The sequence below is a fragment of the Ascaphus truei genome, chromosome 1, assembly GCF_040206685.1.
Source record: "Ascaphus truei isolate aAscTru1 chromosome 1, aAscTru1.hap1, whole genome shotgun sequence".
NCBI classification, from domain to species: domain Eukaryota; kingdom Metazoa; phylum Chordata; class Amphibia; order Anura; family Ascaphidae; genus Ascaphus; species Ascaphus truei.
Window position 1 is genome coordinate 252,294,208 of NC_134483.1, and position 72,089 is coordinate 252,366,296.

Below are 72,089 nucleotides of genomic sequence, written 5' to 3' on the forward strand. Positions count from 1 at the left end.
ACAAACAATGCAACTTTAACATTATTTGTTGTTTACTGTGGCCCTCACGTAAGTTCACACCACCCCCCTTTGAAGCATGCACCCTGAACTACATGGTCTATGAGACGTGCGCATCAAAATTACGCTTTCAGACCGCAGTTGGGGGTATAGGTCATCCCTGGATAATTCCATAATTTAATCTACACAAACAGTCAAGGTTTACAGGATATCACATCAGCATAGGTGACCCTATAAGTGTGTCCGTGTGACTGAGGCACGTATTTAGCCATGTGTGCTGAAGTAGGATTAACGTTTCTATATTGTCTGTTTGCGTCCATACATGAGTGGATATTAGAAGGTCTGGAATACTGCTTTTTTGCTTGCGCATGCTTGCTAGGCGGACATGCATGCACTTGCAGTGTGGATTTTGCAAACATGTTGACATATTTCACACTATTTCAAGGTCGTTATAACTATGTTTAATTAGATTTTACAAATGTTAATATGTTATTAACATATTTCGTAACACTTTTGTTTTGCCTTGTTTAGGCAAGACATCCAACAGAGTAAAAAAGGAATTGTGGAAAGAGGTGGTCAATTATATTTCGGCGTGTGGAAATCAACAGCGAACCTATATGAATTGTCGGAAACGTTTCCAAGATATAAAAGTAATGTAAAAAAAAAAATACACAACATACGTGTCAGTGCAACTACTACTGGCGGAGGACCTCCTGGGCCTTCTGTAAGATTGACGGAGATGGAGGAGCAGGTTGCATGATGAATCCATTATTGGTGGAGGGTTTGGCTGGGGATCGGGATATTGGGATATATGACTCAACATTTCCCCCAGGTCAGTAAATGTACATTACTATTATTCAGCATGTACTAAGTAATTGCATAATTACTACTTTGACTGTACATCACGTCAACATTTAATCATTAGAACTTTTTCACATGTAGCCCTCAATTGATGATTGCAAATAATTGTGGCCAATTTCTTGTAGTCATAACAAAACCAATATTAAAATTTTTTTTATGTTATGTTGATTTAATTCACAATTAATACATAACATTGTAGGTCATGGTCATAAAATGCAATACATTAATATTATTGATTAATAATACTATGTATGAAGAAATAAGATTATATTGTAGTATTTCACTATACAAATTTCACATACTGCTGCGGCCGAGTTTATTCGAGCATTTGCCCGTTCTCGGCCGCAGCAGTTACCTGGCGCGCGCCGGAGGGTGCCGGGCGCGCGCCGAAGCAGCGGAGGAGAGGCCCGCCGATCGCGGCTTCCCCCTCTCCGGTTCCGCCGGGTCCCCCGGAACCCCCTGCCGCCGTCCCCCACATCGCGGGACACCAGGGCTCCCTCGGGGAGCCCTGGACGCGCGTGCAGGGGGCGCAGGCACCCGATGACGCGTGACCGCGCATCGGTGACGCGCGGCACGCCGAGGGGATGCCACTTGCAAGCCGGGAAATCTCCCGGCTTGCGGAACTGGCCACACTTCAATAAAGTGTGTCGCCAGTGTATGTACTTGCTGACTATTTGAAGTAACATCGAATAGATTTGGCTTTCAATACAGTAATATTCTTCCTTTTCGGGTATGTAACCAGCAGAATTTTATTTTTCCTGTACTGTACATAGTGTTAAAAAAAAGGTGTCTCAACACGTGCATCACCTGTTTCATCATCTGCATCGTCCCTATCCTCACATGCATCTGCAGCCTCATCTTTACCAATTGAAGGTGAGCCATTATAAAAAAAAAACATTGTTAAGGTTGTTTGTAAACGCTGCGTCACGTTACGCACACTGTGTATAGGGGTTAATGGTGTGTGTTTGATGTCAGTGTCTTTGTCTACTTTAAAATTAGTTGACGAACACACAATACTATATATTATTTATTAAATTCCATGTTCAATGTGAACATTAATATACACAGTGTTTTTAGATTGTGATACTGCAATCATATAGTTTCTCTTGTTGGAACATTGTCCCGCTACATGATGACTGCTGTGCGTGGCCACATACTATAGGACATGTGTACAACCACAACCTTCCTTTGTGTGTACACATTTTCAATCACACACAATAGCAACTATAGCAACAATAGCAACTACAAAATACCCGTCTTGACATTCACATTAGCAAATAGTAAATTAATATAAATCCCAGCAATTGAAAATATATAACTGATACAGGATACTATAATTCAATGTGAGGATCATTAGTTAAAAATACAGACATGGTCTTTGGTTACATTATATCTAAATAACAACATATATATATAGTCTTATGATTATCAATCTGTAAGTATGCTTTGATGTCACATAACGTTGGTAGTGCACAATTGGGCGTAATAAAACTTAAATATGGTATATTCTCATGATTCAATATGTTATTTCTAAGGATGTTATCATGCTTTATCAAATCTGATTATGTTAATTAGTAAATTTGTCTAAGTTGTTTTTTTTGCTTTTTCATTTTAGATGTAATAACTGCTGTCTTGGTTTCTTCTGATACCTCATCGGTGGTATCTAAGTCACTTAGTCCACAAGTTAAGTCTCCCAAAAAGAAACAACAGAAAAAACGACACTTGTCGAAGCAACATACATCGGAGCAGAATTTTATTCATTCTCAAAACCAACGTCACCAAGAAATGATGGCTGTGCAAAAGGAAATTGTAGCTGAGCTGGTCAGCATAAAAAACATTTTAAACAGGAATTGTACTGCATTCGACTTACACAATTCTTCGTTACATTCAATAGATGAAAGTCTGATAAAACAGAATGAGCTACGTGCATGTGCAATATTGTCGAGAAGACATGAAGTTGGTTCTTCATCATTTGATCATGGTCTTGGAATATTTTCCACACCTAAGTCAAAACATGAATCTCCACCATTGACCTCCTCTCCGACAGCATCTTTGCCAACTTATCAGACACCATTATTGGCAGCTTCTCCAGCTACATTGAATGTGTCGTCTCAAGCACAATTATTAGCAGCTTCTCCTGCAATCTTCAACACCTCTGCTTTTGCAACATTCTTAGCAGATTCCCCTGCAACCTTGAATGCTTCTGCACAATTTGGAGCAGATTCTCCTGCAACATTGAATGCATCAGCAAAATTTGTTGTTGGTTCTCCTGCAACCTTGAATGCTTCTGCACAATTTGTAGCGGGTTCTCATGCAACATTCAACACCTCTGCGTGTGGTAAATTTGTTTGGCCTTCTCCTGCAACCTTGAATGCTTCTGCACACTTGGTATCCAAATCTTCAGCAACGTTGAATGCTTCAGCACAATTGGTATCGGAGTGTCCTGATAACGTCAATGCTTCAGCACAATTGGTATCGGAGTGTCCTGATAACGTCAATGCTTCAGCGCAATTGGTATCGGAGTGTCCTGATAACGTCAATGCTACAGCACAATTGGTATTGGACTGTCCTGATAACGTCAATGCTTCAGCAAAATTGGTATCGGAGTGTCCTGCAACGTTTGTTGGTTCTGCTCCTGCAACGTTTATGGCTTCTGGAGTTGCAACATTGTTGTCAGATTCTCCTGAAACCGTCAATCCCGCTGCTGCAGCACAATTCCTCGCAGCTTCTCATGCAAGTTTTGCACCTTCTTCTGCTCCTGCAACATTGGTGCCACCTTTTTATGGTAGTCAAAAAAAAAAAAGATTAGGAACAAGTAAGAGAAATGTCTTACGCAAATACTGGTGCCCTGTGATGGGTACATGGAAAAAACAGAGTGTAGGTAACCCAAAAAAGGGAAATGATCAGGTGTGTGCTTTGGCACATACACAAGCATATACACACATGTCAGGTACATTACACCCGACACAGCAAGCTCAAACAATGTTATTTCCAAATACACAGCCATGTGAAACAATGGCTATGCCAAGTACACATCCATCTAATTTAATGCCTATGGCAAGTAAACAACCATCTAATTTAATGCCTAAGCCAAGTACACATCCATCTAATTTAATGCCAATGGCAAGTACACAACCATCTAATTTAATGCCTATGGCAAGTGCACAGCAAGCGCAAACGATGTTATTTCCAAATATACAGCCATGTGAAACAATGGCTATGCCAAGTACACACCCATTACAAACACCGGCATTTCCAAATATGCAACAGCTCTCAGCCGAAACTGCTATAGTGACACCCCTTATGTTACGTGGTCGTGTCAGAGTGCGCACACGTCTCGTACGGCCACCTTCAAGTCAACGTCCATTGACAAGATCGCAAACATTGTTGTCTGAAAAGAAATACATTTTGAAATGAATATTTGACTTGTGTGCTTATTTTGTAATCATAGTGACAGAACATAGTAAGTATGGCAAATACATACATATCCATACCTAACTTCATTGTATAATGTTTTACTAAAAAAGAACAACTAAAACTTACAAATATAATATTAAAAATAACAATGTTATTACATCAGTTCAAGCCATCTATCTAAGAACTGTTGAAACTTGTGTTTCAAACATGATTGTATAAAATCATACACTGCTATGACATTACACATTGTAATTTTAAATGTTAATGTCAAGTCAGTGTAATGGTCAACATTTGTACTAACTACATAGTGCAGATTGTGAACATGTTTAGCATGAATCGAAGGTGTACATTTTAAAAAGTTGGTTAACATGTAGTATTTTTTCTAATACTATAAAAAATAATAAATTTAATTTTTTTTCATAATGTTACTTACAACACTGACTACAGAACATATCATTAGCCTACAAAGTGTGTATATATGTGTATATATGTGTATATATGTGTATATATATATATATATATATGTGTATATATATATGTGTATATATGTGTATATATGTGTATATATAAATGTGTATATGACTAAAATAACTATAAAGCAGCACATCGTGAGTGTGAGTATATAAGTGACAAGATGATATAACGAACTATACGTGCTAATGTAACAAATCTTCAATAAGTGTCTATCCTAATCTTGGTGAAAAAAACTGTAAATTCTACATATCATATTAACGGTGATAAGTGATAACAAACACAATAAACTTGATACATTAAATATAAATAAATATTTCATACAGAGGCCAAATACGAACCATGACTACAATAGTCAAATGATGGAACATTCATGTTGGTTTCGGGGGTCTCCGTCTGCTCTCAGGGGCCTGAACCACATCAGAATGGAATCTGCATGAAGGAGACAGGAGAGAGCGCACGGCCCATAGTATCAACACATCAATTTTTGGAGGAGGAGGGGGGGAAACAAATGCATACATTACAAAGGAAGAACCACACTATAGCAAGATGTCCTGGACGTACACCACAGAGACCTGCCAGCAAGGCTGTATTTATTTTAGATGTTTGGAACTTGTTTCCTAACTATTTACCTACCCAAGACATCTTGCTAGAGTGTGGTTCTTCCATTTTTGTTAATGATAGTCTTGTACAACATAAATTACAGTTACCGGATGCTGGTGATTATGATCATGATATGCTTTATAAACTTGTACCCTTGTGAGTGCATTTTTTAACCCCCACTCCCTCTTCCCCTCAATATATGTAAGGTTTTATATTTGTCGGCGTGCGGTGTCTCATATCGATGTAGGTATCTATATATCTATCTATACGTATATGCAGTGGTTGACAAATCACCAAAAAATCTACTCGCCACACAAAAAAATCTACTCGCCACCTAGTACCAAACGTGTGCTGCTTGGGCCAATATTTACTCGCCCAGGGGTTAAATCCACTCACCCGGGGCGAGCAAATGTATAGGTTTGTCGAACACTGTGTATATGTATATCTATATCTACTGTGACATAGTCCAAAGATGTTAGGCAGCTTTCTGCCCCATTTTAGAGCAGAAAGTGCAGGAATAGTTAATGATCCGTTCCACAGCTTCCCATTAACTCAGGCAGCTGGATGGAAAATCCAGACCACAGATTACAATGGCTCTAGTTCTCCCTCACCTGCTCTTCTAATCACATGCACAGGTATTTAGAGCAGAGAGGTTTTGCATTTCTCTCTCTCTCCTTGGAGCCTGGGGGCTGGGGGTGTCGCTACTCTCCTGCATCCAGTATCGAGGTTGACGGCCTCTCCACGTATCACAGTACCAGAGGATTTGCCTGGACACCCCAAACAGATAAGACAAACAAATGGTTACTGCTGTTGCTAAAAGACTGTGCTGTATCTTGTGACCCTAAATGAGAGAGCATTGTTTTAAGCTGGGGAACCAGTTTAGTTGGCCAGCAGCTGTTAGAGAGACTGATTTTGATGTGTAGTTAGATCCCTGAAAGGGATAGGATTTTGTTTATATAATTTGGTTTCTTTTTACTTGAAATAACAGTGTGGGAAATACTGTAACAATGAAATGAGTGAACTGCTGAATGAAAGTATCTGAGTACCTCTAACCTACACATGTTAAAGCTGCAGTACCTTACTTGGATGAAAATAAAGCAGGCAGAAGCCTGAGTTAAGCAGCTTAATACTTTGCATGATCCTGTTTTTGTATTAAATAACCCTAGAAGACTGTGTCGGGAAGAACCCAGACAGACGTCAGCACTACAAAAGAGGGGCGTTTGTCACATATGGTGGAGAATGCGGGCAGACACTAAAAGTCTGTGGGTTTGCAAATAAATGCGGGGGTTTAAAATGGCCGCCCAGCTGAACTAAAGTACAGATGCTATGAGTGAAGTCTGTCCCACTGTGTATATCAGTTGTGCTTCTAGCATACACAGAGAATGTGCGAAGTGTGGATGCAATAGCACCCTGAACCCAAACAGAAAACCAAAATGTTTTGCTGAAGAGAAAAAAAAATTGCATCTAGCAAGTGCTGTTTGTAAAGCTAATGCCTTTTGCTGAAGTGAGTGAATTTGCAGCTAGCAAGTGCTGTATGCAAGTTGCTGAAGTGAGTGAAATTGCAGCTAGCAAATTGTCCCTGCCGGGTTTCTAAAATGGCCGACGTGAAATGTTTGTTTTGTAATGTACATAATCATGAAAAACAGTGTCCCTTCAGGCCATACGATGATGATGATGATGATGACTCGTATGTGGCCCCTGGAGGAGAGCCGTACCCACAGATGAATTTAGTATGCTGGGCCTGTCATAAAGTAGGTCACATGGAAGATATGTGCCCCAAAATTTTCAAAGACAAACAGCTGCAAAAGCAAGCAACGCCCTGTGAGTGCAAGCAAGATGTGGAAGCTGATACCAGTGAGCGTGTGCCCAGTACCACTGATATCTCTGGAGCTAATAAAGCAAAAAGAAAGAAGAAAAAGAAAACTGTCCCTCAAGTCACAGGGGAAGTGACCGAGCCACTTGAACCTGCGCTGTCAGGACATGCGTCAGAAAGGCGCCGAGATGTGCTGCAGACCGGAGTGACCGGCAGAATTGTCACGGGAACAGTGGCAAAGGAAAAGGAGGAGCAAAGGGAAGCTGAATCCTTGAACCAGGATAAAGAGGCTTTGGTTTCTGCACTCCAAGCTGCCCGCCATGATTATGAAGTCCTGCGGCAGGGATTGATGAAGGAGCGAGAATGTTGGAAGAAGGAGCAAGAATCTAACAATAAGGTGCGAGAAGCGAACGCCGAGTTACAGAGGTGTATACTTCCAGCTTTACAGGAGTACGAGGCTTTGAAGAAAACAGAGTCTCTCTTACGGAGTGAGCTGGAAGAGGTGACGACTAGGCTGGAAAAGGCCAACACCGTAATTGCCACCATGGATGAAAAACAGATTAAGTCTGACAAATTGATTGCTATCCTAAAACAGAAATACGGGAAGGCTCTACAAGAGGTGCACACGCTCAGCACAGAGGTGCAAAACTCACGCCTGGAGGGCCACGGTCTGAACACAGAGCTGGGAATGTTGAAGCAAACCTATGAGATTGCCCTAAGTGAGTTAGAGACTGTAAAGCAAGAAAATGAGACTCTGAAATTGGAAAATTCAGATTTGACTGACCAAGCAGAAAAAGTAAAGAAACAGTTGACTCAGGAAAAATTAGAAGTGCAGGAAGCACTACAGAATGCATTGATGCACACCCAGAGCAAGCACCAGAAAGAGGTGAAGACCCTGAGGGAGGTCTGGCACGATCAGGTTGAAGAGCTGCAGAAGCAGATGGCTGAGCGCGAGATACAGTGCGCCAAGAGAGAGGAGGTGTCCGTCCGTCAGGTGGTTTGCCTGACACTGCGCTATAAAAGCGAGATGGCCGATATCTACAAGCAGCTGGACCACACGGCAAATGAGGGGGCCCGGCTGCAGCTGGAGCTGGATAAGACCCGGAAGGAGCACCTGCAGCTGCAGGTCAAGAATAGAGAAAATGAAACAGAGTTAAACCTCGCTCTGAAACAGATGACGGACATAGGAGAAGCGGCTAAAGTGGTTCAGTCGGGCTATCAATCCTACCTCCTAACCAAGCAAGCTGTACGTTCCTATACGTGTATCTTCAATGCTGTTGCAATATTACGATTTGCTATAAAGATGAAGTTGGAGAAAGAGATTCCAAGGCTAAAAGAGACACGGTCACAAAAGGAGACCAGGGAAAGTAAACTCAATGCCCTCACTGATGACAAAGAGGAAGGAGAAAGAATTGACTTTGATTGTGCTGCTGTTATTCCAGAAACAGATAGGCACCCTCCTGAGAATATACTCCCTGATCTGGAATTCAAAAATCCAGATCCTCAATTTCATTTACGTTGTCCAGAAGATTATCAAACTAGTGGACACACCCAGGACACCACAGAAGATGTTTTAGCCAAGTGGGTGGCAGTTCCTGAAAACACAAACTTGTTGACAGATCCTGATGACGTGGTTAATATGGACTACGTTTGTACAGAGGCAACTAGGTCTCCAAAACCCAAAGGCCTGGTAATGGCCACAAAAGGGAAATCAAAGATTGAAAAGAAAAAACAACGAAGGTTAACACGGCGCCTGAATAGTTCCATATCTCACCAATCTGGACCACACTGTGGAGCCAAGGAGAATCTGGTCCAAGGGTCTCATCAGAAGCTAAAGAAACAGTCCAGTCATTTGCAGGTTGCAGCGGGCTATGAAATAAAGTCAAAGGATGCAATAGACTGGAAGTCAAAAAAAAAAAAAAAAAAAAAAAGTTTGGGGAATTGACCGATATTTTTTTTGTTATTACACGTGTGGACTATGTCACGGACACTTAACTATGCAAATAAGCATTTTGTCAATATTACAATGTTATATTGGTTCTCTGTGTTGAAAATGTAGCTAAACTACAAATTAATATACAGGGTTGATGGCCCTTTCAGTTGGTAAATTATATAATGAGGTTCATATTCTAGAGTAGAACAACCCAGGGAGGTAATAGAAATTGTCTGGTTTTCTGAATATATTTAGCATATCCTGGGTTGTAAGAATGTGTGCTAGACACTTATTTTTCAAAATAGTTCCCTAATAGAGAGCAACAAAATATGTTTGCCAAATATAGTCTCTTATGACGAAACCTATTGTCTATAATTGCCGTGGGAAAAGTTCATATTCGTGTCATGTAAATACTTAATGTTGTACTGAGGAGTTAGCTCAAGTATTTCAGGTAGGACGCTCACCCCAGTGAGGTCCATGGCCGCTCACCCCAGTAGGTGTGAGCTGGGGAGGGGGATATGTGACATAGTCCAAAGATGTTAGGCAGCTTTCTGCCCCATTTTAGAGCAGAAAGTGCAGGAATAGTTAATGATCCGTTCCACAGCTTCCCATTAACTCAGGCAGCTGGATGGAAAATCCAGACCACAGATTACAATGGCTCTAGTTCTCCCTCACCTGCTCTTCTAATCACATGCACAGGTATTTAGAGCAGAGAGGTTTTGCATTTCTCTCTCTCTCCTTGGAGCCTGGGGGCTGGGGGTGTCGCTACTCTCCTGCATCCAGTATCGAGGTTGACGGCCTCTCCACGTATCACAGTACCAGAGGATTTGCCTGGACACCCCAAACAGATAAGACAAACAAATGGTTACTGCTGTTGCTAAAAGACTGTGCTGTATCTTGTGACCCTAAATGAGAGAGCATTGTTTTAAGCTGGGGAACCAGTTTAGTTGGCCAGCAGCTGTTAGAGAGACTGATTTTGATGTGTAGTTAGATCCCTGAAAGGGATAGGATTTTGTTTATATAATTTGGTTTCTTTTTACTTGAAATAACAGTGTGGGAAATACTGTAACAATGAAATGAGTGAACTGCTGAATGAAAGTATCTGAGTACCTCTAACCTACACATGTTAAAGCTGCAGTACCTTACTTGGATGAAAATAAAGCAGGCAGAAGCCTGAGTTAAGCAGCTTAATACTTTGCATGATCCTGTTTTTGTATTAAATAACCCTAGAAGACTGTGTCGGGAAGAACCCAGACAGACGTCAGCACTACAAAAGAGGGGCGTTTGTCACACTACACATACATACATAAATGTAAAGGTATCACTACCGTGTTACGTGACCTTAAATAATCTGTCATTAAATATATGATACCTTTGTGTAGCAAAATAAATGCTCATTTCATTTCATACAGAACGGTATCATATATGTTACATTGCTTTATATATCCCTAGAGACATATATATTTATATTAATGTTATCATGTACTATTATTTGTGGTTCTTTATATGTTAGATTTGTATTTAAACTAGCATTTCAACATCAGCAAAGCACACTGCAGTTCACATGCAGTAATTTATAATGGTAAAGTAAAAGTACATTAACACAGTATGCAATTGTTTGTTCCATACATTTTTACCATGTCTCTGTCTCGGCCCAGATATATATATATATATATATATATATATATATATATATATATATATATATATATATAGATATATATGGCCATATAGAGAGATCTATGTAGGTTACTATAATAATGGCTAATCATAATTTAGGACCTCTATATACAAAAAGTTGTGTTGAAACCAAATATACATAAGTGAGACACTTTGAAAACACTGTGTATATTATGATATAGCATGTTGTTACTGAACACATTAATGTAAGGTTTTATGTCAGATATGCAGAGATATACCACTGTCATGATTTAATACAGAAATACACTGTGGCCTAATGTAGGTTTAATTTTTTTAAAGAAGTTGTTAAAAAAAGTCTGCAGCTGGTTTTCAACACAGATTACAAACACAGGAGGTATTGTCTTTTAACCTTGAAGTGGAGAGCAGAAATATACGAAATGTATCCATGTATCTTATGAAACATGCTTACCTCAATAGTTCATCAGACATTCTTTTTTGGAACACTGAAATGTCGCTTCCTACTTACACTCCAGTTCGTCCTGCTGAAACCTATGCCATTATAATATACAACGCAATAAAATATCAGCCGGGTGAAAAAGCAACAGTTCATCCGAGTTTTGAATATATCGTTGAAAATTACGCATTCTACAGACAGTCCAGTAATCGTCAGAAATTGATGAATGCTATCAAACATACTTTGTGTATGAGAGATAATTTTCAAAGAATAGTGTCACGTCCTGGTCAGAGGCTTGGATTCTGGATAGTTGACGACAACTGTCACACTATGTTGGATCGTAGGAGTAATCTATTAGTAAGGAGAGAAAACAGAAGTGTAATTACTTCACAGAGCGGATTCTCTAATGAGGCAAACCTACTTTACGGGTCACAGTATCAACAAGCACAGGATGAAAATAACTTTGCAAACTGTACAAACTGCCCTCAAGAATACCAGGATGCATGTGAAGACAGAAGCACAAATACTGTACTTGCTTTGATCAGCCACAGTACCTTGAGACAAGCCTGGAATACGTGCAAAACGACATGGCCAACTACATGGAAGCAGCTGAATATTCAATGCTAGATTCCAATATGTATGGAGATGAGATGACATCCATTCTGAATGGATTCCAGCAAGAACATGGATTCATGGAACCCTGGTAAATAGAAATAAATGTTTTTAATGAGAAATTTGCAAGTTATATAAATAACGTTCGTGCTTAATTATAATATCATATAATATGATTTAGACAAATTAGTCCATGACATGTTTACAAACATATATACTTTTGTGACAATTATCAATCCTATTTTAATATTACTCAGAAACATATGTATGCTATGATAAAATGCTTGCAATTAAAGTTGATCCACACAATTTGCATATCATCAATCATACGGAGTAAGGCTTGTGATTTGTTTCTCTTATAAGTAGTATTATGTATTTAATGAATCAAGTCTTACTGTAATGTAATCCGTATTGCGCTGTCATGTTAATTGCTAATGAATCAGTGTGCGTGTGAAGAAATGTACTATGCAAATATACGTTTATTTGCCTTATTAACGTACACGCGCAAATGTATTTTTTGCCTGCATAGTGATATTTTCTACTGTGACGCGCGTTGCTTTGTGAACTCACGTGAAAGTGAGCCTTAGTTTTCATGTATCTAGTGCCGTCACATGTAAGTCATGTGTATGTGTGAGTAAATGGTATCGCAAATGCCTGCGCAGAAATGTATCTGTATTGATGGATGTATGCGTACATGTGTGTGTGTGTGAGAATAAGAAACAACATATTTTTTATTTTTTTATAAGGTCTCATTACTACTTAGCGCAACAACTGAGATGTAATCAGTGAACACATGCAGTAACACATACACACACATACATACATACACACATATATAAACAACCATGACTACATATATACACACACACATAGCCACACATAAGCAGACATAGTAGCGGTGAAAGCTAAGTGAGTAACGAAATGGTTAATGATCAACAACGTATGTCGGGTCCCGCCTCCCTTCCATGCATGCGCGTACATTCTATATAGTGTGGTGAGACAACAACAACCCAGCGCACGTTAGTATATGAAAATTAATGTTGCGAGGCATGTTTGGACTGTGTCAGGCACGGATAGCGGGGGGTGGTCGTGCGGCGCGTGCACAACACTGCACAGTGATAGGCGGCATGAGGGGACAGCGAATGATTGTGATAGGAGGGGGCGTGGTTGTTGTTTTGCGTGTGCGTGTGCATGACGTAAACCGCTTGGGACAGCATAATTGGTTGGGAATAGATTGGGGGCGTGGCCACGCATCCGTCTCAACTGTGAATGAAAAAGCTAACGAGAAAAAAAACCATGTATCTTAAACACAGAAAAGCACCTTCATCCTTAAGGTGCGTAGTGTCCATTTACACATTGAGTGCAGGGACATACACACACAGCGCACACCGAGGCGTGCGCACATGCCATTGAACATAGGCTGCATAAATGGGAGCACAGTAGTTGCTGAAAGTAGCATAAGCAAATAACATGCTCTGTCCATACAGAACGTTCACAACTTTAATATTGTGTACACGGACAAAGTGCACCCTCATTGGAGGAGACGTTCACGTGACGTCTTTACTTGACAAACAACTTCACTTTAGTATCCAGCTTCCGTTTATGCGCGCGCTAAATACAATACAGTGGCATGTTTGAAGTGGAAAGAATCGCAGTTTCCTATGTTACATATTGTAAACAAATGTGTATTCTTTTTGCCCGTAACTCGGAAGCGGAGGTGTACCGGACTGGCAAAGGGTGCTGCAAAACAACACACATGCCCTCTCATGGTCTTATCGCAGTTACCCCACAACACAATTATAAAGTTTTGCCATAATGGAAACCATTACTCGAGCACATATATCACACGCTTTGCGAGAGGAAGGTTTGTGTGATATTGCATAGTGTTGAGCGTCCCGCCCCACACGTCAACATAAAATGTGCGCTGACTTCATAAAGCACAGTGCAATGCACGCGCAGCTATGACAATTAGCGTGAGCTTAGGCAATGTACAAGCATGCACAACAGGGAGTGTTGTGTCACATGGCAGCGACATTCATGATTTTGCACCCTTTTGCACGCTACTATGAATGTATGTATGCGTTAATGATTTACCATTGCAACCAATCAATGTGATAACATATTTTGCCTACTGTACATTACACAATGAGATTTTGGATGAGACACACTACGTTCATACATGTAATGTTTCTATGAAATGTTAATTCATTCGCCATAATCACACAAACATGCATTACATAAACTTATGTAACTACACTGTATTTTTGCAGAATAAGAGTAAAATATACATGTATGTTCCCAGTTTTCATCATTGTGAATGTTAATGGCCGTGCGTGCAAAAGTACACTTTAAAAACATACGCCTTGCTCAGCTAATTACAATGGATATAATTTTATATCGGTTGTAACACAAATTCCTTCAAATACTTACTTATAACCATTCTTGTGTTGTACTACTTAATAGACATATTGAACGCAAGCAACACAACATGTCCCCCTGCGCTTTAACATATCATACACAAAGGCACATGCACAATCATGTCTGATGACCTAAGTGCGCACATGAGACATAGGGCCTCATGCAGTAAGCGTTGATAAGGGAATTATCACCATTTTATAGCCAAAATTGGGTTTGAGATTCAGTAAGCGCCGATAAGTGCTTGATTTCGCCAGGTTTCGGAGCCGATTATTTTGTTATGGCCAGTCGGCTGCCGATAAGCCTGTTTTCGCCACTGATCGCCACTTTTTTAAATCGGCTGGATTCAACAAAAAAAAACAGCTTATCGGGGCTGATCGGCACTACGAAATTGAGATGTTATGGCCAATTTCTCCCGCCAACTAAAGTTGGCAGTTTGGACGGGAGAACGATCGCTAAGGCTGCCGGAACGGCACTTAGAAAAAAAAAATCTTCTGTACATCAATGGAGTCAATGGAGCGGGGACGTATAACAGTATAGTACTGTTTACGTTTCATTGCTCACAATACAAACGTCATTTGCATTACAGTGTGGGGGGCATTCCCTGCATTGTGTCACAGCTGACGTGTATTATTTGCATAACATTATACTTTTACATGTTTTCAGCATTTGCGGGTCACATTACTCATCATGTGATGATGTGGCAAGGGAAAATACTATACTCAACTCTTAAAGGAGAACCTCACATCATAGCACACATTTTACTGAATTGATCGACAATTGTTTACATGATGTTACACATGTCACACATGTCACACATACACAGTATATTCATCTTCCTTTACATTACACAATGCTAGTAATGTGTCACGCATCTTTAAACGTTCATGTACATCTGTATTCTCATGTTTACATATACTTTTGGGTCGTCCCTATTTTCATGACGTCACTTATTGGACGCTCAATCACATTGCATGTTTACATTGTAACCGTAGCATTACAAGCACTTCAACCTAACTTATACACACATGTACAGTAATTCAGCATTGGGACACCTTGTAAACTCATTCTATACCAACTATCCTCATTACACAAATGCATGCATATGCACACGACTATTCATTGTTGGCAACATGTCACAATAACATGGCTAATTACACATGTTACACACAACTTTTCCCACGTCAATCTCAGCCTTTTTGTCTCATTACATGACTGACTGTTGCGTTCAGAAGTTTTACATGCATTGCACATGCAACTATTATTTGCAAGCAATGTTTGTACAAAGCTTCACGTCACATCATTGGCAAATATCATCATTCCCTGCAGAATACACACAACAAATACTTATAACAACAACTGCACACAGCTTGCCACAGAAGTACTTTATTATGTTAATGTAACACCTTGCATTTTACTATGTCACCTGACATCATCACATACCTATTTAAAAGACGCCCATTACCTGATCATTCACAGCTACTCATTTCAAAATGTTGAGATTGTTTAGGAGACGGAGGAACATTCTTTTCTATGACATGCTTGATGATGAAGACAATCATATAGGGCAAGGGAGGGACACACCGAGGGACAGTGACAGTGACAGTGACAGGGACAGTCACGCGGATACGACAGAGACAGGGAGAGGGACAGGAGATCAGAGGAGAAGACAGAGGAGACAAGTTGTGCCTCGTCCGCGTCTGTACAGGGAGAGAACCCTGTTAGATGGGATGAGTGAGGAGGAGATAGTAAGTCGCTATCGTTTGAGTTCAGCAGCAATCTTATCTCTTTATCAGGAGATAAGGGGAGATTTAGATTTTTTCACAGCCAGAGGTCGTGCAGTCCCTGGGCTTGTGAAAATGCTGTGCTCATTACATTATCTTGCTTCCGCGTCATACCAGACAACTGTGGGCATAGTGGGCGGGGTCTCGCAATCTACATTCTCGCGGGCCTTGACCCAGTTTCTCTATGCACTCAATAGACGCGCTAGGAATTATATTCATTTTCCTACAGAGGCGACAGAGTGGCTGGAAGTCAGGACTGGCTTTTATAATATAGCAGGGATACCATGTGTGCTGGGTGCAATCGATTGCACACATGTTGCTTTGATTGCACCTAGTCAGAGTGAGCATGTGTACCGCAATCGGAAGCACTACCATTCACTCAATGTACAGGTGGTATGTGATGCCACGATGAGGATAATGCATGTGGTACCCAAATTCCCTGGTTCCAGTCACGATTCCTCTATCCTGAGGAACTCTTCAGTCTTCCATGCGTTCGAAGAGGGACATTTTGAACATGGTTGGCTGCTGGGTGAGTACACATTTACATGTTATAACACAAAACACATTTTTATTTAGGAATGTTGGCATTGTACAATTTGATCACTAATGTCAGCTTATGTGTGCTCCATTCATTATAGGTGACTCAGGATACGGAATTAGGCCGTGGCTCTTGACTCCGGTGCTAAACCCTCAAACTGAAGCAGAGGAGAGGTACAATGCAGCCCATATCTCTACAAGATCTGTTATAGAGAGGACATTTGGCCTACTCAAGACCAGATTTAGGTGTCTGGACAGAACTGGTGGGGCTCTTCTATACAAGCCTCAAAAAGTGTCTGACATTATCCTTGCCTGTTGCATTTTGCACAATGTTGCACTCAGGCACAATGTACAATCAGACCTAGCTGAGCCTTTGGTAGACGAGCATCCCACCCATGTAGCTGCTGAAAATGAACAAACAGCCAGTGGTGGCCAGACACGCCAGAATCTCATCAATTCATTTTTTTCTTGTAAGTAAAAACAGATATGTTCCAAGTTATACTTTTATACTTACATTATGTTATCTTAACAATAATGTTTTTTTATATACCCTTCTGGTAGGACACAGATGAATATGGGTTGCACACCTTTCTTTTCTCTGCTGTGTGCACAAAGGGATGTGGCACCGGTATGTTATTGTTGCACAGGTTATAGAATCCCTCTTCAATTGTACTTTAGTTGTGTGTATGTGAATACAACTGGGGTAACAAAGCACTCATATTTTAGCATTGTGTTGTTCCTTATGCTAACACAATACACATATTATGCCCATACTCATTCATGCTTCTAGTATGCTTACATACAATGTTATTGGTGCAGTGTAACATGTACATCCATATGATGTGTACACCAGGCTGATTTACATTTTGAAAGTCATTAAATATACATGGTGTTGCACATTTAACACCAAATACACACTTTGCTGTGTTGTTTACGGTACTGAAGATGGCATGTCAATGTTTGCTATTTATATATTGTTCCTTTGCATTATAGGTATATCTCCAGTATGACTGATCATGGTATGTATATTTGCTGACATCTCTCATAAGATGTGCCTACATCAATCTTCCTATAATTATTTGAAGTCAAAACCCAACATATTGTTTTAAACACAAATGTTACATATATGTACTTCCTGTATCATGTATATGCATTTAGCTACTCTTGAGCTTTCATGTGCATTGTATTAGAAAATGATTACTCACATTTTATCACATTTTATGTATGTTTCCTTATAAATTCCATTCATGTAATATAGAGCTGTTTGGAGACAAGGGGATAACTGTACTTATTTGTTTACTTACGGGAGCTCATTCATCACGGATGAAATTGACTGATCATAACACTCCATGCATGAATGCCTGTAATCACAACAATGCGTACTACATCTTATATTTAGCAATGTAGGTGTTTTTTAATGCTGGGAATTAATAGTCAACATGAATTTAAATTTGTGACATGTGTATGTATAAGTCACACGTGTGTGGATGTGTCCTACATGTACCAAGTGTAAAACTGTGAACAGAAAACACTATTTTGTTGCAAATGTTACTGTCATTTAGCATTTCTAATGTACCTATATGACAATGTTGGTAATATTTTTGCAATATAATTCACGTCACTTCATCATTATCATGATGATAATTATCAAGTATTCTCACAATTGTAACGTCAATCACGTGCAATTTAGCATAGACACACTTTTTAAGACAACTGTTTGTGTCTGTATCAATTTGTGTAGGATCCATGTATAACACCGACAAATGATAACACCAGCTTTATTATGGTAGCTTATATCATCATATTGACTATACGATGTATTTTTAGAAAGTTTAATAAACACAGTAAACTATAGTTAGTTAGGTTAATGAAATATACACAGAAACGTACTTCATTACATGATGTTGATGTCATATTCAGAACAGCATGCATTGTAGGGGACCACAACATCTGGCCAATAACATTAATTGCTACAGTCCCAAACCATTTTATCAACATACCCATGTAACAAGAGATTTTTAACAATAAAGGGCTAGTTGGTTGTAAGTGTCCTTTACATTGGGAGAAGGAGTGGCTCAGTGAGTAAAGACACACACTGGCACTGAGAGTTTGAAGCAGGGGAGTCTGGTTCAATTCCCGGTGTCGGCTCCTTGTGATCTTGGCCAAATCACTTTATCTCCCTGTGCCTCAGGCGGCCAAAAATAAATTGTAAGTTCCACGGGCCAGGGACCTCAGCCTGAAAAATGTGTCTGTAAAGCGCTGTGTACAACTAGCAGCGCTATACATGAACATGCTCATATTATAATTATTATTATTATTCTTATTATTCTTATTATTATTGTTACATAGTTTCGACAGTCATACGTTCCATTACACAATAGAATACACAAATGTGTTAGCAGAGTGGGAATGGTTGTTATATATAAAACACACCATGCCATAAAATGATAGTAGTCATTAAAGAACACTCAATAAAAAATCATGAGGCACTATTTTGCAACATCATTATGTTAATTAAGTGCTTATGCAATATAGGCATAAGGGTATCACATTTTAAATTGTTTGTTAATAAGCGCTGCAAGCAATATAAAATTAGTTCCATATGTAGTATAGTAGTCGGTGGCTCCTCCTCACAATCATCTCATATAAAGGTAGACTCTTCTGAAATCATACATTGATCTGATAGTATCTTCCACGACATCTCTGAAATACAGCAAACACATGATGGTCAAAGATGGCACCTTACTATATATGTATCCGTGACAACGCGTTACACAGCTCTATATGATTGTGTACATACACACGTCACTCACTTATATGTTAGAAGTACAAGTGTACATCAGTATGTAATGTTTCTTTAAATTTGTAGCAGGCATAACTATGTATATGATGTGAACGTTGCCTGTATACTGAAAAATGTGCGCGCACATCTTAGTGTGCGCACGCACTTCACGCTTGGCTGCACTAACTGTTAGCGCATGCGCAAAACAAAGCGTACGTTGTGCGTTCAATACATCTTGAAAATACCATTAAACATAAAATCTTTATTTAAAATACAATGAATACGAAAGTACATTCGTTCTAAACGAGTACATCTGTATTCTTTTTAAACAGACGTGTTTGGACAGAAAGGACGGCCGATAACACAATGCGCAAATGCAATACGTGTGACGTCATGTTAAACCAGCGTGAAACGCACGCTAACACTCCTCCCACTCAATTAACATTCGGCTAACGCCCAGTGTACGCCCCCACTGTATGACACACTGCAGTTACCGTTACTATAACAAAACATGACAGCCAATAGGCTTTGAGGCGCGCACGTCGCTTGGGGGCGGGACTTACATCCGTAATCCTTTTTAAGGACGCCTTGGGCCATGACAAGGGTCCCACGTCATACGTGGTGGACCCGCTTTTAAATGTTGTAGATCTAGCATGATAACAAAACAGGTATGTGTTAGAGTTATGGTAAAATGTTGCTACTATGTTTAAAGTTATAGGAAAGTACGTATATTTATTCCGTCAGCAATGTGTACTACTCTTTCAGGTTCTACTATATTGTATTGGGAAACAATTTGTTTGTGATCGCTACATGTTATGCAGTCTGCTATGTTACGCTGTATCCACGCATTTAAAGGGAAAATGGTGGTTAGAAAAAAAAAAAAACTTTAAACGCAGAGTCAACTCATAACGGTTGTTATATTTACCATTCTTCTAGAATTAACTCTTCGTCTGGCTGCAACTGGTCGCTCCAGAAATGCAAGGCTTTTTCATCCACGCTTGACCCACCCGCTGAATCCAGTATGACACACATCTCCTCCATGAAGCGCTCATAGGAATCGCCACTGCTTTCTTCAAACAATTGGTCGGGAGGTATGTTCATTTCTTCGGGTACCCATTCAAATGCTTTTTCAGCTGAAAGGCTTGGTACAGAATCATAGTAGTTATGTTCTTGTACAATGTGGGTTTCAGGAATGGAGGGTGCAGATATTGCAGCAGCTATCGATTCACACGGAACAGTAGTAGCGGATCCATTGCTATTGGCATTAGGAATAAATATGCCTTTAACCACAATATATGTGCCTTCTTTCACGGTGAAATGTTTTTCTTTGGCAATCTTCCAGAAACCATAGTTGTGTTCTAGCTTATCCTGCACACGTTCAAAAAAGTCATTTGTTGATAAAGTGAATCTTATTGATGAATTAAAATTGCGCGCATGCCGACGGTTTTGGTAATAAGGATATTTTGCTCGAATCAAATCATAGATTTGGCGTGTGCTTGCTTGATATCCGCAACTTGATAAAATAGCTTCTGATATCATGTATTTATAACCTAAATTCGGATTCATAATTGTCACCAATTCATCAGCCATTGCAGAGTAGCACAAAAGATGTGTGCAGGTATCTGTTCTTTGCTCATCAAAATGAAACTGCTCAGTGGCTAACAAATTGCTGTGTTTCCTTTTCAAGGTCAACAAAAGTATAAACTGTAACTCCTTATTTCAAACGCCAATTGGATTTCTAGTTATAATTGCTTGAAGATTTGTGGTTTGTGATAGCCGCATGTGGGACAAACATGTATCCTTTTTTTATCTCCTTTTTGAAAAAATTAGTACACTTTTCATTCAGTAACATTGAGTTTTCTTGCTAAATAACAAAGAGCACTGTGTGAAAATAGTGCTTAGACAGCCATATCAGTAAATTCACACACCTGCAAAATGAAATGTTTTTTTCCCACATCCATTTCTGTGTGTATTTGAAAGTCTGTTTAAGTCCCTGTCTGCATGAGTTTAAATACGTGTGTATCTATATATATATATAAATATATCTATCTCATAAATATATATATATATACAGTATAAAGTGTATATTGTACTATGTGTATGTGTATGTGTATGTGTATATGTATATATATATATATATATATATATATATATATTATATATAAAAAAATAATTTTTTTTGTGTTTTTTGTTTTTTATATATTATATATATATATATATATATATATATAAAAAAGTAATTTTTTTTTTTTTTTTTTTTAAATATTGCTGGAGTACACACAACATATTGATGGCAGTAAGTAGGCCTTGTATGAAACCTATTTAAATGGTGATAAACATGAGTGAATTAAGTAATAAACATTTGTTTGCGCCCAATAATGTTAGAGGCTCACACTTAGTATACTTCTCAAACATTAGGCCTGTATTATTAAAATACTGTGTTTTCACAAGGAAGCATGAAGTGTATGTTTCTTGTAAATACATCTATACCAGTTTAGATAGCACTATATATACACACACACACACACACACAGACACACAGTGTGTGTCTGTGTGTGTGTGTGTGTGTGTGTGTGTGTGTGCATATATCAATACATACTACATATATATTAGTATCAATTCAGAGATGTTCTTGAAACAAGAACACATAAATGATTAAAGGACAACATTACAATGGGCAGCAAAGGTAAGTAATATGTAACACAAAATCCTGCTGTACACGTACAAGAAAGATGTTTGCAGTTAAATAGGTGCTTTTATAATTGCATGAAAATAATATGCACATGCAATGATTACATCAATTAACACACCCAAATGCAATGTTTTGCTGCAAAGTCAATGGCAGCTTCTCTAAACTTAGCAACTGGCTCCTGGTGGACCATTACTGAACAGACGATTAAAACATAAATATTTAGAACACTATTCATTAATTAGGAGTGTAAACATTTCCAAAACTTCACGTGTACAAGAACATACTTGAAAGTTTGGAAACAACACAGTCTTCAGCATACATACAATAGTAATTAGATAATGTGAAGTCAACAAAACAAGGCCAAAGACATATTTTCTGAATTATAACATTTATTTTTTTTGTTCCTTTTGCGAGCGAGTAACAGGCCTGCTTGTTGTCTCTTGAATTTTCCTTTTTCTTTTGCCACCAACTTTAGGCACAGCAGAGCCACTTTGAGTGGCCTCTGGCACTTCACGGGCAGGGCTTGTGGGCAGTGACTCACCTACAGGGCTTTTGGGCAGTGACTGTTCACCTACGGGGCTTGTGGCCAGTGATTCACCTACAGGGCTTTTGGGCAGTGATTCACCTACAGGGCTTTTGGGCAGTGATTCACCTACAGGGCTTTTGGGCAGTGATTCACCTACAGGGCTTTTGGGCAGTGATTCACCTACAGGGCTTTTGGGCAGTGATTCACCTACAGGGCTTTTGGGTAGTGACTGTTCACGGACAGGGCTTGTGCCCACTGACACATGTGAGCAAGTTGGTAGACACTGCACAAGTGATGGTTGGTCTGTTTCATGTGTGTCTTGTTTTGTTTTTGTCGCCTCCTTTGTAGGTGTCTGCTGCTGAATTTGTACAGATGGCAGCGGTAGGATGTCATCAGGAAACTGCACAGCAATGTCTGCTACTTGACCGGTAACATTTGGGCCTGGTGAATGAATATCAGATGAATGTGGTGAAAACTGACCTGCATGAACAGATCCTGCCTGTGAGGTGTTGAATCGTGGTACATTAGTCATTCTCCAGTAATTAGCTTGTGTTTGCTGAACAACTAATGCTTCGAATGAGGTGTTGATTTTTTGCAACTGTTTAGGCACTTCAATGAAGACTCTGTGGAGATGTGCCAATTGTGAAACTGTTTCTTCCTGCAGTGCAATCATCCTTTCCAGCACTGTCATCAGGTCAGAATGGCGACGATTTTCTGCTTCCACAATTTTTCCCTCAGAAGCTACAATTGCATCATATGTGGTATTTGCTGGACGTTTTGGCGGTAAAACAGTTTCAATTGGAACCTCTTCATGGTCACTTGCTTGTATTTGTGTGTCTATGGCGGCGGCGGCGGCATCATCATCATCATCATCATCATCATCATCAAAATCCTCTTCATCATGTTCTACAAATAAATGTACAAATTATTAAATGTCATGTTAATCTCTGCTGTGTTACTATGTAATTGTACTGTGTCATAAGTAACAACTAACATGTTTCCATACGTTTTATAACCTCACATTAAAAACTACCTTGACTTAAGAATAATGTTTGGACTCAGTATGAAATATGAGTGAATGAAAACTTGCTGTAAACTCACAACTCCTACATGATAGTTAACATCACTAACACAATACAAGTTGCCTTACACTTCATTTTCACTGACACTAAGTAATCCTATTTAAAGAAGATGTGCAAAACAAATAATGAACATGACAACATAACATATAGAAGAGCACATATTATATGGCCACCAACTGATACACTCACCTTCTAGGTGTGTTGAGCTGGCTGACCCAGGTGAAGACACTTGTTCAGTCTCAGGTGACACATGTCCTTCAGGGGCAACTATATATAACAATAACATAAGTTTTACATTTACATGTGTAAATATTGAACAAACAGTTATTGTATGTTCTGTATTTATGAGTATCTAACAGCATCATTTCCTTAACCCAAAATGTGTGTGTGAAAGTGAACATAAATAGTTGTAATAACAATGTACATGCCTGTGTACTTAGAAGTTTTGAGTTCCCTAACATACAACATACTATGGTTCTGCAGTAATGCGTGAGGAAAAATACATTCAATTTTTACATAAAAATCATATGTTGTGTAGTGATATCAGTATCATAATGTACATAACTATCATGAGATGACCATTCACAATGGTTATCATGAAGGTGGTCATATTGCAAAAAGTGTTGTTTTTGGTAGAGGATATGTGTGGTACATTAATATAAGATGTGGCACACCTGAATGTGGCTGTGACTAAACAAGACAACACATGCAGTGTGTGATAATGTGTCGTTGATAGTAGTTCAACTATAGATATGAGTGAACTAATGTGTGACGTACGGTTTGATAAGTAATGAGTTGTTGGGGCATTTAGTAGCTAAAGTGAAGCTTTCAAATGAGTGTGATTAACTTCAGTTGTGCTAGTCAGGTTGTAAGAACGGTATTCCCTTCCCCAAAAAGCCTAATGAGCCACACCTTTCAATTACTTGAAACAGGTGAAAATGGTGTGAACTAAGTTGCCCCTAAAATGAGGCTGTAATTAGTGTGTGTGCTGAACCCCACCCCCTCTGTTGAAGTGTATGCTGTGATGAGATATTAATTGCAGCTGCTTTAACACAATGGTAGATGAGCTAAATAGTCGTGTGCAGTTTTGAAGTTATGAAAACAATGACATAAAATATGATACGTGTGCCTCATTATGCTGTCTGTATATGACTTAAAGCAAAAATGGACCTTTTCATAAACAACTATAGATGTGTTAGTGCAAGTGATGTTTGTAGGCCGTTGCATGCAATATATTTGATGCATGCTTAAAATAGGCAGTAATGTCATGTTTGTCGGAGTAAAATAAATAAATACACAATAATATTCTACATATTTCTGTTCTGTACCTGTAGCTAGTAATAATTTCTCATTAACATGTGTTACACATGTGTACTACCCTGTTGTTCCCCATCTTCGCCCACCATCAATTGCTTCCACTGCAGCAATGCATTTTGGGAATTCACATGTAAATGAGCACGCAATGGCACGTGCTATATTAGTTACTGCTTTTAGTAGGACTACAACATATATGTCTATTTTGAGATATATATGTATACAGAATCAGACATATACATATATAGATGCAGGTATGCTTATATTGTGAAGACAGTATAAAAAGCAGTGTAACTATGCAAAATAACTGTAAGCAACGACACGCCTAGTACAGTAATATTTCTCACCTGGTGGAAATTGTGAGGGGTAAATTCCTATATCACGGTCACCAGGTAAGCCTTCCACGACGACGGGAAGTAATTTTGCCTGAAGCAGCTCCTCCAATGGACTTAATATGAGACGTTGTGGTGTGGGCCCACCTCCAGTGCCAGTAGCATGCACGCGTTGGTGTTGTATTTTCTTTTTCAATTTGGACCTAATATCATCAAATCTCTTGTGACAATTCCGCTTGTCCCTCACATGATTCCCACACGCATTGACACCAATGACTATTGTGTCCCACATTTCTTTTCTGCTTGCTGAACTTGTCCGCCCTTGAAAAACATATCAAATATATGAGGTAAATGAATAATAATATAAGCACCAGTTTCCTACACTGCTAGCTGTTCCAAGAGATAGCAAACATGCTGTTTTATGTGTAATATGTGAAGCACATGAGCATTCACTACTAAACCTATACATGTAAGCAAGGTTGCATTCATATTGTATGCAGTTATGGCAAATTGACCGCCTGTGTTTAGTTGTCCTTGTAAGGCATGCTAAAAAGCTGTGTTTCCAGACTAATTAACATAGAAAGATATTGTGAAGCCATATTTGCATATGAACAAAACTCAGATGACCTAGGATCACATGTATTTGAATAATAAATGTAAATGTACACTTACCTAGTAAATGTCCATATATACTGTCATAGTGCTCCAGAATGCCAGTGACAAGAGCTGTATTTTCCTGGTCATTGAAGCGAGGATTACGTGGCTTCTCCACACGTTTCTTCCGAGCAGGTTTAGGGTCAGAGCTTGGCTGGTGCTGACTGGACTCTCCTTCTTCCAATGGAAGAGCCTCCAAAAGCTGCCCACCAGCAAGCACGCCACCACCATCCACCCCATCAGCAACTGCGCCACCAGCAGCACTCCCAGCACCAGCACTCCCACTCCCAGCACCAGCACTCACACTCCTAGCACCAGCACTCACACTCCTAGCACCAGCACTCACACTCCTAGCACCAGCACTCCCAGCACCAGCACTCCCACTCCCAGCACCAGCACTCCCACTCCCAGCAACAGCACTCCCACTCCCAGCAACAGCACTCCCACTCCCAGCAACAGCACTCCCACTCCCAGCAACACCACTCGCAGCACCAGCACTCCCACTCCCTGCAACACCACTCTCACTCTCAGCAACATCACTCCCCTGAACAGTACGTTCACTCCGACGCGTACTCGCACGAGTAGCACTCCCACTCCCACCAGCATCACTCTTCCCACGCTTTGCGGGCATACTTCCAGCACTCACAAAAAACAGACAATAAATGTACAGCCAATCACACGAAACACTTCCACATATAAAACAAGACAAAGATGTAAACAAAACAACAATGGACAAAGCTCACCCAATACACAACAAGTCTCTCAGTCAATATGCAAATCTTCAAACAGCCAGCTCTGTGCGTCTCTCTCTCTCTCACTCCCAACAACACAGAGAATGAATAGCAGTACACGTTGCCTTTAAATATGGCGCGCAATCCAAAACATGCTTGTTTCGCCTGATTCAGCAAGATTTGTGATTGGGCAACCTATCAGCACCGCGCCACGCACGCCGATACACCTGTGTGTGATCGGCTAATCATCGTGAGAGTGGGCGGATTTGTTTTCGGGTTGATTTTGAATGTATTCGGCACTTACTGCATACGGAGAGGAAAAAACGCCAATAACATGACTAATCGGTAAGATTGCCGATTTCACATAATCGACGCTTACTGCATGAGGCCCATAGTTGTGGATACATGCCAGAATGCATATTTTTTAACAACACATACAGGAAAACATTATCATTTTAAAAACGCACGCATCAATGAATACATAAGTACTATATCATGATATTAACAGTTTCTTAATGTTATGTCATTTCAGAGAAAACCATTTGACATGGAGAAGCATCAAAGGAGAATTGAATATTGCAAAAGGATGCCAAAAACATTTAGTTAGTTTGCTTAATGAATGTGAAAGCTTCATTAGATATTATGCATTTAAGTTAAACAACACTACTTTATAAAGGCTACATGTGGGTGGCTCATGCACGTGTGACAATTTATTTTGTTCAAGGAAGACACACAGAAGACACACAGAAACCGTACATAAATGCCATTATATTATGAAGTGTGTATGTGTATACTGATATGTGCACAATTTTATGATGAATACCTTGCCTGTAGCCACAATTATAATCAAATGTTGGTGTAGCATATTCCAAGAAAATAATTAACCATTAAAAGCATTACATAATGAATACATAGATTTGTTAATATTCATGATTACATATATAGATATGCATGGTAAAAGTAATCAAATGGCACATAAGTGTGTTTATAACAACATGTAGATTTGTGTAGAAACACATTATGAATACATATTCAATGTACTTTATTACAGAATGATCCTTGTAATTGTAAAATGGAAAATGTCAACGTTGACAGGTGTAATTTCATGATTAAGTCTCATGGCCTATTGTAGTCTGTATTACATATAATCTGAAGAAGTTAGGACACATATAATCATACATATTATGTTGTACATGTTCACTTTGTTAATAGTTTATTAAAGATGATGTGTTAATAATGCATAAATTAGCATAATTACATAATAAATCACTAGTTTCATACATGAATGAACATGTACAACATGTATGCATCATGTCCACCTGACACATTGTAGTATTTTAGTACTTATCTGAAAGAGCAACAAAATAAGACTGACATTTACATACAATACACATGTGGCCACGTACACACCGCATAACTTGGATACCTAATGTGTTCAGCCAACACTATCCTATGGTAGTTGTAAAGAAAAAAAACATTAATATGACATGCAAAAACATGACACACTATCCAAAACGTTTTACATTTTCAATGTTAATGACCTGAAAAATATGTGGAAATCACTTTACGCCGTGTCTCCACCCCACTGGCAGTCTGCTCATGATCCCCTGCTGCATGTACAGGAGGTTCATCATCGAGACCCTCACGTATGTCGCCTGTTATATTGTTACTTAATGCAATGTTATGCAGAATGCAACAACTCATCACTATGTCAGCGACATTTTCAGGCTTGTACTGTAGGACACCACCAGATCTATCAAGACATCTGAAACGACTTTTTAACAGTCCAAACGTGCTCTCAATAACTGAGCGAGTGGATATGTGTGCCGCATTATAACACTCCTCGGCAGGGGATTGTGGGTTAAGCAGTGGGGTTAGGAGCCACGTTCGAATACCATATCCCGAATCACCTATAATACAGTGGCACAACAAAAGCTTCAGAATTATTATAACTATTGCCTGACAGACATGTACATATTGTATAACATCAACACATACATTAGACACACAATGTGGTTGTAGTACATGTTAAATATGTAACAAGAATTGTAAGGTCAAGATAACATGCATATATGTATTTATGTAACATACATTAGCAAACTTTCAAGGATAGAAGGATGTGTGATGTTACTAACAGACATGATCATACCAAATGCATTCAAATTCTAATGCCTGCAGCTACGCTTCACATAATGTAACACATAATGTTGCCATAGTGAATTTAATGTCTATATCTCACTGTACGAACTGACATTTATGGTATGATATTTGTTTACATAACATTGAACCATTTAAAAACGTTACATATCTACTTTCATACAGTATAATAAATGGAACATTCCAAAATGTATGTATTCATTATGTGTCCACAACACATACTTACAAAAACCGTTCAACACACGAGTCTTCTATAAATATTTACTCACCCACCAGCCAACCATGACCATAAATACCAGCCTCAAATGCATGGTAGACTGATGAATGTTGCATAATATATGAGTCGTGGCTGGAACCAGGAAATCTGGCTACTACATTCAGAATTTTCATGTTAGCATCGCATACAAACTGCACATTAATGGAGTGAAAGTGTTTCCTATTACGGTACACATACTCCATTTCACCAGGTGCGAGCAGAGCAACATGTGTGTAATCAATTGCACCCATCACGCATGGTAGACCAGCTATGCTATAAAAAGCCTTCTTTAGTTCCAACCACTCTGTGTGCTCACTAGGAAAATGTATATAATTCCTAGCACGTCTATTCAGTGCACATAGAAACTGGGTAAGGACGCGCGACATTGATGGCTGCGACACCCCACCTACTATGGCCACAGTTGACTGAAAAGACGCCGAAGCAAGAAAATGTAATGAGATCAGCATTTTAACAAGACCAGGTACTGCATGAACTCTGTCTGTTAACGGCTCTAAATCTGCTCTTAAGTCTGCATAAAGAGCCAATATTGCTGATGAACTCAAACGATAACGAGTAATTATTTCTGCCTCGCTCAGCCCCTCCAAATATGTACGATCACGAAAAATACGTTGTTGGGGAACCCTCTCCCCAACCCCTGTCTCTCTTCCTCCCCCTCTCTCTCTTCCTCCCCCTCTCTCTCTTCCTCCCCTCTCCCTACCCCCTCTCTCTCTTCCTCCCCTCTCCCTACCCCCTCTCTCTCTTCCTCCCCTCTCCCTACCCCCTCTTTCTCTTCCTCCCCTCTCCCCCTCTCTCTCTCCTGTGTCTCCTAAATCCAAATGTGGATGTGCACGCATGAAAAACCAAACATCACTGTCAGTATTGTAACCCGCCATCTCTAGCTGGAAGGAAGTGTGTCATTAGCTTCCTTTAAATGTAGTTGTAATAACGTCACATGACTACTAATCACAGGAGGTGTTAATGAAAATCATTAATTAACACAATGATACCTGTTGGATATCATTAATTAACAATTCATTTCACATGACAAATTAAGTATAACATACAAATTGATGTATATATTAAAAATGTATTTGTTATGTTTTTATCGCTATTTAATACATAGCATATTGTGTAACACCTTATTATTGTGAACGGATTACATGGTAGAAACATGCACTGTCTGTAGCAATGTTAGATCAGGAACATCTCCAATATGTTACAAATGCTGGATTGCTGCAGACATACTGTAACACAGCTGAATTCACAGAGAGCGTGATGAAGATTGTGTGAGGTAGCATGTAAAGCTAGCATCAACACAATTGAAAAACATAGTGTAATCATTACATTATGTTGACCATCAAATGTATTCATTATTGAAAACATATAAAAAATCAGTGAAATAAGGCCTTCATCATCCTTAGGGATTCATTGCAGGAATATTGCCCTTCATAACAGCAGCTCACAATGTGAAAAACAACGCCTGCTTATATGTATATCACTATATGAGCTAAATGAACCAACATTAGCTGCTCATTAATACTGAAAACAGATTTGAGGCACCACACAGGTAATGAAGAGGTGAACAACGTTAGCAACAGCTAAAAGCTATTAACACACGTGGACATAATACCTGGTAATCATTAACAAATGAAAATAACACCCACAAATGACGCTCATAAGTCTACAATAAACATGACAAAAAAAACACACAAAAACAACACACATTCCAAAAAGTTTTAGGACTTAACAAACAGAAATAATATAACATGGCAACGTGTGACTGCTGCCACTCAGGTGGTCACAGCATTTGAAAGGATCAAACAAAAATAAGGATAATGTCATACACACACACACATACATGTACAAAGTGGCGTGACAATCCATTTTCCAAAAATCTGATGCATGCTGGGAAAATAAAAGCCTGGTATTAATGAATGCCATCTCAAGCCATTCATCAGATGCAGGAAAAATTGATTTATTTTCTAAGTCAACACATATCGCAGCTCATCGACCCGTCTCACAACCTATCTGCCAACTTTTTTGTGGTAGATTGTTTTTGGAGCTAAAATCGCGTTTTTGACAAGCGAGAGGCAGCGATCGCCAGCGATCGCCAGCGACCGCCGGCGATCACTGACTCGCGGCTCTCTGAATTGCGCGAGTTTATCAACCATCCGAAAATGGTCGATAAGGGGCTGATCGCTGCTCAGACAGCGAGTTTCGGAAAGCGAAAAAAAAATTAGTCGATAAACGCCGTTATCGAGCACTTATCGAGCCTATCTGAATACGGGTGCCCATTTTGGTCGATAAGTGCTCGATAAGGGCCTTATCGAGGCTTTCTGAATAAGGCCCATATGTGTCTGTGCTCACACAGGCCCGTGTGAGTATTTGTATTATTTATTTATATTCCATCCTAACTTGTTCCTTAAACCTGGGATACACATTGTGTGCTGCATTTACTGTGGTTTTTGGTAAACCCTTATGCAGCCCTCAGGAGGTGAGGGTGCTCAACTATCACCCTTGCTGGCCTGTACTCTGATCCAAATGTATTGTCCCTCCTTGATCTGTGTTTGTATCAGTTTTTTATCTTTATCACTTTCTCTATTTACTACACAACTCGGGACGAGTTGTGTCTGGCATCGTGAGAGTGTGAGCCAATTGGAGACAGTGGCGTCTTCCCCATCCCTGGAGAGGAGAGGGTTAAGCGGATGCACTAGAAGCCAGTGAAGTGAACCAGGGAATCCTCTGAGTGGACAAGCAGTGTCTACACAGGTTCATCACCAAGCGGCAAAGAGAGATCAGATGTGTATGTGCTCACACAGGCCCGTGTGAGTATTAATTTATTTTCATTGGCTATATTCACCCATCCCCTGTTAAATTATACCAATTGCAGTGCATTGACTGCGGTTCGAACAGGACCCTTGTGCACGAATTAGGTACTTGGTAAGTCTGGTTATATAACTAACTAGTCTACCTTTCCATTATTTGTTTTTATTTTGGTGTTACTCATCCGCGCTCCCCTTGTCTTTTGTTTTCCTGACAATCTAGGGATCCCCAGCAAAAACAATCTGGCCGACCGTCTACCACATATGAGACGCGGATGGCAGGGTAAAGGTCTGGCCCCGCAACAATCTACTGCCTATCCCGCAAATGGGAGATGATGATCCCAAAATAGAGACTGTAGCATTGGCCAGGCACCACACAGGTAATGAAGAGGTGAACAACGTTAGCAACAGCTAAAAGCTATTAACACACGTGGACATAATACCTGGTAATCATTAACAAATGAAAATAACACCCACAAATGACGCTCATAAGTCTACAATAAACATGACAAAAAAAACACACAAAAACAACACACATTCCAAAAAGTTTTAGGACTTAACAAACAGAAATAATATAACATGGCAACGTGTGACTGCTGCCACTCAGGTGGTCACAGCATTTGAAAGGATCAAACAAAAATAAGGATAATGTCATACACACACACACATACATGTACAAAGTGGCGTGACAATCCATTTTCCAAAAATCTGATGCATGCTGGGAAAATAAAAGCCTGGTATTAATGAATGCCATCTCAAGCCATTCATCAGATGCAGGAAAAATTGATTTATTTTCTAAGTCAACACATATCGCAGCTCATCGACCCGTCTCACAACCTATCTGCCAACTTTTTTGTGGTAGATTGTTTTTGGAGCTAAAATCGCGTTTTTGACAAGCGAGAGGCAGCGATCGCCGGCGATCACTGACTCGCGGCTCTCTGAATTGCGCGAGTTTATCAACCATCCGAAAATGGTCGATAAGGGGCTGATCGCTGCTCAGACAGCAAGTTTCGGAAAGCGAAAAAAAAATTAGTCGATAAACGCCGTTATCGAGCACTTATCGAGCCTATCTGAATACGGGTGCCCATTTTGGTCGATAAGTGCTCGATAAGGGCCTTATCGAGGCTTTCTGAATAAGGCCCATATGTGTCTGTGCTCACACAGGCCCATGTGAGTATTTGTATTATTTATTTATATTCCATCCTAACTTGTTCCTTAAACCTGGGATACACATTGTGTGCTGCATTTACTGTGGTTTTTGGTAAACCCTTATGCAGCCCTCAGGAGGTGAGGGTGCTCAACTATCACCCTTGCTGGCCTGTACTCTGATCCAAATGTATTGTCCCTCCTTGATCTGTGTTTGTATCAGTTTTTTATCTTTATCACTTTCTCTATTTACTACACAACTCGGGACGAGTTGTGTCTGGCATCGTGAGAGTGTGAGCCAATTGGAGACAGTGGCGTCTTCCCCATCCCTGGAGAGGAGAGGGTTAAGCGGATGCACTAGAAGCCAGTGAAGTGAACCAGGGAATCCTCTGAGTGGACAAGCAGTGTCTACACAGGTTCATCACCAAGCGGCAAAGAGAGATCAGATGTGTATGTGCTCACACAGGCCCGTGTGAGTATTAATTTATTTTCATTGGCTATATTCACCCATCCCCTGTTAAATTATACCAATTGCAGTGCATTGACTGCGGTTCGAACAGGACCCTTGTGCACGAATTAGGTACTTGGTAAGTCTGGTTATATAACTAACTAGTCTACCTTTCCATTATTTGTTTTTATTTTGGTGTTACTCATCCGCGCTCCCCTTGTCTTTTGTTTTCCTGACAATCTAGGGATCTCCAGCAAAAACAATCTGGCCGACCGTCTACCACATATGAGACGCGGATGGCAGGGTAAAGGTCTGGCCCCGCAACAATCTACTGCCTATCCCGCAAATGGGAGATGATGATCCCAAAATAGAGACTGTAGCATTGGCCAGGCACCACACAGGTAATGAAGAGGTGAACAACGTTAGCAACAGCTAAAAGCTATTAACACACGTGGACATAATACCTGGTAATCATTAACAAATGAAAATAACACCCACAAATGACGCTCATAAGTCTACAATAAACATGACAAAAAAAACACACAAAAACAACACACATTCCAAAAAGTTTTAGGACTTAACAAACAGAAATAATATAACATGGCAACGTGTGACTGCTGCCACTCAGGTGGTCACAGCATTTGAAAGGATCAAACAAAAATAAGGATAATGTCATACACACACACACACACACATACATGTACAAAGTGGCGTGACAATCCATTTTCCAAAAATCTGATGCATGCTGGGAAAATAAAAGCCTGGTATTAATGAATGCCATCTCAAGCCATTCATCAGATGCAGGAAAAATTGATTTATTTTCTAAGTCAACACATATCGCAGCTCATCGACCCGTCTCACAACCTATCTGCCAACTTTTTTGTGGTAGATTGTTTTTGGAGCTAAAATCGCGTTTTTGACAAGCGAGAGGCAGCGACCGCCGGCGATCACTGACTCGCGGCTCTCTGAATTGCGCGAGTTTATCAACCATCCGAAAATGGTCGATAAGGGGCTGATCGCTGCTCAGACAGCGAGTTTCGGAAAGCGAAAAAAAAATTAGTCGATAAACGCCGTTATCGAGCACTTATCGAGCCTATCTGAATACGGGTGCCCATTTTGGTCGATAAGTGCTCGATAAGGGCCTTATCGAGGCTTTCTGAATAAGGCCCATATGTGTCTGTGCTCACAAAGGCCCGTGTGAGTATTTGTATTATTTATTTATATTCCATCCTAACTTGTTCCTTAAACCTGGGATACACATTGTGTGCTGCATTTACTGTGGTTTTTGGTAAACCCTTATGCAGCCCTCAGGAGGTGAGGGTGCTCAACTATCACCCTTGCTGGCCTGTACTCTGATCCAAATGTATTGTCCCTCCTTGATCTGTGTTTGTATCAGTTTTTTATCTTTATCACTTTCTCTATTTACTACACAACTCGGGACGAGTTGTGTCTGGCATCGTGAGAGTGTGAGCCAATTGGAGACAGTGGCGTCTTCCCCATCCCTGGAGAGGAGAGATTTAAGCGGATGCACTAGAAGCCAGTGAAGTGAACCAGGGAATCCTCTGAGTGGACAAGCAGTGTCTACACAGGTTCATCACCAAGCGGCAAAGAGAGATCAGATGTGTATGTGCTCACACAGGCCCGTGTGAGTATTAATTTATTTTCATTGACTATATTCACCCATCCCCTGTTAAATTATACCAATTGCAGTGCATTGACTGCGGTTCGAACAGGACCCTTGTGCACGAATTAGGTACTTGGTAAGTCTGGTTATATAACTAACTAGTCTACCTTTCCATTATTTGTTTTTATTTTGGTGTTACTCATCCGCGCTCCCCTTGTCTTTTGTTTTCCTGACAATCTAGGGATCCCCAGCAAAAACAATCTGGCCGACCGTCTACCACATATGAGACACGGATGGCAGGGTAAAGGTCTGGCCCCGCAACAATCTACTGCCTATCCCGCAAATGGGAGATGATGATCCCAAAATAGAGACTGTAGCATTGGCCAGGCACCACACAGGTAATGAAGAGGTGAACAACGTTAGCAACAGCTAAAAGCTATTAACACACGTGGACATAATACCTGGTAATCATTAACAAATGAAAATAACACCCACAAATGACGCTCATAAGTCTACAATAAACATGACAAAAAAAACACACAAAAACAACACACATTCCAAAAAGTTTTAGGACTTAACAAACAGAAATAATATAACATGGCAACGTGTGACTGCTGCCACTCAGGTGGTCACAGCATTTGAAAGGATCAAACAAAAATAAGGATAATGTCATACACACACACACATACATGTACAAAGTGGCGTGACAATCCATTTTCCAAAAATCTGATGCATGCTGGGAAAATAAAAGCCTGGTATTAATGAATGCCATCTCAAGCCATTCATCAGATGCAGGAAAAATTGATTTATTTTCTAAGTCAACACATATCGCAGCTCATCGACCCGTCTCACAACCTATCTGCCAACTTTTTTGTGGTAGATTGTTTTTGGAGCTAAAATCGCGTTTTTGACAAGCGAGAGGCAGCGACCGCCGGCGATCACTGACTCGCGGCTCTCTGAATTGCGCGAGTTTATCAACCATCCGAAAATGGTCGATAAGGGGCTGATCGCTGCTCAGACAGCGAGTTTCGGAAAGCGAAAAAAAAATTAGTCGATAAACGCCGTTATCGAGCACTTATCGAGCCTATCTGAATACGGGTGCCCATTTTGGTCGATAAGTGCTCGATAAGGGCCTTATCGAGGCTTTCTGAATAAGGCCCATATGTGTCTGTGCTCACAAAGGCCCGTGTGAGTATTTGTATTATTTATTTATATTCCATCCTAACTTGTTCCTTAAACCTGGGATACACATTGTGTGCTGCATTTACTGTGGTTTTTGGTAAACCCTTATGCAGCCCTCAGGAGGTGAGGGTGCTCAACTATCACCCTTGCTGGCCTGTACTCTGATCCAAATGTATTGTCCCTCCTTGATCTGTGTTTGTATCAGTTTTTTATCTTTATCACTTTCTCTATTTACTACACAACTCGGGACGAGTTGTGTCTGGCATCGTGAGAGTGTGAGCCAATTGGAGACAGTGGCGTCTTCCCCATCCCTGGAGAGGAGAGATTTAAGCGGATGCACTAGAAGCCAGTGAAGTGAACCAGGGAATCCTCTGAGTGGACAAGCAGTGTCTACACAGGTTCATCACCAAGCGGCAAAGAGAGATCAGATGTGTATGTGCTCACACAGGCCCGTGTGAGTATTAATTTATTTTCATTGACTATATTCACCCATCCCCTGTTAAATTATACCAATTGCAGTGCATTGACTGCGGTTCGAACAGGACCCTTGTGCACGAATTAGGTACTTGGTAAGTCTGGTTATATAACTAACTAGTCTACCTTTCCATTATTTGTTTTTATTTTGGTGTTACTCATCCGCGCTCCCCTTGTCTTTTGTTTTCCTGACAATCTAGGGATCCCCAGCAAAAACAATCTGGCCGACCGTCTACCACATATGAGACACGGATGGCAGGGTAAAGGTCTGGCCCCGCAACAATCTACTGCCTATCCCGCAAATGGGAGATGATGATCCCAAAATAGAGACTGTAGCATTGGCCAGGCACCACACAGGTAATGAAGAGGTGAACAACGTTAGCAACAGCTAAAAGCTATTAACACACGTGGACATAATACCTGGTAATCATTAACAAATGAAAATAACACCCACAAATGACGCTCATAAGTCTACAATAAACATGACAAAAAAAACACACAAAAACAACACACATTCCAAAAAGTTTTAGGACTTAACAAACAGAAATAATATAACATGGCAACGTGTGACTGCTGCCACTCAGGTGGTCACAGCATTTGAAAGGATCAAACAAAAATAAGGATAATGTCATACACACACACACATACATGTACAAAGTGGCGTGACAATCCATTTTCCAAAAATCTGATGCATGCTGGGAAAATAAAAGCCTGGTATTAATGAATGCCATCTCAAGCCATTCATCAGATGCAGGAAAAATTGATTTATTTTCTAAGTCAACACATATCGCAGCTCATCGACCCGTCTCACAACCTATCTGCCAACTTTTTTGTGGTAGATTGTTTTTGGAGCTAAAATCGCGTTTTTGACAAGCGAGAGGCAGCGATCGCCAGCGATCGCCAGCGACCGCCGGCGATCACTGACTCGCGGCTCTCTGAATTGCGCGAGTTTATCAACCATCCGAAAATGGTCGATAAGGGGCTGATCGCTGCTCAGACAGCGAGTTTCGGAAAGCGAAAAAAAAATTAGTCGATAAACGCCGTTATCGAGCACTTATCGAGCCTATCTGAATACGGGTGCCCATTTTGGTCGATAAGTGCTCGATAAGGGCCTTATCGAGGCTTTCTGAATAAGGCCCATATGTGTCTGTGCTCACACAGGCCCGTGTGAGTATTTGTATTATTTATTTATATTCCATCCTAACTTGTTCCTTAAACCTGGGATACACATTGTGTGCTGCATTTACTGTGGTTTTTGGTAAACCCTTATGCAGCCCTCAGGAGGTGAGGGTGCTCAACTATCACCCTTGCTGGCCTGTACTCTGATCCAAATGTATTGTCCCTCCTTGATCTGTGTTTGTATCAGTTTTTTATCTTTATCACTTTCTCTATTTACTACACAACTCGGGACGAGTTGTGTCTGGCATCGTGAGAGTGTGAGCCAATTGGAGACAGTGGCGTCTTCCCCATCCCTGGAGAGGAGAGGGTTAAGCGGATGCACTAGAAGCCAGTGAAGTGAACCAGGGAATCCTCTGAGTGGACAAGCAGTGTCTACACAGGTTCATCACCAAGCGGCAAAGAGAGATCAGATGTGTATGTGCTCACACAGGCCCGTGTGAGTATTAATTTATTTTCATTGGCTATATTCACCCATCCCCTGTTAAATTATACCAATTGCAGTGCATTGACTGCGGTTCGAACAGGACCCTTGTGCACGAATTAGGTACTTGGTAAGTCTGGTTATATAACTAACTAGTCTACCTTTCCATTATTTGTTTTTATTTTGGTGTTACTCATCCGCGCTCCCCTTGTCTTTTGTTTTCCTGACAATCTAGGGATCCCCAGCAAAAACAATCTGGCCGACCGTCTACCACATATGAGACACGGATGGCAGGGTAAAGGTCTGGCCCCGCAACAATCTACTGCCTATCCCGCAAATGGGAGATGATGATCCCAAAATAGAGACTGTAGCATTGGCCAGTGAGCCCGAGGGATCCGATGAGAACTCGGAGTCTGTGACAGAACATAGTGAGGATCCTATGGAAGGACCCTCATGTAGCATGAACAGAGATCAAGGGGCACCTCCAGAAGGAGCAACGGATAATGGGCCAAGGCCGCATTTACCCATCTCAGTGGCTCAACGAGCCATCCCCTGGACCCCAGGAGTCCAAACTTTGTACCATCCAAAGACTTTATAGTCTGTAGCAACACCTAAAGCCAGAGTCTAAAGCTCATGACAACTACTTCCCTGAGGGAGAAGCTGAGAAAGATTTGCGCAAAAATCAATGAGTAAGTGTCACGGAAGACCAGGTTTATCAACACATTTATACCGGGATCATATGATTGAGCAAAGCAAGGAGGTAAAATAAATTGTAATTTATTTCACGAAAAGACATACACACAATGTTCCACAATTACGGTCAAAATACACTTACGGGGACGGGGGCAAACAAAATAATTTGTTTCCAGAACGAAATCTTGTAAAATAAAGTCTGTAGGAGCAAATTCCCAGGAGCTGGAATTATCCGCGAAAGCCTTGGTTCGTTCTCAAATCTGTCGCTGCTATAATGGCATTTGGAATCTTGATGAAACTTATGAAGCTTGATGAACCTTATGATGAATCTGATTCCCAATGGGCTGCAGGAATTCTTATAGGGTTCAGAACCCTATACCTAAAAAGTGCAGCCAATCTCTCCATGGGAATAACTTTCTCCACCTATCCCGGAGTTGCCAATACTTCAGAAACCTGGCAGGAGTAGCTTCCTATGGGACCCAACCCCTCTACCTGGTGACAGTAATTCTGGGCTGGGCAACCATTTGCCAAATGGCCCGGACTTCACACTAGGATGGTGGTACTTGAGTTATCCCTCCAACCTAACACTGAGACTTTCAACTCTGGACTGTAACAAACATCGTGGCATCAAGCCAGCTGGTTGCCTTAGAAGTCTGGAGCTGTAAATTCCTCAGCTCATTTACAGTGAGACACTACATGCATACTAAGGGGAGTGCTATAATAAAATTAGTGTTTCCCTGTCTCCGGTATTCGGAATAAAAGCCCAATTATTCCTATCATGTTTAATACATCAATTTAGGGGGACTTTAATTCATCAATTTTTATAAAAATTGAGTTATGGTCATTTTATATGTTTCTACCTGAACTATGCGCACGGCCAGTTTCAGAGCGCTAGGTGCTTCCTAACAGAAGTTAGCAATAAGCCGCTTTTTATTCTCTAAGCGCTGGACTTAGAAACATTTTACTCTCGCCACCTTATACATGGTGGGAGAGACTCCGAACCCTTAAACTGGGTTCTGCGGGTTTGGGCATATACCAGGGGACCCTTGATTGTGATTTATCCCCCTGCCCCATCTTACTGTTCTGGTCTGTGCTGAAGCAGGGAGACCTGTCGGTGAGCTGCTTCTTAACGTCTTCCTAGGGAGGCTTTTGTCCAGTGGTCTGTGTCTTCATGTAACCAGGAATCTGTTAGGATTCCTGGGTACATTTTCGGGGTAGCCAGCAACTCTGGTCCCCTTCCACCCAAACACACCCTGACAACATTTTTACCATAAAATCCTCCCTGGAACTCACGCCCTGTGAATCTCCACTGGTTGGCACCCCTGGAACAGTAAAACACACAGAAATCTTTTATTACAATGCAGTTCACATGATATAACTGGGTTGATGAGCTGACACTTCAAACTCCCCAATATGGCTCAGGGGCACCCAGCCGGGCATAATACCTTAATTATTGGCCTGGGTACTCCCTCACTGTCACAGTAAGGCACCCTCACACTAGAGTGGCCTATGATTTGTTAGGGGCTCCCCACAACGAGTCTCAGCAGTGGTCTCTGAGCAGGCTAATGTCTGCGATAGCCATGCTCACAGAGTTGTACAGTACAATATTGTTTGAAGTTATTTGCCCTGCGTTAAGTTATACATAATACTGTATTTTTATTGTGTAACTTATGTATGGTGTTATGTCGTTCCCAAGGGGAGAATGTATCCAGGTCCCCTTGGTCCCCCTTGTCCCCTTACCTCCCGGTTGGTTGCACTGCTGGTGGTGTCTGCACCTGCAGCAGGAGCCACTCTGGTGCGCAGAGGAAGCACATAGGCACCGGGCTGCTGTGGTGAGGCTGCGGGCAGTGATAGCAGAGCTCCTGTGCTACAGAGCTCTGCATGACAGGTGGCAATTAGGAAATCTTGCACATGCACAGAGGGTAGCCCGCACGTGCCCATGTGGCAGCCATTACAGGCAGACTCCGCAAGGGAACTACAGTTCGCCACAGCCCAAGGGGCTGTATACCATGTGGCGCGCAACAGCCAATAAGGCTGCAGTATTCTCCTGCTCAGGGGATTGATACATTTGCGCGGTTGGAGTCACACCAGTCGGAAGGGGAGGAGGAACAGAGCAGGTAGTGTCCAGGGAGCTGGGCTTCCCTGGACTAGGCCTAGTTTTTGCTGCCCTTAGGCCCCAGGTAGGCCCTAAGTCCCTACAAGCTTGTGGGTGCTATAGGGAAAGGCCACTTAGATAGGGACATTTTCCCATTAGCTAATAGTGTCAGGGACACAGCCAGACACTGCGCAGAGACTTGCGGCCTGTGGTCTAGGACCAGACCACAACCGCAAGTTAGAGACTCTCTTAAAAGTGAGACACTCTAGCAGGTGATCACCCCACGCAGAGGCGGATGCCTTCAACGACGACGTGGGATCAGACTGGTCTTGTCATCAGTTGGCGGTACCCAGGTGTTGGAGCGCCCGGCAGGTATCATGCCCTACAAGTGCACCAACGATAACACACATTCTGTGAGTGGCGATAGCACACACTTTGGGGTGGGTTTGGCTCCTCTGGACGCCGGTTGGTTTGGAGCCCAGGGCACCTCAGTGCTCTGGGGGAACCGCACCAGGGAGAATAAGATGGTGGTTGGACGGTGGGGCACTAGGTGGGCACGGCCGTGCGAGGCCTGTATATTATGTGTTATTAGTTGTGGTACCAGTAAAGAATAATCTGTTATATCACTGTATGCACATCATTTCTCTACTGTGTGTGTTCCTGGGCAGGGATTATCCAATTGTACTTGGATCCCTCTCAGGTGGTGGCGCTGTCATCATACATATCAGGTACTCCCCGGGCTCCCTGCAGCGGCGGATCAGGCCTCCTGTTAGCCAATCAGGTAACCCACCACACGTAGTCGAGCTAGACATGGGGGAAAGGGAGCTACATGTGAATACAACAAACAATAAAAGGGGAGGGGGGATGAGACGGGGTGGGGGATGGTGACACAGGGGTGGGGTGGTTGATGGGGAGGGGGAGCGCAGGGGGGACAGGGGAGGGGGATAGGATGGGGGAGGGGAAAAGAGCAAGGAGTGGGAGGTTGGATGTATGGGGTAAATGTTACTCTTATAACGTGAACATAACAATAACATGACAATCCTGAACATTAAGCATAGCATAGGATTAGAGGGGGAAAACATAACAGTGTTGCTTAATCTTAAAACATTGTGTGTCTTCTAGATTTAACGCGGAGAGATATGTAATAGTTCAAGTCTTTGTGTGTATACAATATTTACTGGAATGAAAAACAAGGAGGGGATTGGATTTCAGGGGGGTACATTTAACATTCTTGCGGGGAGTTCTGGAGGCTGCGGTGTTGGAAGAGACTTGCTACGTATCATATAAACCATCATAGGTTATAAGTCTGTATGTGGTCAACCTGCTGAGGGGGACCCGCCCCGGATGGTCAGGTAGAGCTTTCCGACATCCTGACAGTCTTTCAGTTTTCCTGGGATCTCGGCGGGAGGGTTTCTCACTCTGTGGGCTGTAGTTCAACCGTTCAGCCTCATCTGTTGTTCCCTGGGCTTGGAACTTCTTACTGGGGAGAACTACAAAATGGAAGTAGCATTGTTTAAATTGAAACGTAAATGGAGAGCTTCTTCTGCGTTTTGGTCGGTAGAGTTTCTGCTGAGCCCTGATGGCCTTACATCGATGGGATACTGCAGTATGGGGAAAGGTGCAGGTTGCCCTCGTGGTTGTGGCTGATTCTCGTCTAGAAGCACCAAGGCGAAACTTTTGTGGTAGTCTGTAGGATAGGGATCCAAAGCAGCAGGCGGAGAGAGATCAAGGTAAGGTTTGCAGCTCATGTCGGTCTTTGCAGTTATACCTTACCCTCTTGCCTGTTTTGAATTCCTGTTGCTGACCCCGGACCGTGACCCCGACCTTGCTGCCTTCCGCCTGCCCTGACCTCCGCTTGCCTCCTCGACTTTGCATCTCGGCCACCAGTGCTGACCTCGGTTTGTCCCCTGGACTTTGCTACTCTGCCACCAGCGCTGACCACTTCTTCCTTACTGACTACGGATACTCTTACAGGACTCTGTCCCTGGGTTGTGGTCAGTTTATTTGCATCCCTACATCCGCCCTGCGGGTCCGCTTCCAGATTTGAGATATGTTGTTAGCTTGGGCTTTAAAATATGTATCCAAGATTCAATTCTGTTTTAACCTAGTAAATTGCACTAACTATATACTGTATTGTCGATCCAGACCATATTATTGATACTGTTCGCCATCAGTAAGCTATTGGCATCCACTTTTTTAAAGTATTTGAGTAGTACAACTTTGTGTATGTGTACAGCCGCGGCCCCTTTTATTGTCCAACATCTCCGAATTTTATAACTTTATGTGTATGTCTATCAACCAAACAAAATTGAATGGGACTAAACTTGTGCCTCCATCTCTGAATTGTTGGACTGTTGCTGTATTCATTCTGCACTTACGTATTTTGTCTCTTGAACTAGATGGAACATTCTCCTCAGCTGCTGGTTTACCTGCTGTTTACCTCATCAGGGATTCATTATACCACAATTCAGCTGAGTATCCTCCCCTGTTAAGCCTCACCCAGTCATCTTTGTATGACATATCTGGGAGTTGTTATGTTTTATTTCCTATATGGACCCTTTTTGTCATTAGAGGAAAAAATTTATGGAGTCCATTTTTTGTACATTTTCTGTGCTTTTTCTGCATTTGATGTATTTATTACAATTATCTGCCATTCACTCCCGGTGCGCTGTCTTTTGTTTTGTTGTCTTGAAGATCCAGTTGGATTATTTTGTGGGAGAATGGAGCACCCACTGTAAACTCATGCAGCAAGGAAGTGGATAAATTGAAAATCATTATCAACGTACTGATTTCATTATATGACAGTCTGCGTGATTGAAACTTTTACTTCTATATATACACACATACATATATAAAAATCATAAATTATTTAAACTTTTAGGACTATATACATCCATTTTAGAACAATACAAACTATATTTAAGGGGCAATATAAATTATTTTAAGTGAACTTACAGCTGCAGCGGTCGTTATTCCAAAACTTCACGCGGTGTATTAATCGGAATGCCCATATCATGGTGCGTTATGTTTTCCAACCGTACCGCCTTAGACGCATGTTAACTCGGGTTTCTATCGGGTGCAGAAAATTGCATTTTAGCGCGGGCTGCAATACGTCGAAACTCAAGTGGGCGATCGCGAGTTGTTGTCTTAAAAATCTAATAGCAATTACACCTGTCTTTTAATGCGGTACAGTTCAGCAAGTGTGTGTGTGTGTGTGTGTGTGTGTGTAATTGCAATTTGAAGACTAACGTTACGAGTTCATATTGTATAGTGTACATGGAAAGAAGTCCTTTCTGAGGCTCCTTAGCCATACACAGATTAAAAATATGATGACACATTCTGTATACAGGATAATAAAGGGAAAAGAAGTAATACAAATATACATTGTCGCTTCTTCTTCCGAATGTAAAATATTTTTTCCGCTAATGCGTGTACAGTATCTGTAAATGGAACCTTGTTGAAACACATATGCGTGTCATCACATATCACATTTAGGCACATGCGTGTTTGTGTCTCGTTGAATCTTGTTGAAACCCATATGGGGCTTTGGCAAGAATTACTTCTCATTTCAAGTCTGAAAAAAAATAACTTTTTGGGGGGGGGACTTGCATAACAATTTTTGCTATTTTTAGAATCAATCACTTTTTAATTCTACACTAGTCATGTATACTGTACTTTAAGAGATGGGTGGCAAACTGGGATTTTTATTTGGGGGTGTGGGGTTCAAAACATTCTGATGACCTTTTCAAAAGATTTCTTTGAACTAATAATCCAGCATACAGCCCCACCCCCCCACACATAAAAGGCTAAAGTATTTCTACTGCTAATCTGTGAAGATTTGCCATCCTGGCAGTCGCAGACCGTCTCCTCACCCCAACAAGCCTTCCGTGATGGATACCCAAGATGCGCAGTTTCGTGGTCCCTGTATGCGCGCGCGTGCGGACCTTCCACACTCTGATCAAACATCTGCGGATTTGGATCCCGCCACCATCTCTGTCACACGACATGTACGTTCGACCAGCCTCCTTGCTGACACGTGAGTCAAGCTCCGCCCCCACTCTGGGGATAGGCAGGACCGCCGTGGGAATGATACATGTTCTGGGCTCCTCCCCCTGACCTCCGTGATGTTCGCAGGCCGGCGTGCGACTGGTCCCGCCCCCTCTTGTCCCAGGAATCAGCGTGGGAGTTACTCGCGCTCTAAACTCCGCCTGCTTGCCTCCGTGACCCGCGCAGGATTGCACGCAAGCAGTTCCACCCTCAACCCCGATTAGGCTGTATCATATGGCACATCGGTGTGCACCAGCAGCCAATCGGCTCTCACTTCCTGGTTCCGCCCTGGCTGGCTATTAGAGTCTCTTCCTATTTATACTCTCAGTCTCCTACCATTCCTTACTGAGCATAGTCATTGTAATGCCGTGCCTTGCCACATCCTTGTTCCTGAAACCTTGCCTTGCCTTGTCTGCTGATTAACCTCTTGTTGCCTGAACCCAGCTAGCTCCTTGGACTCCGCTTCTCTCCACTCCTGATCCGGCTTGTATGACCATTCTCCTGTCTCCAGTCCTGACCTTGGCTAAGTACTCCAACTATCCGATATTCTCCTATCCTGAACCTGGCTACATATCCCAACTATCCGACACTCTCCAATCCTAAACCTGGCTATGAACTACGGCGAACCAAAACTCTCTGCTCCTGAACCTGGCAAGTACCTTAACCATTCTCCAATCTATAACCCTGACCTGGCTTGAACGACTACTCTACATCCTAGGCGTGCCCGCGTGGCTGTGGGTCGGTGTTATCCAATCCCCTACCTCAGCACCGTGGTCGCGCTTCGTTTGTGGAGAACTACGCGTTACATTATCAACACCTCCCCAAAAGCCATTCATTTGTAATTGGAGGCTTTGTGGCTTAGTGTAATCTTCCTTAGCCCGCGTTCAAAAAACTCATACTGATGGGACGGCCATTATTTGAACCTTTAACGCGGTGTGTAGATCGGAATACCCATTAGATGGTGCGCAATTTATTTGAACCGTGCTGACTTAAACACGCGGCTTGTTTATCATTTTGTCCGGGTCAGAAAATTGCATTTTAGCGCTGTCTGCAATACCATCGAGAAACTCAAGTGGGTGATCGCGAGTTGTTGTCATAAAAATCCAATAACAATTCAATGTCTGTATTATACACAGTGAACATCCAAGGTAGGAAGGGAGCGATGATTCAGGAACACCCCAAAAACAGAAATAAACAAATGATGGTGCAGTAAAATCACAAATGTATGATGAAGCAAAGAAACTTGGCTCATATAGATTGCCTACTTACAACAAGTAGGTGAAGAATCAGCATTAACTCGGACCATGGTGTGTAGAAACTCAGGAGGGCTCTCGGCCAGGATGATACTCATGGAAAACACAGCAAAGAGAGACCGTAGTGCAGACAAGCAAACGGTTTATCACAGTAAAAAGGCTTAAGAAATGTACTCACAATGTGTACAGCAAGTATAGGCACATAAAATAGTATTGAGGCAGTAAGTCTCACGTCGGGATAGGTGATGATCAGGCCGTCTTCCTTCAGAGCTTCCACAGTCAGACCACGTTGGACAGCGTTCGACATCACATCCGTTTCAGGCTGGACAGCTTCCAGTTAGACGGGAGGAGCGGATACACGGCACAGTGTTCTCTTCACAAGGGTAGTAGGGTCCCAATTTTACTCCATCTGGACCTGGCGATCTTATAGTCTTCCGGAACCCTTCATTTTATGTTGTTTATTAAATTAGCTTTTATTCATACTAGCCTTGCTATTGTTTGTCTTGTCTGTTTGTCTGGTTTTGTTCGTTTTGTCATCATTTGTTTTGGACTCATATGTCAGCATACATTTTTTGGCATACTGCACCATTATTTTGTTTGTTCTTTTTCCACATATTCCACATATGCACGGTGGGAGCTGCACATCAATTCCTTCACTGCCCTTATCACAGAAGACATTGTTGGGACTTTTCACGTATCGTTTGGACATTCCATTTATTCATTTGCACTTGTAAGGCGCCGGTTTTTCTTTTTTCCAGGGGTTGGTAAATTTTTACTGTACCTATGTCCCAGGCTGCGGACCAGTCCCTGTTTGGAAGACCATACCTGTTTGAGAGACTGCCTCCGCCTGAGAGTGCGTTCATGTATAAAGGTTTAATCCCTCAGGAAAGACTGATTCGTAAAGAACTCCTTACTAAAGCTCAGCAATTTAGAGAGGAAAGAAAGTCTCAACAGGCCCTGTACTCCCAACTGCACCTTGCTATTTCTACCTCAGATAGAAAGACTCTAGATCAGATTCTAGATGCCGCCCGTGTGTTGTACCAAGATTTTGACCTAATCATAAGTGAGCGTGACCCTCTTCTCGCTCCCTACGCACTTTCTAATCACAATTTCTTTTCTGCCAGCCCTGTTACTAAACCTGTGGGGGTACCACCCCCTCCTAATCATGGCCAAACCATCTCCCTGTCACTGCCTGCTAAGGAAGAAGCTGCCACGGCCCCTAGTCCTGAGTTAACCTCTCTGGGTTCTGTCCCCGAGGTTATTCCTGTCTTAACCCCTGCTAGTCAGGCCTATAAGTCCCCCACTGTAAATCCCTGCATTCCCCAGGTCAGTGTGTCTTCCCTAGCACCAGAAAATTAACCCTGTTTGTCCTCACTTTCTAACTCAGAATTTCTAAGCTCTGTCCCCGAGGTTATTTCTGTTTTAACCCCTGCTAGTCTGCTCTGTGAGGTCCCCATTGTTAACCCTTGTATTCCACAGACTAATGTTAGGTCCCTAGGGCAAGAGGCTGAACCCCCTATGACCCCACTTTCGGAGGCTAGCTTCTCTTTTTCTAATTCTCAGGCACAGCCTGACTTAACCCTTGAGGTTTTTTCTGTATTAACCCCTGCGGGTCAGCCCTATGAGTCCCCCACTGTAAATCCCTGCATTCCCCAGGTCAGTGTGTCTTCACTAGCACCAGAGAATGAACCCTGTTTGTCCTCACTTTCTAACTCAGAATTTCTAAGCTCTGTCCCCGAGGTTATTTCTGTTTTAACCCCTGCTAGTCTGCTCTGTGAGGTCCCCATTGTTAACCCTTGTATTCCACAGACAAATGTTAGGTCCCTAGGGCAAGAGGCTGAACCCCTTATGACCCCACTTTCGGAGGCTAGCTTCTCTTTTTCTAATTCTCAGGCACAGCCTGACTTAACCCTTGAGGTTTTTTCTGTATTAACCCCTGCGGGTCAGCCCTATGAGCCTCCCTTGGTAAATCCCTGTAGACCGCCAGTCAAGGACACCTCCATAGCTTCAGAGGATGAACCCCTTATGTCCCCAATTTTGGAGACAAATCTCCCTTCTGGTTCTCAGGTACTATCTGCCTTAACCCCTGTAAATCCTTGCTGCCCTCAGGCTAATGTGTTCTTCTTTGCATCAGAGAATGAACCCCCAAGTCTCACAGCAGGGGTTGCACTGAATGACTTCCCTAACATTCAAGTTGCTGAGTCTTTGGATACTCCTTACAATAAGTCTCCTGGCTCAGCTAAAATTCTCGGGGCTGCGCCCCCTAAACCTTCAGCAAGAATACTGGCTCCAGTTAAAAGTATTCAGGAACCGTTTGTTTCCCTAAGCCTGTTCGCAGAATCCCCACTCCTAGGTATTTCGCAGACCCCATCTGTCACTCAGAGAGCTGAAATCCCTGCTTCTGAGCATAGACCCCTTTTCTTGGAATCTATAGTCGTTTCTGATGTCCCAGACACTCCTTCCTAAATACCCACTTCAGAGACCAGCACAGTTGTGGTTGCCCCCCTTGTACTGTCTGTGTTCTCCTCTTCTCAAATCCTAGGGTTAAAAGCAAACAGTGCACATTATGCCCCTTCCCAAGTGACCCCTTTTGAGACCAGCGTATCTGTTGTTGCTCCCTTAGTACAATTACAGTCAGGCCCCTCCTTTTTGGAGGATCAGGTTTTCAAATCTAATACTCCCTCTACCCCTAATTTTGTAAACCTGCAGTCCCCTCTTACTGTAGTTAAAAGTACTCCAGCAGCCGCTGAGTTAAGCCCTGCCGCTACTAAATCTTCTGTTGTAGCCTTCCCTAGCTCACTTCCGTTTCTCCTATTATGCCGGTTCCCAATGCTTTTCCACCTCTGTCTCAGAGTGTTGCTATTCCTGTCCTTGACTCTAAGTCTGTCTCCTTGGAACCTGTGACAGCTATTAGCCCCAATTCTACGGCCCCTCAGGCTATTACTTCAGAGATCAGCTTATCTGCCCCTGATCCCTTACTACGCTCTGAGTCTCCCCTTACAGCTTCTATGGTCGCCCCAATAACCTTTGGATTATCTATGCTAAGATTAGAACTCCTGTGTTAAAGGGTACTTTCTCACACGTGCCCAGTAGACCTAGAACTCCCGTGATTGATTCTAAGTCACTTTCCAATGTATCTGATTTTCTCACTAGTGAAACCCAGATACCCACATCACTGACTAGCAGTTTCGTTATCAGAATTTTCACACTAGTAAACATACCTATTTTTGATTTTGTCATAAGTACCCCTGTTAGGGCCCTTGCAGTTTTGGATAAGACTCTTTTTTCTTCTAAGTGGTGAGTCTGGGATATAATCCCTATGTGAGGGGCTCAGCAATCCTATGTAAATGTATAGGAATCAGGCATGTGTGATTAACTCAAAGTATCTGGGCATGCATGAATGCTGCTGTGGACTCACAGGATAATTAAAGTGATATACTAGTACATGTGATACTGAAGAACGAACACAGATTCATATATATACCATACAAGTCTAATGTGTGTCCCTAGTAAAACAGGTATGCAATGATGTATAATCACTGTGAGAACTCACTTTTGTACACTGGCGACACACTTTATTCGAGCTCGGCTAGTCCCACGAATTCGGGTATACCCGGGTGTATTGAGGTTTGTGACTGTTTTCTGCCCGAGTGCATTGAGGTATTTTCCAGGCAGGGATTGAAGCATTTTATTCCCGCTGGCTGCAATACTGCACAGTATATATATATATACTGCATTACAATTCATGAATTTATGCCATCTGGTAGACACGCGAAGCATTGCAGCCTATTAAATCCTAATCATTATCATTTAACAGATCAGCCGCCCGTCAGCCAGGCATGAACCCAGGCTGGGAAGGCAAACGCAACGGGGCTTGTCAGAGGTGAGGAGCGGCGCATTCCAGGTATCTGCCAGGTACATACTTGGTATTTGCTCGAATAAAGTGTGTCGGTGCAGTAAGCAGCAGCCCAGTCTTAGGTAGTTGCGTGCATCACGCCCAGTATTGATAAGGAAATCTTGATCCCGTGGGGTCCGGTGGCGGAGCACAGCTGCACAAGCAAAGGGGGCTGCAACCAGTGTGAAGGCTAAAAAGATTTTATTAGGTGGTCATAGGAAACAAGTAAACTCTAACGCGTTTCGGGACCTGTGTCCCTTTGTCAAAGAGTGAAGGTTTCTTTGACAAAGGGACACAGGTCCCGAAACGCGTTAGAGTTTACTTGTTTCCTATGACCACCTAATAAAATCTTTTTAGCCTTCACACTGGTTGCAGCCCCCTTTGCTTGTGCAGCTGTGCTCCGCCACCGGACCCCACGGGATCAAGATTTCCTTTTTTCTTCTAAGGTTTCTGCTATTAAGAGTTTCCCCGGTCCCAATTTACTGCTTATTAACTCTCTAACTTCCCCAGTACCCATCACTGATTCCCAGGCACCAGCTCCTGACGCTAGTTCTCCTCCTACCAGTGCCCCTGCAGTGCCAGATGTCCCTGTTACAGACTCTGAGCTTGCTACTCCAGACATTGGCTTCCCCCCCTCCACTGCCCCAGCAATGCCTGTTTCTCAAGTTCCAGATATTAAAGCTCCAGAGCCTATTCCTACTCCCACTCCTATGACAAGTATGATGCGCTTGGAGTTCATTGCAGCACGTAGTCAGCCCCATGCAGTTGTTCTAATCTCTGCAAAGACCAACATACCTTCCCTGGACTCTGGTACCATATCTGAAGTAACCCTTGCCGCGCTCCAAATCCCCAGTGCGGGAGGGCAGTTTCTTTTCACTGACCATTCGGTGGTCCCTGAAGTACCCCAGAATGACTTTAAGTATGGGGTTTCTCTCCCTATTGTCTCTAGAAATTTACACGCTGCCTTGGACTTTGTGATCTCCACTCCCCAGACAATACTATCCCTCACTGAGGGTTCTACAGTATTTAGGAGCTCCACTGCTGATTGCTTCTCTGCTGCTGCGAACTCATGGTTGTCTCTCTCATAATCTTCTGCAGTACCTATTGTTTCCCCTGTGTTGGAAATCCCCTGTTCGTACCCCAAGATTTCACTCCCTAGACCTGGTTTACCACTCGCCTTGTCATCTATCATACCTATACCTCGCACTACCCAGAAAATCGTTAGAGGAAAGGATCCTCTCAAAATCCTACGTGCAAACCTCAGCAAAAACTTTGCCTGCCCGGAGGATCTCCCTGTTATACCCGATCAATTATCGGTGCCTCTTGGCCCGCACTCTGGTACGATTACTAAGGACCGGGCACCCAGCTGGGGTGCCTCTGCCGTTTCTATTCTGGAAACGCCTCCTTCTCCACAGCTCTGGATTTACAAGTCATTTCGCGAGGCGAACCCCTTACCAAAAATGTCTGTGCCACCACTCTCATATCCTAGAACAGGACTCGCCAATGAACTGCTCGTTTTCGGATCCCCTTCCCGCCTAAAGCACTTTAGGAACAACTCAATGTCCCCGAGACCTATGAATGGCCCTGTCTGGCCGCAGTTCTCACCAGGGGGTGGGGTTACGCAAAGGAGTGCCCACGAGTCGCTGGACCACGACTCTACCCCCAATTCTAGACAGTTCAGGAACAATTCCAGGTCCCCCAACTCTATGAGTGGTCATGTTCGGCCGGTGGTCTTACCTGAAGTGGGGGTACTGTGAGGAATCCACTCCTGGCTTTTCTCGTAGCCTTGCAAGGTGCTGTTGTTCTCACTAAATTCCCTCTTTGCAATCAACAGCAGCTGTGCGGGCTATCACTGCAACCTAGCCTTGAACTCAGTCATTGGAGCAGTGTCATCACACCCTCCTCCTGAGATTGGCCCACTGGCCTTTAAGTACTGCATTCCCACAATCTTTCTCTGCCGAGCATAATCCTTCTCTGGACGTTACAGTCGTAACACATAGCAATTATGGATATTATGAGAATCAAACAGTACTGTTGCTGTTTTAATTCCACACTAGTCATGTATGTTCTTTTTGAGGAGGGTGGCATACTGTAGTACTGTGATTTTTATTTGGGGGTGTGGGGATCAAAACATTATGATGACCTGTTGAGAATATGTCTTTGAACTACAGTACAGGTAATCCTTCATACAGCTCGCACCCCCTCCCCTCTCCCCCCCTCCTCACACACACAAGGCTCAAGAATTTCAACTTCCTATCAACACTTCTGACAAACCATTCATTTTCAAATGGTTGGCTTTGTGGTTTCATTAACCTTCCAGAGCCTGTTCTCACAGTTCTGTGCCTGCGTGTAATTCTCTTTGGTTGGGACCTGGGACCTTGTTGATTATTAATGCGCATGCGTGAATAACTTCCCATTCATTTGGAAGTTAGTTCAAGTTTTAAAAATATATACAGTACTGTATAACATTTTTTATTTTATTTTTTGGTTATCGCCATGGCTTGCCATGGCTTGCATAGCAAGTATGGATATTAGTTCAAGTTTTACAAATGCAATATATATTTTTGGGGGGTTATCACCATCGGCTTGCATAGTAATTATGGATAATATGAGAATCAAACAGTACTGTTGCTTTTTGCTAGTCATGCACGTTCTTTCTGAGGTGGGTGGCATACTGTAGTACTGTGATATTTATTTGTGGGTGTGGGGATCAAAACATTATGATGACCTATTGAGAATATGTCTTTGAACTACAGTACAGGTAATCCTTCATACAGCTTGCACCCCCTCCCCCCCACCCCCGCACACACACAAGGCTCAAGGATTTCAACTTCTTATCAACACCTCTGACAAACCATGACACACATGCCCAAGTACGATAAACTAAGCCCTTCTAACTTGCCTTTTCTTCAACACAACACTCCCCCCCCCCCCCCACTAGTAATAAGATTAACATGTTGTGTGAGATACAGGCTGAGCTAAGCAAGCCCTTCTAAAACTGCTATTGTACTGTAACAAAACAAGTCAACTTGAAGTTCAAAGCTTATCAACAACACAACAACAGAGTCCTCCAACAGAGCCTCTCACGTAAATGTACTGTTGTGTGATTATCATGAGCTGGGCAGAAGACATGTTGGATAATCCTTAATGCAGTAAAATAGTATTTTTCGATTGAATTTTAATGCATTATTAACAGAAATGATTGATTAAACAATAAAAATATAATAATTTTTATAAAACATTATTTTTTTCTATATATTGTTTCCCAAACTAATGTGAAGTGCAATGCTTTGTTTGTTGAACTGTTCATAAGAATTTCAGGTCTGCAAGAGGGGGTCGGTTTAAAAAATAGATTTTATTTTTTAATGCATGATGCAGTACAAAAATACAATACAGTAGCTCTTGTCTTTCTCTTCATTGTGACATTGCGAGGTGGGGGGAGAGAGGGGGCTGCAGCTCTGAAAATACAGTATTTTTTTGGCAAACACGAATTTCTATACAGTAACTACTGAGAGAGGGTGGGAGAGGGGGGTTTGTGTAAGATACAGGCTGGTTTGTACATGAACACCGTACTATTATCTTACACATCCCACCCCCTTCCTTTTTTCATTGCGGCAGTTCTGAAAATGAAAAGAAACAATAAATTCAGATACGGTTATTTTTAGGGCCATACTTACCTGTATCATACTTACCTGTGCCTTATTACTTTCCTGAGGCCTGGCCATTGTGTTATAACAATAGGCAACACAGTTTCAATATGATCGATACATTTATTACATCTGGCAACGGTTAGTATGTTGTTCCAGAAATGCAGTATCCCTTTCTCCAGTTCATCCTTTTTTGACGGTTTCCACACTTTTCTGATATAATCCTTCAACTCATGCCATACCATTTCGATGGGATTCAAATCTGGTGATCTGGAATACAGTAGGAGGGAGAAAAAAAAGTTAATTACTTAGTGTAAGGAGATATAAACTGTGTAAAACAATGAGAAATGGTTATCCAACTTACTCCGCTGGCATCTTAAACCAGTTGATACCGCTGGCAAGAATGTGAGCTGTTGACACGGTGTGTTTCGGATCATTGTCCTGGAAGAACCAGTGACCAGATGGGAAATCATTCCTAATGCATGCGACAACATGTGTAATTATGTGATCTTGGAAGCACGCTTTATTCATGATTCCTGGAAACAAGAAATGAAAAATGTACAGTAACATTAGGGTGCAAAATACTGTAGGGTACAGCTGTCCAGTGCATGAGGCAAGGCCACAGGCACAGCATGTGTATTTGTGCATTATTTTACCCTCAAAGATAATGCATCTTAGTCCTTGTCTAGAGATGGCACCCGACATATGCATCTTCACTGGGTGCTTGGGACGTGGCTTCAGAGATAGGCGTCCTTTTTTGTAGAATGCAAAACGGGCAAACCTCTCAAGCGCTACAGTTGTCTCGTCAGTAAAGATGACATCCTGGAAAGTCTCGCCACTTTCGATCCATGCCCGTGCCTGGTCCACTCTTTTTATTTTGTTGGCTTCCCTTATCATAGGATACGGTCTGTAATGACAAGGAATAATGTTAGAGGTACTAAATACTGGAGATACAGTATGATGGTTCCCAGCACTCAAAAAATGAAAAAATAAGTCAAAGACAGCTACTGTACAGTATAGAAAACTAACAGTAATATATTGAAACAATACAGTATAAAGTATTGACAGTATTACATACAGTAAAGTTGGCCAACCCTATTTTACAGTAGGCTAGGAGGGAGCCTAACATGAAAATAGAGGGCTAAACAAGAACTGTACAGTACTTACTTAACACGCCCATATTTCCATCCCAATTTCCATCTCATCTGCCTGATGCTGGTCACAGATGTTTTATTTTGTGAATTGCCTCTAGTGCATTCTTTACCCTTGTGTCACACGTCTCATCATTTTGTTCACTCATTTGGTCCACCAGAAGTGTTGTCGCCCTAAAGTGTAAAAGAAAAAACAGAACAATTTGTTACAGTAGGCAAATTAAGCATCCCTCCCTCAAATAAAGCATCCCAATAGACTGCACTGTCACACACTCAGTCACTCCTACTGTACCACCCAATCACTGGCATAAAAGCTGATGACATACAGTACTGTACTGTTGATGCTTTGTAGATGTGTGTGTACAGTAAATGTAGGATTATTAGTTACCACAGGTATAAAGAACACACAGGCAAACACAGGCATACAGAACAGTACAAGACGTTGTTAGAGTTACAGTATGGAGGACAAGAAGTACTATTGTACTTTACAGTAGTACTGTGCTTACTCAGTAGTGACGGTCGGATTTCTTTTGATGTTTTTTTGGGCTTCCCATGCGCATGATAACTAACAGTGCTTTTTGCCACAACTAAGCCTGTAGCAAGTAACCAGCGTTGGATCTGTAAAAGGCCGTGTCCATTCTGGTACATATCCTTTATTCTCAAGCTGAGATCTTTTGAAATTATTTTCTTTGGCATTGCTGCTGTTAGAAAAAAAATGCAAGCACACAAAGCAATTCGATGTGAATTTGATGTGTATTGAATGTGCATTGAATACATAAAATGGATGGTGTATTTATACTTTAATTTAATGTGCCTCAACATCACTCGACAGGATTAGTACACAGTATGCCCACTTTAAACACCTGCATCTCGTGTCCATGCCCGCAAAAAATTTCAAATAAAAGGTGAGTCAAATTGCATAGACTCTCACACACTGATCTCTATCTGAACTTGCTCTTGTCTAGATACTGCATTGTGCATTCGTGCTTCTGTTTCCATTGAGCGCCCCCGATTCTACGGACGCAGGAACCAGCTTGCTTCTGCCATGCCGGCCAAGTGAAAGACGGAAGCTGTTTCCCAGCCAAAACCTAAGCGAAAACCAAAGCAGAATAAAGAAAATGTTCCGAAGGCTCCAAAGGTTAAGACTCCTGGGCCTTATTTTGTGAAGAAGAAATTCGGCGCCCTTAGCACAGTGCAAGTCCAGCGGAGTCCCGATCCTCTCCTTGCACACCCCCCCTCGCTCACCTGCTCCACAACCCATCCTCGATGCTTCTGCTCTCCTGTCAACCCCCTGCTGACCTGCTCCACAACCCATCCTCGACAATGCTGCTCTCCTGTCAACCCCCTGCCGACCTGCTCCACAACCCAATATTGAGGCTGCTCTCCTGTCAATCCCCTGCCGACCTGCTCCACAACCTATCATTGAGGCTGTTCTCCTACCAACCCCCTGGTCACCAGCTCCACTAACCATCCCCGACGCTGTTCTCCTGGCCACCCCCTGGTCACCTCCTCCACCACCCACCTACGTTGATGTCTACAGCATGGATCAAAAGGTTGATCTTCTTATGGAGATAATGTTGAGTATGGATATGCGCATGCAAAATGGAAAGGACCATGGAGAAGATGGGAAGGAAAATGGAGAAAATGGAAAGGAAGATTGTGGGGATGTATTCTTTCCTGCGAGTTCCTGTCCCTGTACCAGTATGTCCAACTCAGGAGCAGGAGGGTAACCTGCATGATGTGACCTTCAAGCTTCCCTCACCAAGCCCCCCACGCTCACCCCATCCATCACCAGATCGTCTGTACCAGTATGCCTTTGAGGACGAGATGACAACTCCGGTAAGGCCACATCAGGAGGAAAGCATCCTCCCAGGCCACCTGCCCTTGCCTGCTGCAAGAAGTACACCAGCACCCAGGATTGTAACGCTGCCGGACATCATCTTGACCGACCTGACCCAGCACGCCCGGGAGAAATACAAGACTGGAAGTGCTGGTGCAGCCCATAAATTTGCCCTGTCAATATTTAAACACCACGTCCGTTTTTGAGATGTACTGCCGTTTGACCCAAAATGTAAATTATGAAGGAAACAAAAGAAAGAAGGCTCTGCCAGCAAATTTAAGATAGACCATTTTGAATGAAGTGGAGCGTTATTTCCGTGTTACCCCAACAATTATGAGAGCTGTGAGAGACACTATAAATGGCCTGTTGAGGCATACAAGGGCTCGTGCTTTGAGTGGCAACCCTCTTGCGAACGACTTTTCCCAAACTCTACTATAGTGCAAAAGTTTACCAAAAAAACATGGATTTATGGTTTAATCATTTTATTATTTATTTTTATTGTTTTGAAATATTATTATTGTTTAATCATTTATTTATTTTAATCAGGCACAGGTAAGTATGAATTTTTTTTGCAAAAAAATAAAGTGTTTTTAAAAAAATCTTTTGAAATAAATACTGTATTGTTATTGTTTTAATCATTTATTTCTGTTAATCAGGCACAGGTAAGTATGATACAGGTACTTTTCAGCACTGTATGGTGCTCAAACTAACCATGTCTGCATTTATTGTTTCTTTTCATTTTCAGAACTGTCACAATGAAAAAAGGAAGGGGGGGGGATGTGTAAGATAATAGTATGGTGTTCATTTACAAACCAGCCTGTATCTTACACAAACCCCCCTCTCCCACCCTCGCTCAGTAGTTACTGTACAGAAATTCGTGTTTGCCAAAAAATAAAAATTAAATTGTTTTTAAAAAAATCTTTTGAAATACTGTATTTTCAGAGCTGCAGCCCCGTCTCTCCCCGATCTCCCCCCATCTCGCAATGCCTTAACGAAGAGAAAGACGAGCTACTGTATTGTATTTTTGTACTGTATTATGCATTAAAAAATAAAATCTATTTTTTAAACCGACCCCCTCTTGCAGACCTGAAATTCTTATGAACAGTTCAACAAACAAAGCATTGCACTTCACATTAGTTTGGGAAACAATCTATAGAAAAATAAAAAATGTTTTAAAAAAATTATTATATTTTTATTGTTTAATCAATCATTTCTGTTAATAATGCAATAAAATTCTATCGAAAAATACAATTTTCCTGAATTAAGGATTATCCAACATGTCTTCTGCCCAGCTAATGATAATAACGCAAGAGTAGATTTATGTGAATGGCTCTGTTGTTGTGTTGTTGATAAGCTTTGAACTTCAAGTTGACTTGTTTTGTTACAGTACAATAGCAGTTTTAGAAGGGCTTGCTTAGCTCAGCCTGTATCTCACACAACCTGTTAATCTTATTACTGATGGGGGGGGGAGTGTTGTGTTGAAGAAAAGGCAAGTTAGAAGGTCTTAGCTTATCGCACTTGCGCATGCGTGGCATGGTTTGTCAGAGGTGTTGATAAGAAGTTGAAATCATTGAGCCTTGTGTGTGTGTGTGTGTGTGTGTGTGTGTGTGTGTGTGTGTGTGTGTGTGTGTGTGTGTGTGCGGGGGGGGATGGGGTGCGAACTGTATGAAGTTCAAAGCTGTACTGTAGTTAAAAGATATATTCTCAACAAGTCATCATAATATTTTGATCCCCACACCCCCAAATAAAAATCACAGTACTACAGTATGCCACCCACCTCAGAAAGAACGTACATGACTAGTGTAGAATTAAAAAGCAACAGTACTGTTTGAATCTCATAATATCCATAATTGTTATGCAAGCCCATGGCGATAACCCCCATAAATATATATTTGTAAAACTTGAATTAAAAAATAAAATGTATTTTTTGACCGACCGCCTATTGCAGACCTGAAATTCTTATTAACAGTTCAACAAAGCATTGCACTTCACATACTGTAATGCAAGGGCATTTCTCTTACCTGTTAATAAAAAAAATGTAAAAATGAGACATACAGCACAGTACAGTACACGCATGCGCATACCAGTAAAAGAAAAACAGTAGTACTGTTGCAAAAGTTGAACGCATTGGATAATCAATAATACATACTGTATAGAATAAAAGATATACATTTTTCTTTTTGGTGTTTATAAGAAAAGTTATGAAGATGACAGTACTGTACAATTTAAAAAAAGATTTTAAAATTAAAAAAGCAGCATACTGTACAGTATAAGGTTTTCTATAAAGCTCACAATTGTTCTATCAATAAAAATGGCACTGTCACTAAATGTTTGCCTACATGGCAAACAATGCGCAAGCAACTTTTAAAAAAAAGCGATATTGGAGGTCCATCCAAATTCCTTCTTTTGTCTTTTTCCGCTTGATGTCAAAGTTTCTTTTCTAGGGAAAAAGAAACAAATATGCTATTATTACCGGTATTGCGCATGTGTCAAGTAATGTCATTGGGAATTAAATCAGCCGTTCAAGCAATATCCTACATCTGTGTCTGTAGGATGAGAACAAGCTTCTGATTGGCTCTGACTCTTCAACACCACCCTCTCCCTACATTTTTAAGCTGCAGCGTCACGTATTTCGATGGCCAATCAAATCATTCTTCAAAGTGCACTCAACAGAGAAACATCCCCTCAACTCGCATATAGTATTGTACAGTATTGTCCCCTCAACTCACATACAGTATTGTATTGATGCACTGTAAAGTACGTACAGTATTGTTTAAAAAATAATTTTCTTTTGACACACATAAGCTTGAACTGCAGCTCTAAACTTACAGTAATACTTTCATGTACTGTACAGTACAGTATAGTATAATACAGTGTAGTACATTACTGTACTGTATATTTACCTTCATTATAAACTTTGCCAAACGGGAGGTGATGACTCACTGCGACTCCTTAAGTCTGCATTATAGTTGACAGGTGACAGCTGACCTGGTACACTGGTAGTTGACAGCTGATGAAGCGGGAAATCATTTTGGTACTGGTAAATCCAAGCTTGCTGGTACCTGTACGCGAAATCATGCTCAGGCTGGAAACTTTCCAGGTATTCAAGCGGGGACAGGTACAAAGGATTGCCATTAACCAGGTTATCACTGACAGTCGGACCGGCCGGTGCTGGTGCTGTTGCCGGCACATTGCTGGATCGGGATTGACGATTCTTATATGGGTTAAAACCGACTTTTCTTCTTTTGAAATTTCCATGATCAAACATACTGTGAAATTCTGGCATGACACCCCAAAAACCGCAAATCTCTCCAGCAGGAGGGGCAATGCGAAAAAAACACTGATCGTTACTTAAGGTTTTTCTTATCGCACGCTTCCACCCATGAACGTCTGGTAAAAACTTGTAAAAATCGTAGTTCAAAATTAAATATTCATATATTTCAGATACAGTCGCCATTTTATCTGCTGCAGCATTTATTGCCGAATATATTAAAAATGCATAACTACAGTCAGGTTTTTTATACGCCTGTGGTGTAGCCATAATGTCCACTCTACTCAGCTACACTGGCGACACAGTTTATTACACTGCGGCCAGATCCGCAAGCCGGGAGATTTTCCGGCTTGCTAGTGGCCGCCCCTCGGCGTGCCGCGCGTCATAGACGCGCGGTCACGCGTCTTCGGGAGCGTGCGCCCCCTGCACGCGCGTCCAGGGGCTGCCCGAGGGAGCCCTGGTGTCCCGCGATCGCGGGACAGCGGCAGGGGGTTCCGGGGGACCCGGCGGACCCGGCAGCGTTAGGGAGAGCGCCCCGATCGGAGGGCGCTCTTCCGCTGCTTCGGCGCGCGCCCGTCACTCTCGGGCGCGCGCCAGGCTACTGCTGCGGCACAGAACGGGCAAATGCTCGAATAAACTGTGCCGCAGCAGTATTGTGCGGGGAAAGAAAAAGGCATACATTGATTATTTAAAGCTTTTTATTAAGAACGCCTAATGTGATAACGTCTTCGAAAAATTAAGGTCAATTCACAATGGACCACTGTAGGTATGTACCAGTATAAACGTGGGTGCTATCTGTTTTAAACACCTGCACCCTTACATTGTAGTAAAATACTGTATACTGTAGCACTGTACCATGCACATTACAATTCAATATAATTCATTAAATGCATCAATTTCTGCCACCTGGCGGATACGCAAAGAATAGCAACCAAATTATAATTTATTAACTTCTGCCACATGGTGGATATGCAAAGAATTGCATCCAAAGAAACAATAAACCATTAAATTAAATAGATCAACCACGTGTGGCTGCCCGGTACCGGATCGCGCGAACGCGGCATGAATAGTGGTCAAAACGTGGAAATACCGAATGGAATACAGCGGTCAACACGAAAACTGATTTGAGATCCGTTCTAATAATGGCCGTCCCATCAGTACGTACATGTGAAAAGCTCTTCTTGGGTTAGGGCTTTTGGCGAGAATGACTTCTCATTCAATGTGAATTTCTAGTCCAAAAACAAAACAAAAAAAAATTGTTTTGTTTCTTGACATGGGCTTGCATAACAATTTTTGCTATTCTTGGAATCAATCACTAGCTTTTTAATTCTACACTACAGTCACGTATACTGTACTTTATGGAGGTGGGTGGCATACAGTACTATGATTTTTATTTGGGGGTGTGGGTGTGGATTTCAAAACATTATGATGACAAAAGATTTTTTGAGCTAATAATCCTGCATACACACCTCTCACAGACACACACACACACACACACACACACACACACACACACACACACACACACACACACACACACACACACACACACACACACACACACACACACAAATACAGACTAGTGGAGTAGTAGCATATCAACCCCCCCCCCTACACACACACACACACACACACACACAGTTCAAATGATTCTCATGAATTTAAAGGAACAATTTTATTTGTTCAGGATAATCATGGAAAAATGAATAATTAAAAAAGACAGTAGGTCGCCTCTTCTTCCAAATTAACAATCTTGACTTTATCTTCTTCGTATTGGCTGTAGTTCAGTTGTCATTGAGAGAGGGGGGTTTGTGTAAATTACTGACGGTTGCTACACTATACACACCGTTCAATACTTTTACACATGCCCCCCCCTCCTGTTCTGCTGCAGCTCTGAAAAGAAAAGAAAAAATTAGTGCAGTAAAGTACATTCAAGGCATTGCGTACAGTATATAACTATATTGGACAAACTATATACAGTATAACTGCATAACTACTGTATAACTGTAAAACTATTGTTTATTGTTTATTGCATTACTGTAAATGTAACGCGTAGCTCACCACAAACCGGACGCGACCACGAGGCTGAGGTAGGGAATTGTATAAACGCCAACCCACAACTGTGAGTTCGTGCCTAGAGTGTAGATTGGTCTTGCAAGCCGGGTCAGGAGTATAGAAGGTAGAGTAGTCGTTTATACTTGCCGGGTCTGGATTGGAGAGTAGAGGATCGTTGGGGTACTTTGCCAACGTCAGGATTGGAGAGTGGAGAGTAGTCGTTGCGAGGATAGCCAAGGTCAGAAGTAGAGAGTTCAGAAAGTTGTACGTAAGCCGGGACAGTAGAGGAGAGATACGGAGTCCAATCACATAGCATGGGTCAGGCAGCAGCAGGAACAAGGCAGAATGCAGCAAGGCACAAGGCAGAATGCAGCAAGGCACAAGGCAGGATGCAGCAACGCACAAGGCAGGAATGCAGCAAGGCACAGCATCACACAAGGTTATGCTCAGCAAAGAATGAATAAACAAGGCAGGTAATTAAGGAGCCATCAACCAATGAAGAGCCAGGGCGGAGCAGAAGAGGGGAATCCTATAGGCTGCTGGGTCACACAGGTGTGCCCTATGACAGAGCCAAATTAGAAGTAGAGGTGGATCTACGTGTTGCGCGCGTCGCAAACATGGAAGACTGACGACCTGGTTGAGCGTCATTTGCGCACCACGCATGTCCCTCTGCAAAGTGGGACCGAGTCATGGAGGCGGTACCGAGCATGTGCTGATCCGTGAACGTCACTGGTGTCAGGGGGCAGTGTCCGGTGTGCGCGTGGCTCCCGCACCGGTCCTGCCCATCACAGGAGCGGGGGTGAAGACTGGGAAGAAGGTTAGAGGGGAGGCTGCGCAAACGAGCATTCCACATGCCTGTGCAGAGGCGGGGCCTGGAGATGGGGCCCGCGGGAGGACAGACTGATTGCGCATAGTCAGCGCGCGCGCTTAACAGGACCATGAGATCACGCATCCTGGACGTCTGTCGTGACAGGAGCTCTCAGGTGAGGAGATGGTCTCCAGCCTGCCAGAATGGTGAATCCTCACAGTAAGTCACTTATTTATACTGTATACGGTATACTGTACTGTAAGTATATACTGTACAATATAACTATACTACTGTAGGTTAGGCACAACCAGTAATGATTTAATACGGTATATACTGTACAGTAGAAAGTGGAGAGGAAAGGCTGACATAAAATTGTTATTTTGAGTGCCATACTTACCTGTATAATACTTACTGTACCTGTACTTACAATACAACATGGGATGATAGGGGGACCCCTGCTGCAGCCACAATGGTATGGTGTGATGGTGAACGGTGCTTAGGGTATAGTACAGTAGTGAACAGGGAGAAAGAGAACCCTCTATAGCACTCGGGTTCACGCTCTGATGATGAGTGGGTGATTTAAAACATATTCTTTATTAGTGGCATATATAAAATAGTAGATGTTGGAACAACGTACTGGAGGTAGGTTGATCCTGGATATTAGTAGCCGTGTTGGCTCCGGATCAGTTAGTAGCTAATATACCAGATATAACTATATTGGAACACTGGTAACAGAACAACGAAACGCACGCGTCGGCTCCCTTCTCCCACGTGCACGCGCAGACCAGTGACTGCCTCCGCATTATGTGTCTCTAACCGCGAGTTCATGCGGCAGCCTGCTCGTGCAGGATATACAGGCTAAAAGTGCCCCGATGGTCATTTTAAGCCTCGATTGTGTGGTGTCTGTTTAGAGAGTGCTAAACCTACATAGATTACTGAATTTTGGTCACCCGCAGTAACACCCTAGCTGCGCTGCTGTTGGGGATACTCTAGACAGCAGCACATAGGGTCACTAACTGTGCTTACTTCCAGCTCACCCTCTGATTTAGGATATGACCACATACCATCTAGCTATAGTGCCCTCCTGTTAAAGACGACTTTAAACTTACCTTCTGCTTACACTATCTACCTGCTACATACAGCCCTAGAGGTTAATGCAGGACACTTACCCCTGCAGTACAGCATTTCAAGGTTACCTCAGGTCATTCTGACACTTAGCTAGATACACACCTATATACAGAGTGGCAACTTAGCTGACAGCACATACGACCACTGATAACCACTATATATATGTTCCCAGTGTCTATCAGCATATACATATCACACCTACCACCTTATTAAAGGACTTACGCAGACCCTGCTACAATGTGATATGTCTATTCAGTACCTATTTTAGCACACCCAGCAGCACACCCCCATCACACAGGTCCACATCAGGATCTCTGTGCTGTTCTGTTACCAGTGTTCCAATATAGTTATATCTGGTATATTAGCTACTAACTGATCCGGAGCCAACACGGCTACTAATATCCAGGATCAACCTACCTCCAGTACGTTGTTCCAACATCTACTATTTTATATATGCCACTAATAAAGAATATGTTTTAAATCACCCACTCATCATCAGAGCGTGAACCCGAGTGCTATAGAGGGTTCTCTTTCTCCCTGTTCCTTACAATACAACAGTAAAGTACCCTACTACTTTCCTGTGGCCTGTCCATTACACTGTAAAAGAATAGGCAACACGGTCGCAATATGATCGATATATTTATTGCATCTTTGTACGGTGAGTATGTTACTGTACATAGTTACATAGTAGATAGGTTGAAAAAAGACGTACGTCCATCAAGTTCAACCTATGCTAAATTTAGACAACAGATACTTTGTGCTATATCTATACTTACTTATTGATCCAGAGGAAGGCAAACAAAAAAACCCATTAAGGGGAAAAATTAATTCCTTCCTGAATCCATAAATTGGCAATTGGATTAATCCCTGGATCAACATCCTTCCCATGTTTACTTATTTGGTATATCCCTGTATACCTTTCTTTTCTAAAAAGATGTCCAACTTTTTTTGAACAAATCTATTGTATCTGCCATCACAGTCTCCATGGGTAATGAATTCCACATTTTAACTGCCCTTACTGTAAAGAAACCTTTCCTATATTGCTGGTGAAATCTCCTTTCCTCCAACCTTAAGGGATGGCCCCGAGTCCTTTGTAGTGCCCGTGGGATGAATAGTTCTTTTGAAAGCTCCTTGTACTGCCCCCGAATATAATTGTATATAGTTATCATATCCCCTCTTAGACGCCTCTTTTCTAATGTAAATAAATCTAATTTAGCTAGCCTCTCCTCATAAGTTAGATTGTCCATCCCCTTTATTAATTTGGTAGCTCTTCTCTGCACTCTCTCTAGTTCCATAATGTATTTTCTAAGGATTGGTGCCCAAAATTGTACTCCATATTCAAGGTGTGGTCTTACTAATGCTTTGTAAAGGGGCATAATAATGTTTACTTCCATTCCATCCATTGCCCGTTTAATGCAAGATATATCTTGTTTACCTTTGCAGCAGGAATGTTGTTCCAGAAACTCATTATTCCTTCTTCTAATTCATCCTTTCTGGACGGTTTCACCACTTTTCTGCTATATTCCTTCAACTGATGCCATACCAATTCGATGGGATTCAAGTCTGGGGATCTTGAATTGGAGGGGGGAAAAATGGTGAATTAGTTAAAGAGATATACCGAACTTACTCTGGTGGCGTCTTAACCCAGTTGATACCACTGGCAAAAATATGGGCGCGGTATGTTTCGGGTCATTATCCAGGAAGAAACGGTGACCAGATGGGAAATGTATTCAACATTCTCGGGCACTATTTTCTCTTGGAAAAAAACTTTATCCATGATTCCTGGAACAAGAAAAGAAAAATGTAACATTAGGTTACCAAATACTGTACAATACAGCTGTACAGTGCATAAGGCCACAGCATGTGTATTTGTGCATTATTTTACCCTAAAAAATGATGATACATCCTGGTCCACGTCTTGAGATCGCGCCCCACATGCATCTTCACTTGTGCTTGGGACGCGGCTTCAGAGATAGGCGTCCTTTTTTGGAGAATGCAAAAGTGGCAAATCTCTCAAGCAATAAAGTTGTCTTGTTAGTAAAGATGACATCCTGAAAAGTCTCGGCAATTTCGATCCATGCCCGATCCACTCTTTTGATCTTGTTGGCATCCATTATCACAAGATATGGTCTGTAATGACAAGGAATAATTGTAGAGGTACAGTAAAACCACACTTTTACCTAATGTCCAGTACTAACTAGAGCACAGCACTCTGCATACAGTAATATTGCAATATACTGAACTATATTACTACTGTAACCTGAAAAAAGAAAAGCAGCGCACTGCCAGGGAACCATGTGGTACAATGTAAGTTGCTTTATTCAAAAATAATTACTATCGGGGGTTATTACTACTGTATACTGTAGTTTATTTAGTGCAATGTTACAGTAAGAGATTCACCTTACACGTTCATATTTCCATCCCAATTTGCGTCTCATCTGCCTGATGCTGGTCTCAGAAGCTATTATGTTGTGAGTTTTCTCAAGAGCATTCTTGACCCTTGTGGCACACCTCTCATCGTTATCTTCACTTATTTGGTCCACCAGAGGCGTTGTCGCCCTACAGTGTAAAAATTGATAAAATATTAAAAACAGGCATACGGTTAATTGCTAGGGAAAAGACACTGTTAAAAACACTCATGCATTTTACCAGTAATAGTGTAATTATAGTACATACTGTAACAGTTAAGAAAACAAAAATACTTACTCAGTAGTGACTGTGGGGTCCGCTTTACACTTTTGGCCTTACCATGGACATGATAACAGACAGTGCTTGGTCCTAAAATGAGGCCCGAAGTAACTAACCAGCGTTGGATCTGTGAAATTCGATGTGACACAAATTGCATAGTCTCTCACACTCTGATCTCTATCTGAACTTGCTCTTGTACAGATATTGCATTGTGTATTATTCCATCTGCTTCCATGGATCTACCCGATTCTACGGACGCAGGAGCCTGCTTGCTTCTGCCGTGCCAACCACGACAAAGCAAAAAGCGGAAGCTGTTTCTATGCCAAAGTCAAAGCGAAAACCAAAGTAGAATATTGAAACCGTTCCGAAGACTCCAAAGGCTAAGAACCCTGGGCCTTATTATGTCAAGAAGAAATTCACTGCCATACACACAAAGCAAAACCAGTGGAAGCCCATGGAGGACCCTTTGTCCACCGATGCTCTGCTGAGACCCCCCATCTCACCTGCTCCTGCACCCATCCACAATGCTGCTATTCTGGGACCCCACATATCACCTGATCCTGCACCCATCCACAACGCTGCTATTCTGGGACCCCCCATCTCACCTGCTCCTGCATCCATCCATGTAGCTGCTCTCCTGGGACCCCCCATCTCACCTGCTCCTGCATCCATCCATGACGCTGCTCTCCTGGGAACCCCCATATCACCTTCTTCTGCACCCATCCATGACGCTGCTCTCCTGGGAACACCCATCTTACCTACTCCTGCGTCCATCCACGCAGATGTCAACAGCACTCCTCGCACCAGATCCAGCTCATTCGCCCGCATGCTGAATGGTTTAAGTTGTGTCGAAATTCCTGACAACTCTGCGGTGCAAACGATTGATCTTCTTTTGGAGACCATGTTGAATATGGATAGGCGTATGGAGAAGATGGAGAGGAACATTGCAGGTATCTATTCATTGCTTGGAGTTCCTGCCCCTGTAAGTCCAATGCAGGAGCAGAAGGGTGGCATAGATGTGACCTTCACGCTTCCATCACCAAGCCCACCATGGGCCACCCCACGCTCACCGCCTCCATCTGCAGAATACATGTACCTGTATGCCCTTGATGAGGATGAGATGACAACCCCGGTAAGGCCACGACAGGAGATGACAACCCCGGTAAGGCCACGAAAGGAGATGACAACCCCGGTAAGGCTACGACAGGAGATGACAACCCCGATAAGGCCACGACAGCAGGAAAGCATCCTCCAAGACCACCTACCCTTGCCTGATGCCAGAAGCACACACGCACCCAAGATTCTAACGCTCCCAGACATCATCTTGAGCGAACTGCCCCAGCAAGTTTGGGAGAAATACAAGATCGGATGTGCTGATCTAGCCCAGAAATATGCCGTGCCCATCTTTAAACACCATGTCAGTTTTGAGATGTACAGCGGGTGGACCAACAATGTAAATTATGCAGGGAATAAAAGCAAGAAGGGTCTGCCGGAAAATTCAAGGAAAACAATTGTGGAGGAAGTGCAGCATTATTTTATTGTTAACGATCATGTTATGAAAACCATGAGAGACACCATCAATGGCCTTTTGAAGCATATAAGGGCTCGTCCTTGGAAGGCCAGCCCAATTAGGAACGACTTTGCTGTTTGATTGTACTGTATACTGTAGTTCAAAAGTTATAGAAAAATGTATTTACTCCAAAAAAAAAAAGTTAACTGTTTTAAATTATTTCATTTTTTAATTTTTTTAATGCTTGGTACTGTATAATCATTTATTTCTACAGTATTTCTGTTTTGCATGTGCCTGTCTGGAGCGCGGTGAAGATAAAATGCAGGAAATACCCCCCTCACCCCAATACTGGCAGGTAAGACAGTGCTCCAATCCCTAACTTGTTATAGTTATACAGTAGTTATACTGTGTACAGTATAGAGTTCCAGGATATACTGTACAGTATTTTGTAGTTATACAGGCGATATCCGCAGTAGTGATATACGCAATACCTTAAATGCACTTTACTGCACTAATTTTTTCTTTTCTTTTCCGAGCTGCAGCAGACCAGGAAAGGGGGGGCATGTGTAAAAGTATTGTACTGTGTGTATACTGTAGAAACCGTCAGTAATTTACACAACCCCCCCCCCCTCTCAATGAGAAAAGAACTACAGCCATTACATAGAAGATAAAGTCAAGAAGAGGCGATCTACGGTATTTTTGTATTCATGTTTCCGTGATTATCCTGTACAAATAAAATAGTTTCTTCTTTAAATTCATGAGAATCATTGAAACACCCCCACCCCCAAACAAAAATTCACATACACTCATGCACCTAAATGTGATGACATGCATATGCGTTTCAACAAGGTTCCAATGAGACATACACACATGCGCATAAAATAAAAACAGTTTGAAAAGAAGAATAAGCCTAGCTAAAGTTGAAAGTATTGAATAATAAATATAGAATAAAAGATCTGCATTTTTATTTTTGGGGTTTCTTAGAATTAGTGTATTGTAATTATACTGCAAAATGCAACGTCAAACAGTAATGATGATTACAGTACAATGTAAAAAAGTATTAAATATGAAAACAGCAGCATACTGTATAAAGTTTTCTATAAAGCGCACAATTATTCTATCCTAATCAATAAAAATTGCACTTTCACAATGTTTGACTACTAGGATTTTTAAAACAGATTCGCAATGCGCAAACAATATTAGAGGTCCATCCTTTCTTTCCATCCATCCCTCCTTTTGCCTTTTTCCGCTTGATGTCAAAGTTTCTTTTCTGGGGGAAAAAAATATGCTATTATTTACGGTATTGCGCGTGCGTCAAGTCGTTGCAGCAGTTCAAGCAATATCCTACAGTAGATTTGCGTCTGTACGATGAGAACAAACTTCTGATAGGCTCTGGCACTTGAGCCCCGCCCTCTCCCTAGCTGTCCACCAATTTTTATATCTGCTGTAGTAACTGCTCAGTCAATCATATTGCAGGACTACATTTGCAATAATTGTGCAAGAATTTAATTAAATTAAATAACCCTGAGCAAAGCGATTGATTACAGGAGAACAGATCGATCTGCAGCTTACTGTAGCTAATCACTTGTCTATATGCATATTGTATTGATGCACATAATGTAATGTATTGTTTTATTTAAAAAGAATGTGTTTTTTTTAAACAGCAGCTTAAACTGCAGCTTTAAACTTAATACTGTACTGTACATTGTATTTACCTTTATTATAAACTTTGCCAAACAGGTGGAAATGAGCCACTGGCACTCCCGTAGTCTGCATTATAGTTGACAGGTGATAGTTGGCCTGCTACACCTGTAGTTGACAGCTGATGAAGCTGGAAATCTTTTTGGTACATGCAAGCTTGCAGGTACCTGTACGTGAAATCAGGCTCAGGCTGGCAATTTTGCAGGTTTTCTGGCGGGGACAGGTATCAAGGATTGCCGTTCACCAGGTTTTCACTGACGGCCAGACAGTTATTGTAAGCCAGTACTGGTGCTGGTGCTGTTGCCGGCGCCGTTACATTGATGGATTGGGATTGACAAATCTTATATGGATTAAACTCGACCTTTCTTCTTTTCAAATTGGCATGATCAAATATACTGTAAAAATCAGGGACAACACCCCAATACCCGCTTGTATCTCCGGCAGGAGCGGCAATGTGAAAACACTGATCGCTACTTAAGGTCTTTCTTATCGAACACTTCCAATCAGGAACGTCAGGTGAAAACTTGTAAAAATCAAAGTTCTAAATGAAAAAATTATGTTTCGGCTACAGTCGCCATGTTATCTGCTGTAGCATTAATTGCAGAACATATTAAAAATGCATAACTACAGTCAGGTTTTTTTTAAACGTCTTCGGTGTGCACATTATGTCCAGTCCAGTCAGCAATTGTAGGAACAAACATATATAGCAGGGCGCATAAAGAGAAAAAAAACCACTATCAGTATAAATAAAAGGGTACTTTATATTTATAATATGCAACGATATATTAACATTTACATAAAAGACAGGATCACAGTAAATCCAAACATCTAAGGGGAAGTCAGAAAGGTAGGCGTGTTGGCAGGCAATTAAAAAGGCAAGGTCTCTATTGCCTATTCAGTAAACACTGGTAAAAGCAGTTCTCTCAGCTCAAAAAACAACCCTTACCCTAACGTACAGACTGCCCACAGAGAGGTAAATCCACAGCTGCCCGGGGAAAAACGTGGTAACGCTCTCTCACTGCTGCGTGTAACGTCACCTCTACGCGTTTCGCGTCATACAACGCTTCGTCAGGAGGTATGATTGACAGTCAAGACGTCCAGTAAAAATAGGGGAAGGTAAAGCTAGCCCATCAATAGGATTTGCTCATTCCTCTTAATACATTAATGGTTACTAGGCCAATTCAATCAGTGTTATATCAACAAGGAGCTTAACATAAGACTAAAACGGAATACAATAAACAGAGCACATATGCAAAAAGAATCACAACAGCCTAAATGAAATCAAAAAAGAAAAAAATATAAAAAAGAAAAGAAAAAAGTCCTTGGCGCACTATCAGGTATTTAAACCTGATACAATGGAAGTCCCAATTCTCTGAATATAGGGGCAATTCGTGGGTCCGGAATTCGATATCTCAGAGTCTCTTGGATGGTGGATCTGAATCTGCAATTACACAAACAAAACGACCATTGCGCAAAAACCTCTGATTAATCGTTCGCACCCACACCGCTGCTAGCTACTTACTTAAAAGTAGAAGATAAAGGGCCTTGAAAGGTATCTTTAACTTTTGCTCTGGTGTGCAGGCTGCATATCGGTAGATTGCCAGATGTTGTTAACCCTCTCCACACAGTTGCGAATACATGCATAAAATAGAATGGAATAGAAAAACCAATGGTATGATACCATATAAAATTTAATAAAACAAATAAGGACTTACAGCAGTACACTCACATGCTGACCGGCCCTATAGACAGGATACAATGTGCCATCCGCTAGCTTGAGAGGATAGTAAAGCGGTGCATATGCATGATATGATTAAGTGTCATCCTGGTGCAAAAAGTAAGATACTGCTTCTACACATTGTGAATGGTGAATACACGTGTATAATGAATCCACGTCTAACATTACCCACAAAAAAATGACCCTCCCAAATAATATTAGTGAGTGAA

The 72,089-nt window shown here is 41.8% G+C and overlaps 1 protein-coding gene across 1 annotated transcript; it reads right to left on the minus strand.

The window, feature by feature from the left end:
* Nucleotides 1–22,386: 22,386 nt before the first annotated feature.
* On the minus strand, nucleotides 22,387–47,157 carry LOC142495486 (uncharacterized). The gene is made up of 5 exons (XM_075601079.1): nucleotides 46,932–47,157; nucleotides 42,516–42,638; nucleotides 28,220–28,561; nucleotides 23,810–23,887; nucleotides 22,387–23,444 (listed from the first exon to the last, which is right to left on the minus strand). The coding sequence occupies exons 1-5, from the start codon at nucleotides 47,155–47,157 to the stop codon at nucleotides 22,402–22,404; spliced, it is 1,812 nt and encodes a 603-aa protein (XP_075457194.1). The 3' UTR covers nucleotides 22,387–22,401.
* Nucleotides 47,158–72,089: the final 24,932 nt, after the last annotated feature.

Coding starts and splice junctions, on each gene's coding strand:
- LOC142495486 (XM_075601079.1), bottom strand. CDS start 47,157: ATGTCCAAACGATACGTGAAAAGTCCCAACAATGTCTTCTGTGATAAG. Junction 28,562..42,515: donor AACTGAAAGACTGTCAGGAT/GTCGGAAAGCTC, acceptor ACTGTATTATAG/GTGATTCGGGATATGGTATT. Junction 23,888..28,219: donor CAGTGGGGTGGAGACACGGC/GTAAAGTGATTT, acceptor TGTTATATATAG/TTGCCCCTGAAGGACATGTG.